Source organism: Rhea pennata, chromosome 1 (assembly GCF_028389875.1).
Source record: "Rhea pennata isolate bPtePen1 chromosome 1, bPtePen1.pri, whole genome shotgun sequence".
Lineage (NCBI taxonomy): Eukaryota > Metazoa > Chordata > Aves > Rheiformes > Rheidae > Rhea > Rhea pennata.
In genome coordinates, this window is record NC_084663.1 from 4,352,274 (window position 1) to 4,423,307 (window position 71,034).

Here is a 71,034-nt window from a genome sequence, read left to right on the forward strand (position 1 = left end):
CAGGAATAGTTGTGGGGCATCTCGGTGTAGTAACAGAAATGGCAAAGAGTCCAGACTAAAATAAGTCTAAAATAGAAAGCAGTCATGACGTGACTGAGAAATCAGAAGGATGAAGGAAGAAGAATTATGTGGGTTTGGGGGCAGATGCTCCACCAGGCTTCCCACAGATTAACCAGAAAGAAAAAGACTGATTGTGTAATCTATCTGAAACCAACATATTTGCATAATTAACCTTAACTTCCTCACTGGATTCATTTTCCACCCGTTATTTGAACTGTCATTCTCAGTTCCACAATGGCAGGGACAAAGCAGTTTTATGTGTGCTTTTCAGTTTCAAAAGCTCTGATTCCTCCTTTTGTGACGATATTTTGTAGCTGAAGCAAACAATCCAAATTCTAGGAGCATTCATTTAACACCAATGAAAGTAGTAAGAAATCCAGGCCGTGCAGTACTGAAATGCCTGATCCACTGAAACCTTGGGATTTTTTTTAGAGTTAACATTTTCCTAGTTCCTTCCTACTTACCGTATACTCTGTTTGGAGAGTCATACAAAGATGGCAGGAATGAGAAGTAGAACAAAAAAGATAGCTGTTAAAACACAAAACCAGCACAGTTAGCACCTGGCATTATCTGTAAGGCTCCCTAGGGATTACTGCAGTTACTTCAGTCGGGAAAAGCAGAGGTGAGAACAGGGAAAGGAGCTCACCTTGCCCCAACGTCCAGAGGGATTTTCCATAATGCCCCATTGCTTTGCTCCTTGGGGCAAACAGGACACAGCCAGAAAACATTGAGGCTCTGGGCAATTAGAGAGCAACCATGGCCAAACGGTCTGATCTACTGATCTACTGATGCTGCAGTCTCTGGCAGAGCTTGCAATACCCCTGCCCTTCCTTTAATTTGCTCCGGTATTCCTGAATATTATAACGCGTGCTACAAATGTCAGCAGGCTCCAGCTGGAATCAAGAGCCTGTGTATGAAGCCTTGAACATATGCAGAGCAAGAGACTATTTCTATTTTAGCAGCTAAAAGTTGACTCAAGGATGGGGAAGGGGGAATAGAAAATCATTTCGGATTGATCTAAATGTATCAGTTTATCTGCGAGGATGTATTTTGTTTGCTCATCCACCTCAACTGCTTTGAAGTTGTGAAAGAAACATACCATCTGAATTATTACATTTTTTTCCAGTTGAAATTATTCACTGAACTCACACAAAGTTTCAGAGCCAGAACTTGAAAAGAAGTCCAGTTTAAAAACTACATTTTTGATCTATTGATCAACCCTCTGGAAAAAGTCATCGCAATCTACTCTTACGTCCCTTATACGACTTTGAAAAAAGTCTTTATAAAAAGCTTAAGTGTTTAAATAGTCTCTATTTACACTTTCTCTATTGAGTTTTCACTCAATACGTGGGCATAAATGTGTCATGCAGTATGTTTATTAGCTTTTATAGCAGAGTTGGATGTCCTCAGTAGCACAGCAAATTGAAAGGCAAAGTGACTGTTCTGAGGGACAGGGTGAAGCCTGAGCCCAATTAACAAAATGGCATACCTGTCACTAGTAGTATCATAGATGAGGAAAAGGATGGATAAGTTGTACCTACAAAGAGAGAAAAAAATCATGATTTTGTATCGATTTACTGCTCTTGGCAGAAGAGCCTGCTTATTTTAGAATCAAAGCAGGGATGAAGGTAGAGTCAGACTGGGTCTGAGAGGTCTCTGCACAGCAACGGCTGAGTTTGTCTCTTGGCCATTAATTGACGTTTCCAGCCTGAATATGAATGTATGAGCTGTGCTGATAACAGTGGGCATGAAGCGAACTATATCTTCCAAGGAATGGCATCAAGCTAGGATCTTTATTTTGTATGAGACTGGAGAGGGAAGGAGACCTTTCAAATGCTAGGCTAGGATCTGGAAACATGGCTTAAAATCTATCTAATTCCCCAGAAAATCAACCTAAAACTTTCATAGGGCAAGAAATTCTTTGATTTTCTCCCTTATCCCGAAAAGGAAGCTTTGAGTGTGAGTCAAAATCAAATATTGGCCGGTCTTTAACAAAGGGTCTTGTAGAAATGGTCTCTTGATAAATCCTTTCGTGCTAGATGCTCAGGGGAGAACTGAGAAATGGGAGAATCTGTTCCTTATCTAAATCCTCATCTTTACTCTCATTAAAGACCTCACATTATTATGAAAGTGAAGGCAATGCTTTGATGGAATAAATTCTTGAAGCACTAATTACAAAGAATGAGTTTGCTCAGATTTCAGTGTGTTTTCGCAGGAGACTGGATTTGTTATTCAGAGGCAAAAATGGCCTATTTCATCATCTGATCTCAATTGTTCTTCATAATCCTAATTTTAAAATTTCAACTATTTATAATCTCTGACTGTTTAATAGGTTGTAGCACTTTGATCCTGATAGCATTAAGTGGAATTAGCAATAGCAAAAAATGACTGTCCTGAAGGAGGAAGACCAAACAACAAATTGTGATGGCTCTACCTGAAACACTCTGAACCGGACACCATATGGAAAAAGATGGATCTACAAAGAAGAGGAGAAATTCTCGGGTTAATGCTGATTTAATGTGTCCTGCAAGAAAGGTGCTTTATTTCTACAGTCAGAATGGCAACTAGAGGCAAATATGGCCAAACTGTACCTGCAGGCAAAGGGGTCTGCCCAAACTACCACCCCTCCACTACAGCATTGCCTGGTATGAGTCACAAGGGCTGGCATTCATCTCACCTAGAACTGATCTCCAAGATAGTCATCTGGGCTCTGTTATAGTCCTTGGGGAGAAACAGGCCCTTATAGGGTGCAATTCAGCTCATCCTAAACTAGACCTCTAAAATAGGGCAGCTAACAGAGCAATTTTCACACCTATTTCTCTCTGTTGATTATCAAGGCAGCCTAGCTCAGACGCAGACATCTGTGTGGTAGATGTCTACAGTGCTGCAAGAGGACTTTTCCCTTAAAGGCCTCAGTCTTGGTGACATCATTTTTTCCACTGTCATTTGGTAGGAGCTTATCGTCTAAATACCTTGCACTGATCTGGGCCCTTGGGCCAGGCTTCTACCTATGTGAAATGGGGCACACAGCACTCCTCTGCCTCTCAGGACATTGGGAGAGTAATGGAAGACTGAGAAAGGTAGAGGTGACGGATTGCTGGTCCTACCACTTGCAACAGCTCTACCTGCAACCCAGAGGACCTCAGTGCTATCACAAACACTTGGGAAAAGGTCTCTGTGCTCTCTCCACATGGCTTTCAGTGACCTGTATTGAATTGAGGCAGTGTAGAGTTAGAGGAGATGCCATCAGAGAAGGCAGGTAACTTTGCTGCAAGACAGGCTGAGAAGCACACTCCTTTTGTCACTAACAAATCCAAGGGCATAAAAACAAGAGAAAGAAGTTCAGCAGCCTCATCTGAGAGTGTTGCTGGCTCCCTGAGCAGCTAAGCTCAAGCTACCTGAGCATATCAGTGCCTTCCCTCGACAGTCACATGAGAATGTAAGCTCTTCCATCAGGGTGGAGGCTCACATTCATACAACCACATTTCTCCCCCTGTTTCTTCCACCTGATGTTTCCTATTAGGCAGCTCCTGCTTTCGGAGGCGTCTCAGAAGCTCTAGGCACATAGATTTAGGAGGGGGTATCTGTGAATCAGAACTAAGGTTTTTAAAAACACGTGAGTCTGGGTCCTGTGGGCTATGTTGTGATGGGTCATGGGATATCTTTGGTGTCTCTTTGGTCAAAACAGCATCCTGGACTATTAAATTAAGAATCAAGGCACGTCACTCATAGTTAGGTTTAGCTGTAGGCTAGCTATACTGTGAATTCTGCAACCCTGTGCAATCATGAGGGATGCTTAGACACACCTTTCCAAGTACCTCACTGCAAAGTGAGAGTAGATGAAAAGTGCCAGGAGCAAGGACAGAAGAGAAAGGCTTATACTACTATTTTCTTCACATTATAGGACATAGTGGCCCCATCTGCTCCCATATTCAAGCTTGCTTTTGCAGCATTTCAGTTAGCATGAAAGGACACCCAAGTTCGAGCAGGATGCAAGTATGTCCTTCTCAGAGAGATCAACTTCATCCGTATCCCTTCTCCATGGCTGCTGCTGTCTCCAGTCCAGTCTGTACCCCAGCCAGTCCCAGCTCTGTGGTTGCTGATGTCTCCATCCTGTACCCCAACCAGGCTGTTTCCTAGAACGGATGTGCTGATTTGGAGGGGTCTGGCCGCTGCATAACCAGGCAGTGACACTAATGGGATGCCAAAGCTACCATCTTACCTGATTTGATAATCTGTGATGGCCACTCATCCTTATGGCTACTGCTGTTGGTACATCGCATGTCAAGGTGGGTCCAGATGATTTTGCCATTCACCTTCTTGCATGTGCTCGTGCCCGAGGTGGGAGATCGCTTGTCATAACCTCTCTGACACTTGAAATGTAGTACTTGCCCCACATTATACCGTTCCTTCCGTCTTAAAGAGGCATGTGGAATAGTCTTGGGCACCCCACAAAAAGCTGTGAAATCACGAGGCAGTACACAGTTAGGTAGACAGATTTAGCCACTGTTTTCATTTGCGAAAAACCAGGTTTGTATTAGTACAAGATCTCGAATAGCAGGGAATACCAAACTTTCCTAATTCTTCACGAGGATATAAAGCAGTCACTCTCATCAGATCACTTGTTCAACCAAACAGATATTCTAGCAATATTTTTATTCTTTATGGCTAAAAAAACAAAACCTGAAGGATATGATTTCCAAAGTTGCTTAGCATCACTCTTAAGCTGCTTCCATGGAAATCAGCAGGATAAGCATTACAGTAATAAATGGCCTCTAGCTTACCTTTACGGTCAAATTCTGGAACGTTTTCTTGTTCTTTGGGTGCAGGACTCTGTGTTTCTCTTTCTGGCTTCTGTGTAAATTCTAACTCCACCATGGGAGCTGCCGACAACAAAACCTTCTTTTCTGTGAGAGAAGTTTTATTTGCTGAGCTACAGCAGGACGAACAGCAAAACAAAGTCAGAGCACCCGAGTTTTTACAGGATAGAACTGTTGTAAGCTTTATCATGCAGAGGTAAACACAAAAGATCACTTGTTAGCACAATGTCCAGATGCATCTCATAATGACTAACTCGTTGGGAAAACACTACTATGAGTATGGCGAGGACAGTAATTACTTACGAATGCATTCAAACTTCCGGTAAAACCAGTCAGCAATCCCACTTGTGTTCCGACATTCAATTCCCGGGTACTGCCCGCTTCTTCTCCCATAGCCATCGTCACATTCATAATAGAGTCTGCTCCCCAACGGGTAAGTTTCAGCAGCAACATCAGCAAATTCAATTCTTTGGAGAAGTGGGCATTCTTCTGCAAACAAAAAGCCCGTGAATCAGGACACCTTGGGCATCTACCTCATTCACTGACAACTTCACACATCTTTCTGTCTCATCAGTATCAGATCATACCCAGAACTCAGTTAAGTATCTGGCACCAAATTCTGCTCCCAACAACAGCGTTGCAATCACAGCAGTCTCATAAGTTGTGATCAAAGTTAGAGAGGTAGAATAAAGGGATTTGAAGAGATTCACTAAATAGATAGCTCCTAAAGCTATCTATCGGGCTAGTGTCAGACCCAAGGTGAGACATGACAGTACTCCTGTAGAGGACAGCCTTGTGAGGTATCTGAAAGGCACCTAAGTGCAGTGGAAATGTATAACCATGAGGTGACAGCACCATGTGCTCTGAACATCTGGGTCTGTCTGCGACCCTGGTTGAGATGGAGAAAAATCTGGGATCAGTCAAGCTAACATGCAGTACAAATCCAGCTTCTTCCTCCTCCTCTTCCTCTTGATAGAGGGCTGCTCACACCCTCAGAGGTGTCAATCTGGATGTGAAGGTAGCAGAGCTTTGCTTCTCTGATTCTCTCCAAGCCAAGGATATGCTCTGAGTGCCTGGTGAAACTATTGGTTATTTTAAGCCCACAATTTTTATTTTAATTTTAGAGCAATCCCCTCTCCCGTAAAGCCTTCTTCATATAACAGTTAGCAGTTGCCATTGATTTTGTGAGTATAAGTTTGTCCGGGAGGCAAAGAAAATACTGGGGAAAAGTCCTAGCCTTGGAATTTTCTGCACTGAATGGAGTCTGCATTGGTCTACACTCTTTTAGCTAGGAGGGGCTGATTCCACTCACTCATGTTTTTTTCTGGAGGAGAAAGGATGCTGGAGCCTGGAAATGCTGCAGCAGCTGGGTGTGGTGGTTGGAGGCACCGGGTGTATCTGCTTTCTCCTGCCCCAGTTGTCTGAATACAGTTGTAAAGCCCTCTCTTTCTACACCCAGTAAGTTGGCAACATGTAGCACTACCAACATTTTTTTTAATGAAGCTATACAAGATCATACTGTAAAGATATTACCTGCATCAGAATGCACAGCCTTCATTCTATGGAGTGAAACATAGTAAGCAAAACTAGATCATTAAAAGTTGCAATCATGCATAAGCAAATATTGAAAAGATGAGTAGATTTGCAGTTCAGTTTGAGCATGCCAAAAAGCAGCTTACTGTGAAATAAGTTTGCAAATCTAAATATAACTTGTCCCAAAACAAGGACGTTAAGCGTTGTGTCATCAGCAAATCACATCTAAATATACTTCTTAATCAGTTAGAATGAATTAAGTTAGATTATTTCAGTGCACTTGAAAAGCTAGCAGAAGCTGAGCTGGAGACACAGAAGTTGATGAAAGCACTATTTAACGATTATGTAAGGTCTAAAGGCTGAGAAAACGATAAAATATTCTGGCTGCATCAGGACTGGCATTCAGGAGCTTTTGGTGCATGATCCATGGCCCTTAATGCTTATGCATAATAGTTACAGCTATTATGAGTAAAATTCCTTAGTCCTTGTGTCTTCACATTTTCTGTAACCATAATTAATGTAGTCTTGGCAACCGTCAAGAACGACTCTAAATTCCTGATAGTTGTTCATCTTGTGGCATCTGCCCTTGACTCCCAAGCTGCCCTCTCCTTGAAACAAAGCCATGCCTTGCTGCCAGTAACACAATCAGTGATTTCCAGACCCAGGGCTGCAATGCCCTTTTCTTTCAGAGCCACCCATCATTTTCATGCTTTGATATTTTCTGCCATTTTCCCTTTTTATTACCTTAACACTTAATAAAAGTCACAGAGTTCGAAGAGGTCACCAATGAGAAGTGTTGTGAGCTGCTTAACAGTCAAGCTGCTTAAGGACTATTTCAATCCCCTTGTATCTTTGTGTTATCAAAGGATTCGCCTCCTGAACTATATCAGACTGTGGCTTTGACAGAAGCTACTGTACCCGAAATAGTTAACCACATGGTTTACCACAGACTGTCAGGGTGATTAAAATTAAAGAGTTATCAGATTAGCAGCAGGCTGTGAGCACGTACTCTCACTTTCCCTGAAAGCTAAAAGCATGTTTCCCTCAAGACTTCAAAAGTCTCTTTGAAGCAGACTGCAGATCTGAATCTCAGCAAGAGGCATTCAAACCTACAACTCTTTACTCTCTTCTTAAGAAAACCCACAGCATTTAGCCTACTCATCATAAAGGGCAACTGTTATTTTAATCAGTGATCAAATGAAGTTAGGGTTCTTCTGAACTTACACACATCAGATAAGGAATGCAGAGAAGTGATGTGCCTGGGTTGTTGTGAACAATACCTGACTTCCACACCAATCACACTAGTATTCTGCATTGATCCATGTTGCAGATGGATCTCGTGCAACACTCTTGGATTCAGCCTCTTCATTTCATCCATGTCACTCAAAGTCTTGTCTTCTCACATCTAAACCACTGCAATTTCTTCTTCTTTGGCCTTTACAACCTTATTCCTGGCTCCAGAAATCATTCAGAAACATGAATTTCCTAGGCTTCATCATGACCATCATGTCCTTCTGTTTGCTTCCCTCTTTTGGCTCCTACAGCTTCATTGTTGCATCAAACATTTTGTTCTCATTTTCAAGGACCTTCTCGACTTATTCACTCTCATATCCCTTCAAAACATTGGCTTCTCTTTGGGTGTTAGCTTTCATCACCAACACATTTGGTATTGAAGTCATCAGCTTTTGAGCTTACTGGTATGGTGACCCTCACACCAGGAGGAACCCTACATGAATATGTGAATTTCAAGATATCCAGTGTCATTATTCCTTTTAACTGTCTTTAAGTATCTTATATATCTTCAACAGTGCCTCTTTTTAAGTGGTCTTTTACCCAACTTTCAAGCACAGGTAGGTGCCCGACATGCTGATCCGTATTACTTCTTGTAAGACTTTGTGGTCTTAAATTTGGATCCTATGCTTTCTATGTTTGTCAATTCTTTATATTTGTATCATGCCTAACAAAAAAAAAAAAAAAAAATCTAGCTGTAAGCTAAGACTCAGGACATTGTGACATTAGGTGCCATAATATCTTACGATAATGACCACACACTCCATGAAATCTATATGTGAATGGCCAGGAAAGCTCTTGGCTCAGCATTTAGCAGTACCACAGACTCCAGCTAACTGTCCCGTTCAAATTCTCATCAATCAAGAATAAGAATCCCCCAAAGCTGCAGGGGCCGTAGGTAGTGGCATACAGGTGTGCAGGGATGTTTCGTGCCACCAGACCTCCTGGGACAGTGTGGAACACTGTGCAGAAGGGAAGCAGACTTGGTGAGGTCTGGGTCATATTGCTTACATAGAAAGGTCTCTGGAACGAACCTTCCCTAGAAACTCATTTTGTATGGTTTTGCTCTTAAGAAAATCAACATTCTGCAACAAAGGCGATGAAAGAGCTATAGAATAGGAAGCAGTCAGGGAAGGAGGTAATGGCAGTGCAGATTCACTACTTGACTAGATTCCTGACTTTTGATATTTTTGAGGGAAGATTTTTTCTTGCTCTTTGCAGATGGTTGGAAATTTGTCTGTCAGTTAGCTTGAGCTGGTCTTATATGAAAATACAGACCTTCTAAAGGTCCTGGAGTCACCTGCCTTACAGCCTCTGACGACTCGGTTTACTGCCTGCCTCTGCAATAGCTCCAGGGCTGCACTCCTGCCAGCATCAGTTTAAAAGATTGATTTTGAATCACCTTCAAATGTTTTAGTGAGATTTGGTTTGCCTCCTTGTTTTCCTTCCTCACATCCTTTAATTCCCCATCCCCGTGATGAGGTGCTGTATGTCCCTATTTCCTTCTCTTTCAATCTTAATGTCTCCTGTCTTCCCTTTCCCTCATTCACCTGCTTCATCAGCCCCTACTTCCTTTTTTTGTCTCTTCTCCACCAAAACTGCCCTGGGAATCCATTCCTTCTTCCTTATGAGTACTGCCATGAAAAGAGGTAAGCTGAAATGGGGTAAGCAAAGAGAGACGGGGTGCAATTACATTCAGGTGGTTTAGCATTGCAAAACTGCTAAAATCTATTGCTCTTCCAACAGAGACTCCCAGGGCTCCTCTTTTTGATATTCTAATTTCTCCCTGTATCAGTGGATTTTAGTCCCTAGAGCATTCCCAGAAATTTTGGAACTGTTTTTCAAATATTATCATATAGGGGATGGAGGAATTAACAGGAAATTAGAAGGAGACTTGTAAACTCAGACAATCAACATCTGTGAAACATATAAAAGTCGTTATTGCATCTTTTGTTGTGCTCCGAGAACCTGCAAGCTGCTACTTTTCATCAGAGCCATCAGATAAGTGGATTTACCACTTAGGCATAGGTGTCTGGTGCCATTTCAGATGTCTTAGGGCACTTAGGACATCCACATAAGCTGGCAGATGCTGCACAGGAGTAGGGAAGGCTGATGCCAGGCAGAATATCCTGGCATGCCTACATTTGGGCACATGAATCGTGCCCTGCCTTGTGTGAGTTCATTGTCAGGTACCACATAAAGCTGAATTGACTGATGCATGGTAGAAAATTAAATGGTGATTCAGTCATTTTCAGTTCTGTGATGTACTTGTGCAGTCTTTAACCTGATATTCAGTCTATCAGCTATTCTATTAGGGTAATATCTAGGGGATTTTTATGTTTCTGGGAAAGGTCACCTCATCAGGCATTGCTCCCTCATCCTCTGCCAGAACATGGAAATGAAACAGTGTGCACAATATAAAGGAAAATTGTTTACCTTTCACCAAGTCTCTAGAATTGAAATTCTAGTTTGTGCTGCATTCTCTTCTAATTCTTGTGCAGCCATACCTTTCATAGATTTGAAGGCCAGAAGCTTTAGATCGGTTGCTACATGATTTCATGGGTAAAACAGAACACTGAATTTTACCCAGCTACTTTTGTACTGAGTTCAATAATTTCTATTTAACCGAAGCATAGCTGCCTATGGGTTATTTCATTTATTAATAATGCCTGGGAGTTTGAGGAATCACATAACAGGACAATAACAGTATATGTGCAACTTTATTCTCAAAATTATGATTATACAGTATAAAAAAATTCTTATTCTCTTTTAAGAAGGCTTTCTTCTTACTTTCTTCTAACGTGTATTTATTGGCCCAAAAAGTTGTTGTGTTGCAGCTGCCTTCCCTGTTTCCTTGCTTCCTTTCACCAGATCGGTTGCAGCACATGCACACAAGCAATTAATGCTTAGATAATGGAGGAGATCAGCTTTAGAGTGAGTCATGCCATCCTCAGAGAGGTGGCAAAGACAGGGGGAAAGCCCTACTCTCCGGACATACCTGTCTCTCTGCAGTCATGGTAGAAGAAACCTAGACAACATGGTGAGATGTTTAGAGAACATGTCTCTAAATAAATTTAGGGAAGATGAACCCCACTAAGTTACAGAAATGAAGGGCTTTTTGATAAAATGCAAAATAGCCACTAAAAATCCCACAATACTTATGACAAAGGTCTTTCAATGCCCTGACCAGTTCTGAAAACCAGAAAATTACTCGCTGAGTGTCCATTTTACCCAGCCAAATCTCCTTGAACTTACCACTACTTTCTGTCCCCACAGGCTGGGCACAAAGCTTCTGACTGCCCTCAGTACCTAACGTCATTGCATAGACTCAGAGGAAAAGAAACCACTAGCTAAATCACCATCAGTTCTTTCAGCCCTTGGGTTTCTCCCTGAGGTTTCCCATTCCAACACATCACTAAGTCAATACAAAACTCTAGTCATAGTAGATGTACAGTCAGTATTAGGATTTTTGCAGATCACCTGTGTATTTCTCTTTAGTGTCTAAGATGGAAGACTAGTTTTAGATAAGGTGCCAGAACAACACCTTTTGTCCAGAATAAGTGAATGGGGAAATTTCTAACAGGTATTTTTAGTATTAGGTAAAAACAGACAATGAGTCATGCCATGGTAACCCAAACTCAGAATTTCCTCTGTCTCGTGACTCTGTGTCACCAGCTTTGACCTTGTTCTGAGATTAAGTTAAATCTGTAAGGTGCAAAAATAGGAAATTTTTCCTAAATACAAAGCTAGTATGAAAGGATCGGTAGGAAACTGGCTGTTCTGAAGATTTGGTTAGAAGCAGTGGAAGAAACAAGCAGGTCACACACCTGCCTAGTTCAGAAATGAAGATGACTATTCCCCAGAGATACCAAGAAACCAAATCATCTCAAAATGAAGAGATTTGCCCAGATGTACCTGAAAAGCTAATAGCACTCTGGGGGCTCATATGCAGTCGGAAACTATGTGCTCTCTAAATAGGTCATGTATCTTGAAGACAAAACTGATATGGGTGAAGAGAAGGAATTGATACCAGCAACTGGACTGAAATGGTAACAAATCTATTCTATTTTCAAAACTTTTTCCAAAAGGTTTTGTTAATAAGCTATCTGTATCTCTGCCTGCTTCCTTCCCATCCTCACCTCGCTTCCTAGACTTGTCTGATTAATGCCATTTTTTGTCTATGTGGATTTCTAAGATAGATCTGAACTGTGAAGCTGAGGTACAGATCAGAAATTTATGATAATCTGCCTATGAGATTTTAGTTATATTGTAGACCAGGCAGAGACTATTTTACAAAGTCATCTTAGTAGTAATGGACTTGCAATTTAACTGACGGAAGTACAGTACAAATGAAATCACCAGGCACAAGAACTCATGCAAACAGCAGTGGAGAAGACGTCAACTCTAAGAGGCAGGAGATGAGTTTTAATGTTCCTAGCAGTGGAGAAGAGGCAAGTCCTATTCTAAAGACTAGTCTTAGTAGATCAGTGATCAGCAGATCAATGTCTGCTGAATTTACTGGCACTAGAATTTGTCTCTGTTGCAAAGACAATATAAAACTAGCTGGAATTCGAACTGGCAGGAGCAGTCTGCTAGCCCTTTGTAGGACCATAGAAAATTAGGGTTGGAAGAGATATGCCTCTCGCATCTCTCTCTCTTATCTCTTGAGTCAGTCATGCTATCCAGTGGTTTGCAGTTGAGTTTTTCTGTGGAATCTAATGTAAAAAGAGGTGAAATGTGTTATCCTTCTAAATGTTTCTATAAAAAGCAAGGCTGGGGTTGGTTTGGGAGTGGGTTAAGCTCTCTTGCTCTAACAGATAATTTCTAAGCATAACTAGCTCTAGGAACCAGTCTTCTTTGCTCCCCCTGTAAGAGCTGGAGCTGGACAGACCTCTTCAGAGGACAGTGGTCAGCTAATTTACATTCTCCAAAGACTGCCTATAGACACTTCCCTCTTTGGTGACTGCAGTGGCAGTCTTGGGACAACAGTCCTACATGGCTACATTGGAAATTAGTGCAGTTTAGGTGATTTAATTTTAAAGTTCACTTTGCTGGGAATTCACAGCCAAGTAGCCCAAAGAGTTTGCATCTTCTGCTGACCCAACTGTTTCTTGACTGAACATCTGTCTTCTCTCTTCCTACATGCAACCATCCTCATCCATCACCAGCTCACCCCTGTTTTAAGGCATAGACTAAAGGAGTGCCAACCAGCTGAGATTCATCTGACCAAAAGAAGTCATCTACAGGCAGACTAGTTGTTTAAATTCCCTGAGTGGTTACTAAAAGGGGACTTCTAAGACATGACACATTTCATCCTAAAGGGTTTCTCTGCAATCTGGTAGATGATCTGTGCACTAAAAATGCTGCTTTCTCTCCAGTGGCTCTGAAAGGCATCCGACTTGACAGTGCAGATGGCTGAAATTAAGCAAGAAGAGTTTTGTGCCTGTCCTGAGTAGGAGAGCTGGGCTGGGGACTTGGACTGCAAATGTGGAATTGAAAGAGGGAATGTTAGGAAAGAGAGAGAGTGTTTCCTGAGGGAGGGAAGAGAGTGAAAACTAGCCCAAGCACAGTGTAGAAAGGTACAAAGCAGAGGATGGGGACTGTTTTCCTTATTCTGCTGTTTTTGGGTGTTTATCACCTTCTTGGTTCTGTGGTAAAGCCACAGAGCTTGAACTCATTTAAGGCAACCACTGCACACAGTATGGCAGCAGAACACACAGTGTCTGGCTTCGAAAATATCGTATGTGAAGAGCCTTGTTTTGGTGTGTGATATTTGAGTTTTGAACAGGGTTCACTATATTTTGTTTACGTCTGTGATTTCAGTAACACGTGCCTCTTCAGTATTTCCATTTAAAGGGAAAGGCACATTATTAAGAAAGAAAACTGGCTTTTTAATCAGCAGCTGAGTTGTTCAAATCCTTTCCTTTGACTTGAATTTTCTCAGTCTCGTCTTTTGTCGGGTAGGAAGGGCTGTAGAGAATAGCCTCCCTGAAAAGAATTGAACCGATTCGCCATCACGTGTTCCAGCCTTGGATAGCAGTGAAAAAAGACTTAGCGTGACACTTTTGATTTCAAATGGCCTAAGTAAGCAAACAAAACAAAACAAAAACCCAATATCTTGAGCTTTAGGATTTATTTCACTTGACTTACGGCCTTAGTGTGAAGCTGGTCACTGAGCTCTTTGTCAGAGCTCTCAAGAGTGGGATGGAAATTGTTCCTAAGTGTTGATGATGTTTCTGCATGTAGCATGCTACCAAATAAAGAGGGATGTATATTCTTTATCTGCAGGTTCATGCCTTAAAAATGGAGAACATAGCAAAGGTGATAGAGTGCTGCTAATGTGGTGGGGCTGAAGAATAAGGACTTGAGCAAGGAGGGTCATGGAAGGACTTTGGAAGTGTGAGTTCTGGAGAAGCGCTGGGAGGCGATGGAGAGAAAAGCTGATGAATCAGACTGCAGAATTACGCCGAGATTCATGATCGGGGTTAGAACATGGAATGTGAAGACACGATTAGGACAAGAGGAGAGACAAAAGCTTCAGATAGAAATCAGGGAAGAAAGCAGGGAAGCCAGAAGTGCGACATTATGAAAACAGTCGTGAGCAAAGTCAAAGACAGGGGCTTTCCAGGAGTGGCTAAGGAGTGAATATTTTTCACCAACATAAAAGGAAAGGACATAACCAACCTTAGCGAAAGCCTGGGTGGGAGTATGAAGACGAGACTGGAAGACAGTCTTTGCAGTTGCCAGTGGTGCTAAGAGAAAAGCAGTAATGAAATTAGGAGAGAAAAACAGATAATGGAATATCTTCAGTGCCTGAGGCGATTTCTGTGTCTCAAAGTGGAAGCAGATACTGCAGGGTCTCTGTCCATAACTTCACTCCGCTTTTTCTCGGCAGGATCACAATTTTAGCAATGTTTTGGTTGTTATCTGTATGTTGGGCACTTTGCTGCTGAGGCCACTATAGCTGGAGGTTTTATAAAGGTATTTGCTCTCTGGTTGACATTACAAGAAGCACATGTATGTGCTTGACACCTTGACCTTATTCTGCATTGCATTTCAAAACCATGGGAGCGAGCACTAATATGCAAATATAATGCGAAAGAAATTCCTCTTATTTAAATGATCTGGTGCCCATCTTGTGTGAATGAAATTTAAATGAATGAAATTCCTTCCTTTGTGAGTTTTAATCCTTTCCAGGTTTGAGTTACAAATGTGTTCAGTGTATTCCTGTAAGATGAATAGCAAGACTGTGTTTGCCCCTTACCTAGCATAAGGTAAATCCTAGTCCATGCCTGACGCTTCTAGGCATTGCTGCTGTGCAGAGAATAAATGAGATGATCTGATGCCCTACAGGAGAAAATCAGAGTTTCTCTTGTGCTCTCTAGTACTAAGGTACAGTTTAATTTTTACTGAATGAATGATCACCCTGTGCTTTAGTTTCCCCAGATGCACAGCAGAAGACTTTGCCCTCAGTGCAAAAACAATTTTTTTTCTTTATTTTCTTCCTCCTCAGTGATGTTTATTCTTCAGTGTGTGTTTTGCCCAGAAATCATCCTCCAAACAACCTTTATGGCAGGATCTAGTTACAAACTGAACTTGCAACACTGGAAAGAGCTAAAAAGGCTAAGGAATAATAGCATGAATAGCACTGAACGTATTGGGATTACAGAGTAGCTAATTTTTGACCAGAATTTGATGTCGACTCTTTCCCTCCAACAAGGAGAGGACTCTTTCTTGTCTTTTCTGTGTTCCTTCTAAGGAATAAAACCAGTATGTCTTGCCGCAACAATACCTTAGGCATCTCTAAAATAACAAATCCTAGACTGGTTGCAGTGGTATTTCTATCTCAGTCTGTTATTTGCAGGTAGATATTAAATATATGCCTTTTAAAATTAATAATTAAGTAATTTTAATTTATATTAAGTAGTACCGAATTTAGTACTTAGTTAGTTAAGCTCAAAGTTTGATTTAATTAATATTAAGTAACATTAATGTTACTTTTCAATATGGGAAAAGACATTCAAAATAAATACAGGAAACTGAGCAAGGAAGAACTTGCTGGTATAAAGAAGAATGCAAGAGTATGCATTTATTCATTCATCAGAGAATTAAATCACATCAAATAGCATAACGTGCAACTGCTTAACACCTCTCAATTTTTCCAAAAAACAGAGAGATTTCTGATAAACAAGACTTGCCAGCAAGAATTCTCACATCATGTCCCAGGCACAGTAATAAAGAGAGCGTGATATAGGGGGGCCTGACTCATCCCAGAACTGATCCTATTTACATACCGCTGGTTGAACATCCCGCAGTGATGCTCTCTCATGCAGCACTTAGAAACTTCATTTGGCTGGGCAAATGCCGAGTGAATGAAAAGCCGCAGCGTTTATGGGCAGAATTCTTTAACGAGAATAAAAACGCTTGCAGGGGTTAAATATTTGCCAAGGTATTTCCTGGGTAATACTAGTACAGCTGTTTGATTATAAGCAGTCTAGTCGTCTCTGGAGATACCCTGACCTTCGTAAAATTAGCACCCCTGCTAGAGATGATCAATTAGCAGTGACGGTATCAGTGTATCTGAGCTCCTGCCTTAGGCTATATCTGCTCATACCTCTGAATTCAGACATCGCCAGCAGATATACAAGGAAGTAGTACATTTATGGAGCGTAGAGGATATAAGGTTTTCCCCTTCAAATAAAGCAGGATTTTTCCCCTCCAATTTTATAAGCAAATATGCTTATGTATCACCATTCCATTTTTAACATACAACCTTGTCATAATAAGTAAACCAAATACAAACAGTATTACAATCCACCGCAGATTAAAACTACACTGAATGTTGAAAGAAGTAGCTACTTCCTTTTACAGTTTATAGGTAATATTGCTTGGCAGGTGTGACTGAAAGAATATGTGGTGTCTCTAGAACCTACAGCAAACTTGGATGATACCTTTTAACTAATAGCATTGCCACCAACCTTACCTACAGAGTGACTGACATTTTGATGTCTATTTTTACATTGCCTAAAGTTACATGCAAAATGGAAAAACAAATTCAAAGAGCTACCTAAGGCACGTAAGGCTGCTTTGATCTGCCCACTGTTCCAGTGATGGGTTGGAGGATACATACATTACTCAGAAAAATATATATATATATATCATGAACTCCTCTGGATTGTCTCCAGTTGATGGTTTGTGGGCAAAAAACCCCATTTCTCTCATTTCCTTAGAATAACAAATTCCTTAAGCTCTTAATGTCTTTCCATACCTGAAAGGAATCAGGATGTTGTGAATGTCCTCCAAGAGCCACCACAAAAAAGCAAAATGTATTTTCTCTCCCCAAAAGGCAAAAATAGTCTTTTACCTGTTCTGCTCCCCTTGATGGATCCAAACATGAGCCACATCAAAAGGCACTTGAGCTCCATGGAACTTGTTCACCCCTTTTGCCCACAGCGCTGAGGGTGATGAAGTTTCTCAGAAGCGAGGGGCTCGCACCAGGCAAGTCAACAAGGTGTCTATCGCACAGTTAGCTTTGTGGGAACCATCACCCTGCGTGCGTGGCAAGGACCGCGCTCGCTGGTCAGCAAATCACCGCTTCACTGGCTGGCTCTGCTAGCGTGAGTAAAGGCTGCTCTCTGTTCGAGTATTAGTAGCTTTTATCCAGGAAATCATACTTAATGCTTAAGTGTCGCATAGTGTGCCGTCGTATGTAGGAAGTGGTTTGACACATCAGTTACCGACTCTAGAGCTGTTCCACTACAACTGTGGTCAGTAGAAGTGGGCAAGGTTTTAACAGATTCGTGCAGTCACTCGACTCCAAATCTGTGGCTGTGTGGGAATTTGATGGCAACCTTAACAGTAGGGTGGTTGTCTGATGAATGACAACGGACCTCAGGCACCACTGACGTGCCCCACCACGGAAAAATAGCTCCCAGAAGGTATCACTGGGGCTTTTTGAATATCTCTACCTACCGATGATTCTCCTAGACTTCTTGGAGATCTTTATCTGCAGATGTGAGATACGGTCCTTTTTTTTTTTTTTTTTTTTTTTTTTTTTTGATGTATACGGTTTCTCGGAGTGACAAATGAACTGCTGAAAGCATGCAAGTTTGAAGAGAAAAGTATATTAGGTTGAGGCTGGCAGATTTGGAAAGGGCCTCTCTTAATGCTAAACTGTCACGTTTCAGCAAAGCTGGGTCTTCTAAATATCAGTGCAAAAAAGAAGGAATGATCCCCCCTCGGCCAAGAGACTGAAAATGATTAGGAAAGTGCTGCACTTTATGCAGTTTTTCTACAGTCATTTCTACACAAATTATTATTCTTTAATACCTTGAGATCTAGTTGGGATAGACTATAAAAAACAGATTAAAACTATACCTGTGGTATTTTCTACTAATGTGCTTAGACAACCTATAAAATATACTTCTTATTGCTGCAATGTGATTATTACATGCCAGACACTTGCTTCCCCTATACAAACTCTTAATAAACGAAATCTTCCTATCAAGCATGATAAGAAATATCAGTGATGCATCTACATCTATATCTACAAGTGGCTACAGCTGTATTCCTCAGTAGTAGCTGCCAACACAGTAGATGCTGTTAGTGTCTGCTGTTCCTTACAGTCAGAGACTTTCCTGTCTTCACACTCATATGGTTGATACTCCTGTGAACAGTAGCTGCTCTTAGGGAGCTTTTTGGAAGAAAACACAAAACAGAGCTTTTTTAGGGGTGAATGAAGATGCTGTATCCATGGGAGGTTGAACAAAGATGGATTTTCTCTCCTGGCATGTGAAAAGGTGCGAACAACACTTGAGGCAGTGCTAACCGAGGGGGGCAGACAGACATGATGCTGCAGTCCTTGCTCTCTGTCCAGGCTCCGTGGACATTTACTACCATTGCATTAATACTGAAGACACTTTTACCACATCGTTTTCCGTACTTAATAGGACAACAGGAAACACAACAGAAACACAAAAGGACTAGGAGAGATTTGTTCTCAAGACACCTGTCTGAAAGCTGTAGGCCTGAGCTTTTCACTTGCAAAGTTTCCAAGAAACCCGGAGATATGCAACTGCATATGTAGAGCTGCGCCAGCCTTGGCTGAGAAAATATATTTACACAAAGAGAAATCAGAGGCTGATATCTCATGATTTGTTCTTCCTCTGTGAAACGTGTGATGTGTTCACTGCACGTGCAGGGTTTTGCACCACAGCTTCTACTTCTGTTTCTTACTTGGACAAACTGTTGGATTTTGTAGCTAGCTGCACAGCGGAGACAGAGAAAGGGGAAATTTTCCGTAGCACTTGAGCTCCGCCTGCCTTCCCTAGCTATCTGAAGTCCTGCAGGTCAATCAGTGCTTGCAAACTCAAAGCAGAGGGCAGCAGTTTGGGCTGCAGACACAGATTCGGAGTATTTCTCCTATTCCTTTGCTGTGCCAGGGACAGCAGCCTGTTGGGCAGAGAGGTCGATTTTGGCAGATGAGTGGGGACATACTCCCCCTTTCATGCAGCCATTTCATGCAAGCAGGAAAACTCAGTGCAGATGGATAATAGCCACTAACATTTTATTAGGAACAGGGAGTGTTTACCCTAGCAAGAGCGTGCAATGTTCTCTGGCTGATTGTGTCAGAAGGAACGGTGACCCCAGGTGGCTAATTGCTACAAGCACAGTTTGCCTAAGAAAGACTCATGACTTTCTAAAGGTCAGAAAAGCGGTTACCGTTTGTGAGAGCAATTAGTTAGGTCAGCTTGTGAAATAGGTCAACTTGCTGAACGATTCCAAGAAAAAAAGAAAATATTTTTTTCTGGGCATTGCAGGCAAAAAGTATTCAACTGTCCCAAAGCAGAGCTGTGTAGAGAAAGGGGGAGGAGAACAGACAGACCAAGCTAGGGGGAAAGTTATCTAAACATAGAAAAAACAGAGAAAAAAGAACAATTAGCATTATGATTTAGCTGATTAGCATTACTTGTTATCAAAAGAGGTGTGCGGCAATAAAGGAGGAGAGGTGCTGGAAAACAAGTGATGGGAAGCTAGAAAATGGGGAAATGGGAATATCTTGAGGTCTAGCAAGCTGTAGGGAGGAGAAGAAGGTGCTGGTGTCTCTGTTGCTTGTTGAACTTTCTTCTAATAATCATTCTTTGACGAATGGGAGTTTTGCTGCTCAGAGCAATATTTTCTTTCAGCAGAGGTCTAGGAGGGAAGGAGACAGTCACATGGCCCGAATTACCACAGACAAGTGAGAAAAGCAAACCAAGATTTTGAAGATTATTTTTATTTTTAAACAATGCCACAAGACCAAGCAAAATACAGAAGAGGAATCACCAGAGACTAAAACAGCAACTCAGCTACAGTCTTCCGTAGATCTACGTGAACATGGACCTTTCAGACGTTTTTGCGAATATTACTGCATATTGACTCCTTTGGTTTGGAGCCCTCACTAATGAAGGATGTAAGCTCATTTTTTAGTGTATCTGATGCAGTTCTATCTGACGGAAAAAAGCAGAATGATGCAGAAGCTGGGGGGAAAATAAAAATTCCTACAGGCCTGTATCAAGGTCTTCCAAGAGATGCTTGCTGCTTGATGTTGTAAGGAAAAACATTCCTGAGGGTGGAAAGGACAGCCGTATGATCAGACTGTACCCCTGCCCTGTTGAAAGTAGTGGAAAATATCCATATAACTCACTAAAATAAGCAGGTTTTGTGCTTTCTTTCCTTACTTCATTTCTCTGCCGGGTATTGCTCCTACATGAGCCCTCTATTCAAGGGCATGTCACTTCATATACACCTTGGGGGAGGGCTCTAATAATTAACTGAATGCTGTTAATCAGTACATTGCTTATATGGCCTTGAAATTATGGTGATGATAGTTATTAACTCACATTATTTAGTGTTTGACTTGGAAGGAAATGTATGGGGAACTGCTGTAGGCATGTGATGTGGTGCTATTCTGTGCTGAACACTTGAAATTCAGATAGCTGGATTTTGCACTTAAATAGACTGCTCTTGGCTTCTTTTACGGAGCAGGTCAGGTACTGTGGTTGGTATTGTGAAGAACAGTCATTAAAGATGCCATGACAACCTTGAGTGGCCATGGTCACACTTCCTTGCTTTAGAGTGGCCTTATAATAAAGCCTAGATCAGCTTCAATTTCTTCTTTCTTTCAGCCACTTTTATTTTTTGGCCCAATCTTTTCCAATCTTCTCTTTTTCAATAGCAGGTGGGCTTGGCTTTTGCAGCTGTATCATACTTCTTCCCTCTTTTATGTCCTTGCTGGTTCTGCCTTGTCATAGCTTTGACACAGATATAAGTTCCTCCTCCACCACCACCTCAAGGTGTGAACATTTTCTCTTCCCAGCCTGGGGAATGCTCAGTGCAGACAGAATTTTTAGGGAACATATAAAGCAATCTAAAAAGAATATCTTTGGTGAGCCATTTCAAAATTGTGGAACTTGGTCAGATGTGGGGAGCTGTTTACAAGGATGACAAAAGGCACACCTGGGAGGTAAGGGTCCTTCCCGTTCTCCGCAACACTCCCAGGACAGCACCCAGCTCTGCTCCAAAGCAGAGGTACAGGAAAATCCTGATTCTACTGTGTGCTTGAAATGGTCATCAGAATTTTCCCCCAAAACTGATTATTTACAGAAGCCAAACTGTTTTAACTGTTGCTCTTTCCCCATAAAAGTGAGACAGAGTGGACACATGGCACAGACCTTCAATGGAGCATACTTGACGAGGTCAACAAGGATTCAGCTTAAACTCAAGTGAGGGTTGTGTGCTCAAAAGAGCTGTCAAAGTTCCTCACTGAGTCCATGGAGAGAGTCAGCAAGTGCATCTAGAGAGTAATGCACCTCTCTTTTGGACATCTACATCAAGATGAATCATCCGTTAGAACTGTTCTCCCTCCCTCCCTCGCATCGGCATTAAACTGGCATAACTAGTTTAAACTAAACATAGGCCTGCTAGATTGCCACAGCAGGGTGAGATGGATGCATCTTGAGAATCTGTACTGAATTTCACAAGAGAATTTAAAATGTTTGTTTAGTGACTGAATGCAGTCCTCCTTGTCAAATATCTTGAAAGTAGTTCATTATATTCCTATTAAGGATTCCTTTCACAAATAGTGTGCTCTGTGATAAATAAGGAAGGACCATAAAACTCAAAGGGACCTCAAGGGTCCAGGATTCAGTGTCTGGCTAAATCTGTCAGCCAAATTGCCTGATGTCCTTTATGAGCTCCTTTATTATGCTCCATCTCAAAAGATGGAGCAGATCTGTGTGTGTATTGAAATGCACCTGCTGTGTTCCTCCCGCTCAGTGGGTGCTAGGAGTATTTCACCATCCAGCGCAAAGTAGGGAGCAAGAATCTACATCTCCTCTACCTGTGTATTCATCATACTTACTACAGTTGCCAGCTCCATGAATATTTATCATACCACAGCTCTGGCTCACTGCTGGCAAATCTAGAGTGTGAGCTTTTTGTTCATGCCCACAGAAATAGGAAATTCTCTGTTTTCCTTCAAATGCCAAGTACTTTGAATTAAACCTCTCTTCTTGGACAAACAGTTCTGCGAGCGGCATATGCAAGACTAGATCTTAACAATTAGTACTAAGACCCCAGTGCAATGCAAGGTCTCTGCAAATTGCTCTGTGAGAAACAGAAAAAACAGCTGGAACAAAACAGTTGTTCTCACAGCCTTGTGTGTGCAAGCTGCTAAGCCCCAAATTATACAAATGAATATAAGAAACATAAGAACTGCCTAGCTGGATCAGTGCTTCTCGAGCAGTCTTTTGTCTCCAGCAATGGCAGTAGGAGACGTCAGTCAAGGTAAGCACTTGAACCAAGCTTCTTCCAATCCCATCGTATTCTCTCAACATCCACATCCAGGATGTGCGTTAGGATCTGTTTATGGACCTGATGTGCATCACCTGAGTCATCCCCATTTGAATCTCTTGATGTTGCAGGAGTGCAATGTCTCTGTGCAAAGAAGAGCTTCCTTTTGTCTGTTTTAAACCGATCTCCTTACTAGGTGTCTCCTATAGGGTTCTGTTATTGTGGGAGATGATGACTAATGGTTCTGTGTTTATCATATGCCCCATCGCCACGATATTTTTGAACCTATCTATTAACACAAGTGGTTTAACAGCAGACAATCCACAAGCAAATACTACAGATGTGAATATAACAGATCTTGGATGTTCTTCCTTGGCAAGGAAGAGTGTGAGAGAGATCAATCTGCAATCACTCTACACTGTTCTGGTTCACTAAGCAGCTGAGAAGCCAGGATGAACAAAATGAATTGGACACTTGAGGGCTCCAGCATCTCCCCCTACGTCCTCCCTCTCTACATGCTGGAGAGTCCCAGACCTCTGCTGTTTCTCATTCTAAGGCAATTGATACATCCTCTTGATCATTTTAGTTGCCCTTCTCTAGACCTCCTTCAGTTCCACTATGTCTTTCTGAGATGCAAAGACCAGAAATGCACGTTACCCCAAATGCTGGCCTATCAAGACTTTATCTGGCAGGCAGATGATGTTCTTGGTCTCATTCTCAGTGACAATGCCCAACAGTTTGTTGGTTCGTTTGGCTGTTCCAGTACACTAACCTGAGGATTTTTGAGAAAGGTCAAACATGATTGAAGGAGCTCTCTCCTGAGCTGAGCTGCCAGTTCAATAACATGTTTGTCATGCTGAAGGTGCTGGGTGCTGGCATGTCTCCATGGGACTGTGATGGGCCAGGAGGATTTGCCCTCTTAAGGCCTTGCAGCCTGGAGATACGTGCATTGTGCTCCACTACAGGATGCAACCACACCTCAGTGGAAACCTGGCCAGCCAGACTGGAGGCCAGTATGTTGACATCCCTTACTGACATCCTGGGAATATGTTTTCTTGTGGATAAAACAAATATTGCACATTTTCCTTTCTTCAAGTACAGACTGAAAAAAAAAAGTAAAAGGTAATAAATGATTTATCAGGAATTAAAGGCATTAGAAACTTTCATAACAAGTCAACAAATAAAGATCCTTTAATATTTCTCTGTGGGAGTCAAACACTGAGTACATTTTTATTACAATAAAACCCTATCTAATGAGTAGATCTGGAGGCGATTTAGTTTTTAAATTTATTTTCCTCAGACTTAGTGTCTTCTTGAGCTTCTGGCTTATCTGAAAAACTCTTTGGATATATTTAGTTTTCAAATACTGAGTATTGTCTCAGCACCATTAACACAGTAATGCTAGACTGAGTTCCTTAACACTTCCCAGTGTAAAATGAAGCTACATAGCATAGATAACTTTCTTCTATAGATGTTTTTATTTACAGCCATCACTCCCCTGGCCCAACCAAAAAAATAAAATAAAAATAAAAAACCTCCAGGACCTTAAAACAAATTGATAAATGAAGTATATTTTTGTGTGATCATATTTGTTTCTTCCTTTCTTCTCTTTATTACTATCAAATTAATATGATAAATCCCATAAAGAGCACACAAATCCTAAGCTGGTCTCTCTGTTGAGCTCCTTACTCAACATGCCCTGTCTCTCTGCTTGACTTTAGTAAGAATTTTTATACTATCTGTCAAGTTAGGGAAATATACCCTTGCTGAATTATAAGGTGAATTTTAGTTCAAAACTGTTTGGAAAACACCTAAAAAGAAAGTGTCTGTAAATGGTTCAAGTCAAAATGGAAGTGCGTGTTGAGTGGCACCAGTTAATTGTCAGAAGAGAAGGATATATTGAAAGGAGTTCCCCAGGTGGTATCTTGGGTCTTCGGCTGTTCGGTATTTTTAGCAGTTGTCTGGATGATGAATGTAGACTACGCTTACTGTGTTAGCGAAAGACGCTAAGTCAGGAGAGCCAGCGAATACATCTGAGGGCAGGACGGGAATTCAACATGACCTCAATACGCTGGATAGAAAAATGAGGACACAATTTAAAGAATAAGTGCAAGTATTTCACATGGGCGGAGTTAATCTACCTACCTGCAAGATGAAGTACATACATCACTAATTAGATAACTATTTTTCAGAAAACAAAGTAGGGCTCACATGCAGAACAGCAATCAGCAAAGTCAGATCTGTGAAAAACATAAATGCCATGCTGAAATATATAAAATGTGCAAAGCAATCCCTTTGCTTTACATTGTGACGATAAAGCCACAGATCGGATACATCAAGAGGAACTTGGAGCACCTGAAGACAGTTGAGAGGAAAGTAATGAGAATGATAAGAAACCTAGAAAACATGACTTAAAAGGAAAGATTGAATAACTTGACTTTGTCTGAGGAAAGATGATGGGGAAGGGGACAAAATAACAGACTTTAGCATGACAGAGGTGGAGCAGATTCTGCCTGGACATGGATAAGCCCTCAAGTTTTCTTCCAGCACTGGAATCTATGATCTGTTAAGGATCATGCTCTTCCTTCTTGCTTTCTGGTCCCACAGTGCAAAAAGTTGCAACCACTGGCCTAACCTCATAATCCATAGACAGAAAAAGTCCTTCTGCACTACCATTAGCTCTTATTTGCTGTGTCATCTGCCTCTTTGAGCAGTTTGCCATAGTATGCATGACTTTTCAACTAGATAAAGAAATCCAGTTATACATTCCTTGGCCTATGAAAATACTTGGCCTATCTTCAGTTTTAACAGGGTCTGTGATTTTACTGGGACTAGGACTAAGTGAAAAAATGCACATTTTGTATAACATAATGGTTATATACATATATAACATAACGTGTACTGTAGAAGTCAGCCAGAAACTATGTAATATCTGTCTTGAACACTGGATGTGTAATTTCTGCCTCTTCTAACCAAGAAGACAGCTTTGTTCCATATCCAGTAAGCAGACATCAAAGGTGGGATTCATCTCACCTTTAGAGACCCGCATGGGAGACACCTACATCTGAGCTGGCTGTCTAGACACCCTTTATAGTTGATGAGGACAACTAGACTCATCTAGGGCAAGACTGTGTCTTAGAAAATATTTTAAATAGGCCAGATGGAGCATGACCTATAATTATTTGTTTCTTCCAATTGAGAATAAAGACAACCTAGATGATGCTCACACATCATGTGTGACACGCAAGCTCACGCAGAGATACCCTATATCTTAGGCAACAGAAATCAGAGCAGATGAATCTGACCTCCAGCAAATGGTAAAGCACAGTCTATTATCTTTTAACACCTTTAGTCCTTACATTGCCACAACACCCAGTGAACTTCTCTTGGCTGAAGACCACCATGTTAAATCTTTCTGCTGCTTGTGATCAAGGCATCTTTCTATGCCTTTTTTTGTTCTTTTTTAAGTGGTGTAGATGTTTCTGCTTATGAGCTGGTTCATGAAAGCACAGTTAATCTCAGCTACATGAATTTTGTTGAATCAGCTCTGAATTTACCACCTAATAGGAAGCTGTTGCAAGTGTTCCAAGAACTGGGGCTAGTCACAGAACCATCTTAAAAACTATGTCACAGGAACAGACATAACAAGTTGCATTTCAGTTCCTAGATGTTCATAGTCCACTGCCTTTTCTTTAGCAGAGAAAAAACATCTGAACTGTATAGACTTTGAGGATTCCTTATAGAAATGCAAAAAGAAAGAATGTCTAAAGGTAAATACCAGTTGTAGGAAATATTTAGAAAAGTTTTCAGCTAGGGTGAGTTGGAAGTTTCTAAATCAAACCACTAACGAAGAAGCGTTAGTGTGTATGTGAGAAAACCTGTGTGGTCCTCAGGAAGGAAGTATAGAACTAGAAAGTTAAAGGTAGAAAGATCAGAATGCATTTTACATCAGCCAGGCTAAAGAGACAGAAAGAATATGAGTTGTTCCTTTTTGCACATAAATTATTAATGTCGACTCTGTCATTCACTGCAGATTAAGGACTCCTGTTTTTTGCTTCTCAGGAGGCCAGCTATCTTTTATAGCAACAGCCCTTCAATGAGTCCCTAAGCCACTTCTTACAGTATCAAGAACCATCCTTCAAATTATTACTAGAGCAACGCAGCTGAGCCCATGCTGCAAAAGTCAGAGCTCATGGCTAGGGACATCATTTTAAAACCCCAGTTTCCTTTAGGATTTTCCTTTTGGAGTGTTTTTCCTAATGCTGTTCTCAAATACGGCATTGAATGACATCAGCATTCAATGGGTTGTAGATGAAGGCAATCTAAAGTGGGGCAATTAAGCATTGCTGTCTCTAGCTAATGAGAGGGGTGCTGATGCTAGTAGATGGAGTTATACACCTCAAGAAAGGAACTTAGGGGTGGGACATTAAGCATATAATTAATTAATTTGCATCCTTTGCTTTGGGTTAAATTTCTGTGACACCAATTCACCACTGTTACCCTGGCAATGTTTTCATGGACTGTTAGGGTAGTGGAGAAGGTGTGGGGTTGTGATGGAGACCTTGGAATTAGCAAAAGACCATAAAATGATGAATGTTTGAGGCGCAAAGATTTGGAGTGACCAAAGGGTCTATTGGGGATTTCAGAGCTCTTCGTCATTGTTCAGTGGAAATCAAGGCTGTCGGGCAAAAAAAAAACCCCACTTTCAGATAAATAAGGTGCTTTTCACCCTTTCTTACTTACTGATAAAACTTGGTGCATACGCTGACTTCTGAGCTAGTTACTCAGCTCTCTTTTCAGTGCATGGAAAAGAGTAGATGTTGTTCAGCTGACCTATTTTAGATGTCTGCATTAGGGTGAGATGAATCGTGCTACAGAAGTGTGTCTATTTTTCTGCACTGATTAAAAACGGGCCAAATGTTCTCACAAGGCAGATGTCACATTTGGTCCAAGAATTCCCACCAAATCTTCCCACTTGGCTTTTACATGTCATTAGCAAACTGTATTTATTGTAATTAGCAGTGAACATGCCCTGCGTTGCCTTGATGTCTGCAACTGCATCTCCCGGTGATTAGTGGCCTCGACAAAAATAACCTCCCTACTGTCAGATTTATCCCCTTCACTCAGATCAGCTAGGACGCTCAGGAAAAGTCCTGGATCCAGATCCTAGCATTAACTCAACCATCTCTCTGGTTCTTGTGGTGTTGTGCACAGACTATAAATGCTGGAGTTTTGGGGGTGAGCTCTGGCAACTTCACGCTGAGGTGAATGGAATTAGACTTGAAGCACTGAACTGTATGGTTGGCAAATTTGTGGTTTTGAAAGGTCCAAGATGTCCACATCAGTCACTATACTGGTGTTGTACATGGTATATGATAGTCACTGCTTCTCTGGGAACTGAGAGGGGAAGGAAGGAGAAAGGTGACCTAGCAGGAATGTGAAACGTGCTAATAAAGCGCAGGAGCTATTTCCATAAAGCAGTTCATATTTCATGCCCTGTAGCTGTTCCTCAGAAAGAAACAGCACCTACTTTTCAGGCTGTTCAACAGAATTCAGCTTAACCCAAGAAATTTCTCCTCTGACCTTCACAAATTTAATGTTCCAGCACATCACAGCCAGACCCTATTTCAGTAGGTTTATCTATCCAACCAGGGAACTGCCTGGTGGTTGCTTCTGAAGGTTGCTAATGCAGCTTCTAAATTGGTGGCATGTCCCAGATTGACAGGAAATGGGCAAACTTTGCTGCAGAGCCACTTTCTTCCTGCAAATCCCATCACGTGGGGACAGCAGGGCCCAGGTCACACAGACACTTTTCTATATTGATACCTCTAACTTTCATAATTCAGCCTTTCTGAAGTCCCATTTTGTTCACTTTTTGTTGATATACCACAGACATCCCTATAGCAGAATAGAATCTTATAGAAAAAGTAACACACAATCCTATAGTTAAAGGCTCTATCCTACAGCATGTTTTTAAAAGGGGTGAAGGGAAGATCCAAGATTTTTTAATTTCTAATTCCGAAAGGTCGACATTTTCTAATCTGGAGAGTTTGATTTGCAACTCTAACTTTCTTTTAATGTAGGAAATTTACCATATAATTTATTTATTTTTTAAGTAGAAGAGAGAAGTCTTTGAAAATGAGGATTTGTTGGGAATTCACATGGCCTTATATTACAGGGAGGCTGATGTCATTTGTGTTTAAGCAATGAAGACAGAATGAGATTTCCCAGGGCTGATTTAGTTCATATCAGTCAGACCTTATCTGACCCTTGCTGAGATGCCCTAAAAGGACCACTTTTGTTACATCTGCGTTATCTGCATGATACAAACAACAGCCCTCCAAAAAAAATTTTCATTAGCTGTTATCACAGTGAGCAAGTGGAAAATCCAAAATATTGGATGTGACTAATAAAAACCACACACACCAAGGCTCCTTAATTTGGAGTGTTTTGACAGCTTATTTAAAGTTAGAAGAGGAAAATACTGCAGAGGCCATGCGAGATATGTGCAGTTCAGAAACTACAGAAAGAACAAACATAGGACAATATGAAAATATAAAGAAAAGTTTTATTATATTACATTATATTAATTATATTATTTTATTATATTATGCTCTGTTATATTATATTATATCATATTAAGAATATAATAGAATGATAATATCTGCCTGCTTGGCTGTTTAGTGTTCATAACGTGTTCAGTCGAGATGATAACAGAGTATATCTGCATCATCTCTCCTAAATGCAATTAATATTTGTGTGAACAAATTAAGATGAACGGTTTCTTCCCCTGTCCTTGGCCCAGCCATTGATATGTATAGCTTGATCCTTTTTCTTCTTACTGAGTTTCGCGGTGTGACTGACCCCAGACTTGGAGTCCTTCTGCTCTGAGCACTGCCCTAGACCTTTGCTAAATCAACGCTAGAGGGAGGGGAGAGAAGAAAACATGATGAAACTGGAGAAGTATCAAGGATTTAGTTTGCAGGGGCAGATTATGATTATATCATGCATTTAATCCACGAGGCTTCAGCTCTGCCTGAAAACAGCACTCTCTTCCCACTGTGGCTCAACGAGGCAGGCAGGGTAAGTCAGCTTTTCCCATACAATGTAATTTTAGCAGGAGGGCTTCAGGAAAAAAAAAAAATCTTCTTCAGGTCTCAGTGCAGGGGTTTGGGGAGGCAGGAGGCAACCACAGCCTTTGCAGTTCAGTTGGGATCCTGGGGTTTTCTCTCTCGCTGCTGCGGCATTGCCAGCGGCTGTGCACAGCCAGACCTCAGCCTCTCATGCTCTCCGAAAGCCAACACTGTCAGCCCATACTGACTCACAGCCACCAGCATTGCCACAGGCGCCGTGTGTCGGGAAAGCCTGGCTCTACCTTTTGAAGGCTCCATCCAAGCAATAACCAGCTTGAACAGGGGGTTTGAAGACGAGAAATCATAATCCACAAATGCAGCCGAGAAACAAGATTGGCTAAGAGGGGGACAGTTTCACGAGAAGGGACTGTTGCTCCTGCCACTGAAGGCAACAAGCTTCAGAGAAATAAGCCCAGAGGGATGGCCAACAGCTCCTCATCCTGATTTTGGTTCTTCCACTAACTCCAGATGTGGCCTGGAGAAGTCAATTCTCTGCCTCTCCCCTCCTCAACACTTGTAAATTGTTGATAACAGTCTTGACTGTGACTTCAGGGATGTCTCTTACATTCTTCTCCTTAACGTGTAGCATTTGAGCAATGAGTGAGCCTTAAAAGCCTTCATTTGCATTATCAGCTCCTAATTCTGATAGCTAGAAGACAACTGAGCAGAAACTTAGTTAAAATGTTTTCTAACTTATATTTAGAAAGAAAGAGAGAGAGGAGCTTCATTTGTTTTTGCTTCAGGAAGCGCTCTGCACCAACAGAGAAGAAAGTCCCTTTCTAAAATAACAAGAAATTCATTAGCACTTCTTGTACTTTTTAAGGTCACCATTATAGATATTTTTGATAACACATCCTTTTACGTGCATGTGGTCTGCTCTGACGGTGGAGATAATGCTGTTTACAAGGCTCTTACCTGAAAAATGGGTAATTTTTTTTTTGAGGTCTTCCTTGTTTTTCAGGAACAGAAGGATAAATGATGTTCGCACTTGGCCATTGCTCATTTACGCTCTATGTCTTGGTTTTATATAAATTGGAAGGGGTGCAAGAGGTAAAACACGGGATGTGGTGAACATTTTCATATTTAAAAAGATTTAAGTTCAGCTTTCAATTTTCTCATTTGCCTTCCATGATACCATGAGACAAGATCACTAAATACTTCAGCATACTCCATCTCTGGCTACAGTGCCTTTTCTTAAGAATCATATAGCAGTAACTAGGTTGGGCTAGATGCTCCATTAATGTAACTCAGTATCAGGCCCTTTTCCATTAATCAGGATAATATCTTAGGAGAAAGGAATCCTATCTAGGAAAATGCAGGATAATCTGCTCTCATCCCTAATCTTGTCTTAATTTCCAGTCATCAGGTTGTCTTACATCATACACTCACGAGAGTTTTTCTCTCTTATATGAGACTGTGTGCTCTGGAAAAACACAGAAAACTTTTTTTTGGCTATAGCAGTATGTTGTGAATTATACACTTACCAAAAACTCCCAAGGCACTCAAACTTCTTGCCGAGATGAAAAGTAAGAACAAAAATAACTCCTGCCTGAGACATAAAATGGAAAATGGAAACTGTTCCAGTAAAAGCAGAAAGTGCTGCTCCATGGAGATATTTGTCCTCTAGACATGACTTGCCTCCTGTTTACTGCCCACGCATGAAAATGAATCAAATAGCTGAGACTGGGTATCTCAATTTTAGATGGCTAAAATCGGTTAGATGAATTACACTATAATTACATAAGACATCTTGGATGACCATACAATAGAAGTATCCCACAAACATGCTCCTGCCCTAGCGTGTTATCACTAAACAGCTGAGAAATGCTGCCTGAATGCTGAAGGTTTACATCCTAAAGCTGAGTCTTTAGGATGTAGCCATTTAGACCAGACTTCCTTCATTCCCAGTGTAAGGATAAGGATGTCCCAACAAATCTATTCTCTGTATGCCTCAGGCATCCTCTGTAGCAGAGATGATCAAGAAGGACTTAGGGTAGTGATGTCAGTCCTCCAGTAATTCTGCCACCTAGCTCAATCATTTCAGGGCATTCCCTAGTGATGCTGATGTGCCGTGGGAGGGTGGATCCATCCTTGAAGGTGACTTGCTCCACACCTTGCTTGCAAACATGACAAGAAACAGAGTCAGGAGCCTGCTCCAAACCAGCAGAACAGATTCTGGATGTCACAACTTCAATTTATCTTCAAAAACCATCTGAGAATATCGGTGCTGTTCACTTGGGCACATTTTGGGGCCAAAGATACAGGAAAATTTCCTATACAGGAAAAAAGAGACATATAAAAGCCAGGTAAAAACATGTTCCAGCATGAAAAGTCTATAAACAGCAGAAAGAAGCCAAACTTTTACTTAAAAGCTGGCAGTCCCTCACTGGCTGTGTGAGATTTTGTGATTCTCCTCAGGAGGACAATCTTTAAATTGCACGAAAGCACCAGCTTGGTAATATGTTCCAGGAGGGAACATCAGCACTTCCATAGGGAGACCTAAATCATAACAACTGGGCCTGCAGTAGCGTGTTGGGCTGTGCAGGATCGTTACGGTTAGGTAGGATATCAGAACTGGTAGGGTCAGAACTGGGAGACAGTTGGCCAGATGGCATACATCTTAGATGCCTAGGTAAGAGCACAGCAGGATATTTTAGCATACCCACCTTAAGTGTTTGAGCTGTCCATGTAGTCACTGATGAGAATCCAGGACATTCCTAGAGGGATTCATCTGGCTCAAGGGAAATAGCCAACCCTCTCTCTATTGAAGCGACAGAGCTCCTGAGGATGTGCTTGCTGAGGAGAACAAGCAACAACCTGAAATCAGGCAATTGGAAATTCATTAGGGTGAGTCTGAGCAGGTGGCTGGTTCCGAGAACACAGAGAGTGCCACCACTCACTTGGACTTCACAGAACTCATGCCATTTCCGAGCTAAAGAACCGGGGTGGAAGAGGAGGAGACCTCCTTTTGCCCATTTTCTCAGTGATCAGAGCACTTGCTCAAGAATCCAGGGCAAGCCTGGATGCTAATACCTCCCACTTCTCTGGAGAATTATAGCAAGAAATAAAGCTATGGAAGTAATTACAGAATCCTTGAATAATTCTGGCTGGAAGATACTAGTGTCACCTGCTGCTTGAAGCAAGATTGGCTACGGGATCTGACCTGGTTACTCAGGTCTCTATCTGGTCAAACCTTGAATACTTCCAAGGACAGAGACTGCACAATCTTTCCCAGCAACCTGTTGCAATGCATGATTGTCCTACTACCCTATCAATGTGCTTTTAACACCAAATAATCCCGAGTATATTGAAAGCAGCATGACAGCAGTCTACAAGGGCTTGAGATTATTCTCTTTGAACCTCAGGTTCTTGGATTCAGCTGTTTGGAACTGAAAATGATTGTTCACAGAATCTGACATAAATCTGCAGCCAGCAGAAGGGTAACTTTGCCCAACTGTAAATTGTCAGCATGAATGCATTTCCATAACAACCCACAGTTCTTAGAATTTACTCTCAAATCCAGAATTATACTTTAGTTCAAAAAAAAAAAGCAAATGCACCCACAAATTTAGAGAGAACTTTCATTCAGACTTTACAACTGATGTTGAAAATAGCTGCTTAAGACTCCTGTTTTTTGAGTACTCAGTTTGAGATACTTTAATTTGCAGAGAATAGATGCACAGAATCTTTCAAACGGTCTCAATCTGAGCACTCAGAGCCGTAGGTTATGCATTAGTGTCATCATTAAATCTGCAGTAGATTCAGGTAATAGTTTAGTTGAAGGAGCTAAATGGTCCTAAAAGGGAATCAAGACTTTTCCATGGTAAGAGAATCAACAAATTTAACCATCGTGGCCTTTCCTGAAGTCAAACAAATTAATAGTGAAGGAGTACTTTGCATCATTTCATCTTCAAAAAAGAGTGGAAGCAATTTAAATTTACGAAAAAAAACAATAGTTCAGCCAAGGTTTTGACTCCGATAGAGGAGAACACTAACAGAAAGAGGGTAACACTGGGGAGAAACCTTTCACCGCAAGCAGCAAAGAAACGGTTGGGATGGAAGGCAGGCCGGCTTGTGATGTGATTTTTTTCCTTCTCTTCCAAATGCTCCAGCATTGTCTACCTTAGATTGCAGAACCTTTCTCAAAGCTTTTCGTTTTAAAATTGATGACCAGTGCAATGGAGCTTTAATTTTTTTTCTCATGTTCTTCATTTTCCATTAAAGCAAACACAAAACACCTGGAATTCCTCCAATTTTATCAATGCACTGGTCAGTGGGGTTTGAAGCACGTAAGCAAACTGTATCTTTGGCACAAAAAGCCTCTTTAGGGTTAACACAGGGGAATCTGAATAACTTTCTATACAAAATCTTTCTTGGGCTAAGCAGCAGAACCATTTTTTTCTCGCAGTCACGGCAGACATCCCGCCTGTACTGAGTCTAGTCAAGTGCAATATTTTCACCTAGATTTTCAACACGTTTTCTCAGTTCTTCAAATCAGTTTGAGACAGTGATGGTAGAACAAAATGGCCTTTTTCTCATCTATGTTATTTCTCCCCATCATTGCCCAAACCAAAATACTCCCCTATGCAGTGTCAGTAGCAATAGAACTTTCGGTAGTTGTGATAAAATAGTATTTAAATATGGGTCTCAGAAACTTCAGTCCTCATGCTGAAATATTACTGGATGTTGTCTTAGTCATTCTCATTGTGGAACTGAGCCAATATGTGAAACTAGGTAAAAATGTGAAGTAGGTAAAAACTAGGTAAAAAAAAAAAAAAAAAAAAAAAGTCACACTTTTCTGGGTTTTTGGATCACTCTATATATGGCAAAAATAGGCATTTTTCTTCATTGCTTCCTCAGTGGCATTTCCAGCTGTTCTCTGTGCTAAAGTAAGGATATTCCAGATGCCTTTCTAACTGTTTTCAGCTCTTTATAGTTGTTATTTATCAGAGATTTTTACATAAGAATTACAGCACAGTTCCCTTCTGATTTATTTTAGAGTTATTACAGTATTTTAGAAATCATGAAGCAGATCTGAAGGCAAACCGGGTTAAGCAAAACCATGGCATTATATATTAGCATGTTGGTTTAGGATCCAACAAACTTGAGCCAACTCTCCTAAGCCAGGATGAGTTTTCTTCTGGCAATGTCGTTTCCGTATTTCATTTTGCTATGTGGGCCACACTGAAGGTCATTGTGAAGGTGGCAGTGACAATCCAACGAGTATTTTCTGAAAAGGAAAAGAATTTCATAAAGTTTTGAAGGTGCTGCCAGGGCCATTAAGAAAAAGGACATGTGTGATGTGGACTACTCTCCGCTTAGGACTTGCACCGTTGGCTAGAAATCATCACTTCACCCCATGCGATTTAAGCACCTTCGTTCTAACCCTACCAACGCCCCTCTGACCAAGCTCAGTTTTGCTTTCGTACATGGCCCGCTGCGATTCACCTCTCGCCCCACCCGTGTGCATGGGAACCGCTCTGCTCTCCTGATCCCCAGGGCCATGCGGATGGTTGCCACCGCTGCAGCCACCGCTTGCCACGCCAAAGGTCTCCGCTTAGGTTGAGATGCGCTGCCCTCCAATGTCATTTTGGCGTATTAGCAACCCGGCTTCAAGCATGCAAGCACCATCCTCGGAGGGTCGTTCTGCAAAACATAGCACAAATAATCTAAGTCTGGATAAAAACAGCTATCAAAGTTTAGAGGAAATTGTAAGAAACAAGGAATTTATAAAATGCTTTTTTCCCCTCTAGTATTTTTGCCCTGCAGTGCCCCCAGTAATCAGTGGGTTAGTTGGATTGTTGAGACATGGGCTGTACTTTGACCATCGTGTTTGCCAGCCCTAATGGTCCTCTTTCTCGGGACCTTCTCCCATCTTCTCTTGGATTCCCTTATCCTCCACAGCATCCCTGGCGTTGAGATCCACAATTTTCACTTCTGTTTGTTTCTTTTGCACCTCTAGGGATAAAAATGAGAACTCCCTATTTACCTTTTCTGTACCATTTGTGATGTTGGATGCTCCCATGGTACCTCTCAGCTGTCTCTTTTCAGCAATACATCTTAGTCCCTTCAGTTTAGAATAACATCTCTGTTGTCCTTCATGATACATTTTTGCATCGCATTGCATATGCTTGGAAGTGAAGTGATACCCAGAAGGGCAGATGCAAAGGTGCATGTGCACTTTGGATTTATACCAAGTAGGTTTTCTGGGTTTTCTTTTTTTCCCTCCCCACTCTTTTTAACTATTTTCTAACAACCTGTTTGCCTTCTTGCCTCTTTCAGAGTTGGCCTTTCTAGAAAATTATCCACAGTGAATCAAGCATCTCTTCCCTGAATGGTAACAGCTGATTTAGAGCCTGCTGCTGTGTGTGTATTGTTAGTGTTATTTTCTCTTGCATGCACTGCTTTGCATTCATTAACATTGGGTCCCATCTGCCATCTCATCACCCAGCCAGCATTATGCCATCCTTCTGTGACTTCTTGCATTCAGCTTTTGGCTGATTATGCTGAATAATTTTGAATCCACAGCAAATATAACCACCTTTGCTGAGACCTTTTCCAGGTTGCTGATCACTGTGATGAGGGGGTTTAACCCGGGCCCCTGGCACTCTGCTACTCACTGCCCACAGTGGGAAAAGAAAGAATTTATTCACAGCTGTTTGGTCCCGTCTGCAATCTGCTCTCCATAATCCTCCTGTAACCTTTTCTTTCCTCTCCCAGGAGCTCAGCCAGGTGTCCCAAGCCCAGCTCTGGCATGGCCCAGCTGCATGACCTTGTTTGAGATGGCTGAGAAAGTTGCTAAGTTTTAAGAAAGAGCTGAGCGAAAGCTGTAGAGCGGAGCCAGGTGAGATAAGAACGGAGGTACAGAGGCAGGACTGCTGAGACATGGGTCATTGGTTGGATTCAAGGGGGAAAAGTGCTAATATGGAAAGATATCAAAACCTAAAGGAAAATACAGGTCATTGAAAGGTGGCAACTCAGCCCTGTCAAGGTCCATTCTAGGGAGCAGAGGAGGCCAAAGTTGCCCCACCTGGCTCTGCCTCATCAGCAAAGGTGATATTCTTCAGGTACCTCATTGAGCCATGAGCACGTTAAGGCTTAGCCTGCTACCTCATTAAATACTGGCTATCTATTTTGTGTGTAAACCAGCAAAGAAGTGCTTTGTACTCTTTCAACTGTGTGTGTCCAGTTTGTAGAGTCTCTTCATGCATGGTGAAAGTTGTCCAAAATGACCCGGGGATGGTTACAAACTTACCCTGTAGCAGGCTTCAAATAAGTGCACAACAGCGGGGACAGCACAAACCAGGCCACGTCTGCTCCTCAGGAGACACCAGGAACAGCCCTGAGTCTTTCATACCCTCCCATTGCCAGCAGACTACGAAGACTGGTGTGGGTGCCCCACTTGCAGCTCACTCCAGCTTTTCCCATCCTTCATCCCCAGAGGCCTTCCCACAGGCTGGGAGATACAAATCCCCTCTTCATCAGAGAGGACCCCGTGGTCCTGCTGTTCTTTAGCCTTTGAGACACTTACCGCCGGAGTGAGAGCCTATCTGGAGCTCTTCTCTATGCTATCTCCTGGCGCACAGTCTGCCAAGGAACTACGCTGCCATGGAGTTAATTTAGCCTGAACAGCTTATGGAAAGTTGCAGGGTTTGACCTTGGGCTCAGAAAAGCAGCCAGGAGATGCAGCACAGTGTCCGCACTGGCATATATTAGAATGTCCTTCACCATCTTTGCCTTTGCAGATATTACTGAAAAAGAGGTGTCTGCCCAAGCTATCACCTACCTCCAAGACATGAAGGGCTGGAGACGATTCCAGCAAGGGTGTCCTCCATTTCTAGTCTGTCCAGGGACTCCAGACTTTACAGCGTGGTGAGATTTCTGTACCTGCCTGTAGCTGGTTCCTACCTTCCCTGGAGGACGTGTGTGGCCCAGCAGCAATCCTCAGCAGAGATGTGCAGCCCTTTGTGCAAGAGGAAGGAACAGCACCATGGTACATGCTGCCAAAGGTGCCGTCTGGAGAGGCTCACTTGGTGCAAGGGCTCTTCTTTTGGCTGGTTTTACAAATGCAGACTTTAGATCACACCTTTGAGCAGTCTCCACATCGTCAACCAGAACCACTGCCTATCGTGGTTACTACCATAGATAATGATAGACACATTTTGAACCACATCTAATGTACTTTCCAAGACTTAATCAAGTGTTGCATCCCCACTTATAAATAATCTGACTAATTGTTTTAAAGGGTAGCTTTTTATGGGTCTAGTAATTTAGCCTTTGCCCTCCCTGTTGTGACACTTACCCAGTCTACCCAGGAGTAACTGCAATCTCTGATGATTATCTTGTTTTCTATCTTTGCAGATGCTAATCTCTGAGCTTTTCCCAGTGACTATCAGGCTGTGATACTGCTCTGTGCTGTTAGGTGCTGAATTTCAAGCCACAGAGATTTTTTTTCGTTGCCTGTTAATGCAATTAACAATTTGGTTCTTTTCTTTAGCACAGAGCCCCAGTGTTTTCTCAATGAGTTGCTGTCACTAGGAAATGGGTATTCCAGTGTCCCGCTGCTTTTCTTTCTTGCACAAAGTTACAGAAATGTGTATCATATCCACCTCTTCCTTTGAGAATGCAGGCATTTCTAGAGCAAGAAACAAAAGCCTGCTTGGATGATCCTTCCTGAATAAAGTGCATAAAAATTCTTCTTACATTTAAGAAGCTTTCACTATTATTATTAAAATATAGATTCATCGGAAAACACTGCCTACAACGATCCCCAAGGCAGAGACCAGCTGAAGGAGGATGGGAAGAGTCTAGAACAGAACTTAAAATAAGCTACTAGTTTCTTAAATAGTAGCTTTGCTCCCTAGCACCTTTTTTTTAAGTGTGGAAAAATAATTGCATAGTAGCACAGTGAAAAGCAATGCTGGAGATAAGGATGTTCTGATTAACAAAGAGATAATGCTCGCAGCATTTTGAGGTTGAACTGAGAAGGCTATCTGCTTTGGGTTTGGAGGTTTTGCTTTGTTTTGCAGTTGGGGTTGCATGTTTACTTCCACGGCTTTTATCATGTGGTGCAAGCGGCCATAATTCTTAGAAATCTCAACTCGTCTGGCTTCACTCCGCCTGGTTGAAACCAGACATACGCCTGCCCACCAGAAACAAAAACGAGACCTTGCCACTGCCAAAGAGAACAATAATGAGAGCATCGCTTTGCAATGAGCTATCCGGAGACGCGGAGAAGTCGCTGTAGCTGAATAAACTTTAGGCTAGTACAGGTACACAATTTCAGCAATTGCTATGGAAAACAAAAACGATTTCTGCAGAATCTATTTTAATGATCAGATGAATCAACCGATCCAGCCCACTTCAGGCCCAAATAATACTCTAATGTATGCTCTAATACTATATGTACTTTTAATGGCCAAATACTTTGCAATAACACAGTTATCCAATGACCTCCATGTCAGTGGGAGCCAGTGCATAACGCAACTGTAACCAGCGTACTTGGATAACAGATGATTTGGGGATGTTTGCACTACACTTCAAGCAAAATAAGTATCAGCTTTTTTTCTTCTTGACTGCTTCACTACAACTGTGTTGTCAAACTTGGAAGAGTCTCACATTATTCACTTCTTTGTTTTTGCAGAAATTAAGATGAGCTTGATAAGTAATCGGAAACGCCGAACGCCCAGGGAGAGAAGCTGACAGGCGCATTACTCATTCAACGAGCTAACATAGATTTCTTAAGGCGTTAGAAATACAGTATAAAGAAATGCGAAAAATACAGGGCGCAGCGGTCTGGTGGCTTGGACACCAGTGCAGTCCTGCCCTCTGCTGATGGAACAGCTAAATCCGCTCCAAACTCCAACGCAGCCCCCGCAGAGTGAGGTGGTCTCGCCCCAGTGTTGGGGGGGAGGCAATTTTCTTGACTGATGGCTCATTTTTCCCCAAGGATGGTCATGGCTCCCGAGCAGAGGACGCAGCGGGCGAAGCCCCACGACTAGTGATTTTCTTCCCCGATTTTCTCGAGTTGCCCCCAGCTCCCCGCAGCCCTAACTAGCAGCCTCCTCCTGACGGACAGTGAAAACCACGATGATCCTTAGTGAGCATTTAATTTCTGAATGCAGCCCCAGCCTGGGTTTAATGTTGCTGCCACCACTGGGATTTTATTTATGTTTTTTTTTTTATGTGAGCTATAGGGAGCATCCAGAAGTGTTTGCTGTCCGGTGTTAAATCTCCCTGCCAAATTAAAGTTTATTCCGTGTTTAATGCTGTTTGTGTGTTTGTCTCTATTTCCGCGCTTTGGCGTACCTTATTTCAAAGGGTGACGGCAGAGGGCGTTGCAAATTTGCAGTGCGGCATTGCAGGCCGCCCAGCCAGACCCGGTGACCTGCCGCGGAGCCCCTGTCCCAGGAGCCGAAACGCCGCCTTCCCAGTGCCAGACTGGTGCGCACTGGGCTGCGCGAGGGGAGGGTGCAGCGCCCCGCGGCGCCCGCGAGGGGGCGGTACAACGGCGGCGCCGCCGCGCGCCCATTGGCCGAGCCGCGCGCATGCGCTGTGAAAGGTGAGGCGTGTGCGCAAGTGCGGGTGGCCGTTCCCGGCGGCCTCAGCGGCCGGCTCATGGCGGCGGCGCGGTGACGGGTGAGCGGCGGCGGCAGCGGGCGGGCAACGGGCCGCGGCCGCGGCCGGGCCGGGCCAGGCCGAGCCGAGCCGAGCCGGCGGCTCCGCGGCCCAGCGCGGCAGCGGGTAGGGATAGAGATGGGAACCGGGCCTCTAACGGCTCCGCAGCGCCCGGTCTCGGCTCGGAGGCCTCGGAGGGGCTAAAATCGCCCTTTGCTGCCCAAACTTCGCCCCCGGCGACGCGCGCGGATTTCGGGGCGCTCCCTGCCCATCCCCTTCCCGTGCGCTCTGTAATATCCCTCCCTATAGCCCCCCGCCGCCCCCTGTGTGTAATCCCACCGAAACCCGGTCCCCCCCCCCCCCCCCCGTTTTCTTGCAGCAAACACCGTTGCACCGAGCCTCGGTTGTTTATGTTCCCCTGCCGGCTGAAATCACTTTTTATTTATTGTCTTTACTTATATCCCTATGTAAGTAATATATAAATATAAATGTGTGTGTTTGTGTATATATATATATATATGTATGTATATATTCACTTATTTATGTTTTCTTCATTACTTTGTGTGTCTTGCTGCCTGTGGGGGTTGTAATGCAATTGCTGCCTGCTGCAGCTGAGAATTTCCTGCAATTTTAAGTGCATATAAGCTGCATCTCTGCTTGCAGCAGTCAGCTGCTCCATCAGGCAGGTTCCTTCAAATACAGGCACCTGTCACATCAGCAGGAGCAAGGTCCTAGTAGCCAGCACTGTGTGTCTGTAAAGCTCCACTGCAGACAGTTCATCAGTAATCCTTAACTCTATTACAAATGTTTTCTTCCACAGGAAATTGAGGAGTTAAAGTGGTGGTTGGAGATACTGTAATCCAGGCCTAAACGAGGCTAAATAATGTGCTTTCAGGTTGTTCCACAGGCTGCTGCAGGCGATAGACCTCTCATTTGTGTGCGTTTTTTTCTTCTTCCTTTCATATCAGATGCAGTATCATATATATGCCGTATGTTCTTGATGCTGTTACCGAGCTGATTTTATATGTGTGTATGTTTATATATTCTGTGTATTTGAGAGGCTTTTAAGTGTGTGAAAGTGTTTATTTAATCATACTTTGGCAAGTACTACTCCAGCAAGTTTAATTGCTTGAAACAAGTTGCTCAATGCAAGTAAGAGAGATTTTTTTTCGGTCTAATGGTATTGTAAAAATTTCTAAAGTTTAAGAAGTTGGTTAGAAAATGTACATATTTATACAGACTTTAAGGTCAGGAGAGACCATACTTTTTACATGCTGATTTGGAAGTGTTGCAGCTTATAGCCTACTTGAGAATTTCTTTGTGACCCTCCTAGTATTTTTGTGGACCACGGTAACTTTTAAAATGCTTGAAATGATGATGTTACAACCATAATTTTATAAGCAGTGTGTTACAAAATCAGTTTTAGAAAATTTCCAATGCTTGTTGACACTTGAACAGTATTTGTAGAAGCATCTTATTAACTTTTAAAGAATTATTTCTTTACAGCCTTAAAGCAGTCATGCATATCTATAAACGGAAAAATGTCACTACTTAAAATTTTGACTTTTTAAAAGCTATTTAAACATAGAATGTGAAAATGTAACCAAATTAGTAGCAAATAAACACTGGACATATGCTTTATTTTTTTGTCTTCTAGTTTTAGATTGAAGAGAAAATGTCACTTTACGATGACTTGGGAGTTGAGACCAGCGATTCAAAAACAGAAGGCTGGTCCAAAAATTTCAAACTACTGCAGTCCCAGCTGCAGGTGAAGAAAGCAGCTCTCACACAAGCAAAGGTATAGCTGTTAGTAATTTTGCTTTTGATTGTTCAAACTTCTTCTGTATTAGGAACACTGGGGAAAGTTTGTGACTTTGGAATACAGATTTGGGATCCTTTTGTTATGATCTGTATATGAGTTTGTAGTGGGGAGCCTACTGAAAGATGTTGGGCATGGAGACCAAGATGTATTGTTTCAGAAATCTGTTAGAGGAGGTCTAGTAAGATTGAAAATCAAATGAAAAATTGATGTATGTGCAGAACCTCTGTTTTTTCACTAATAGAGCTAAGAGCTCATCTTTAATCTCATTTTCTTCTTAGTTAAATATAAGCATTTCTTTTTCAGTAAGTAAGGGTCATACTGCCCTAGGTAGTTTGGCAGTATCAGTTCCCCTGGCATTTTGCATCAGTTATTTACATGTTTGCATCACTTTATGCTTTCCTTTTAAGAAGACTTTAGGTGCTGAAGTGAAAATCCTTGTATGTTAAGAAATTTTTACAGAAAATATTTCCAGTATATGTGAAAAGGAAAAATTGTGAAAGCTAATTGTTGGAGCCTGAACTATGACAGAGCCTTTTTCTCTTTTTATTGTTAGTGTTTCACCCTGTTTCTTTAAGCATTTTTTTTTTTTTTTTTTTTTTTTTAAGTTCAAGCAGGACACATGTTCTTTGCAGTCTGTATGCTCTAGGATGAGAATATTTGATTAAAATAGAAGCATAAGTGCAATTAATTGTATAGAATACTTTACCAGGCCCAGCATTTTTTCACCAGAATTACTGCTGGTTTATGCTGCAGAAAATGAGAACAGAATTTGGAACAACTTGTATGAATGAAACCTAAATTGGCATATATGTTGTATGTGTTCTTTCTGTATGCAGTATATGTATAGGCTGTAGCAGAAGAACAGAATAAGCCTGGAAAATTCAAATTCAGACTGGATCAATACATCTTATCAGATGATAAAATATGAAGGATAGTAGAATTTGTCTTTAGGAGAAGTCTAAGTCTCTCCTGGATCAAAAAGAAGAAAAAAATCATCCAATCCTCCTTTCAAACTTGGTATGAAGAGATCATCTGAATTCTTAGTGCCCGTTCTTTGGCCCTAGTTCCAAAACTTTCACCTATTGCTGTACATTTGAATGCGTGCACGAGAGAGTCTGATATCACTCTCTTAAATGCAGGAAAAATTGCAGTTTTTTCACTAAGGCTTTCTTTGAATTATCCTGTCAAATCTATATATATATATATACACACACACATATATATATACATATATATATGTATATGTGTATATATATGTATATGGTTTTTTGTTTTTTTTTTTGTTTGTTTTTTTGGTAGCAGCTCTTTAACTGTAGTTGGCAAGCCTCTGGTTCAGAGCAGTGTTGGCTTTTGCCACCACTAGATATGATATGAATTTATCCATGTCAAGATTCATTAGAAGTTTTGAAAATTACTGTATGTTGGTGAATTTATGAGAAATTGTATGTTGAGCTTTGAGCGGTAAAAAATTTGAGCCAAAGCTTGATTTTCATCCTTAAAAAAAAAAAAGAGAGAGAGAGAAATCTACTTGAAGATAATTTTAAAGAGCTGCTTTTTAGAAAACTATTTTGTTACTTTTTTTTAAACATTTTCTATTGTAATTTTCTGTTTTCAGAGTCAAAGAACAAAACAAACAACAGTCCTTGCTCCAGTGATTGACCTGAAACGAGGCAGCTCTTCTGATGAGAGACAGATTGTGGACACACCACCTCATGTAGCAGCTGGATTAAAGGTAAGATCAAGGCAGTCAGACAATTCAGCTGTTAACAAATGTTTCTTTGATTATTTCTTTGAGTTCTTTGATTGTAGTTTGTATTTTATTTTTTCGTCGCTTTATCCTGTGGCCAAAGAATTGATCTTGAAATTGAGTTCTTCTGTTCAGAGATTTGTAAATTAGTGAAAGTTTCAGCTTCCACACTGATCTTGGTACTTCCATATTAAATCAGGTATCACTTGGAATTTAACTAAAACAGTGGTCCCAGCATATTTCTCTTGGAAAGCTTCAAAGCATTTTGCAAAAGAGCAGTTTGGTTAGGTGAATAGTGATGATAATAGTGATTGCACCACTGTTGGAACTGGACCTGTGTAATAGTGAAATTAAAAACAAAATAAAAGCCACCAAATCTTTTAAAGGCATTTTCTGTGGTAAGGAATCAAAACAAACTTTTTTTTTCCCTGAAACTTTTTGAAAGGTCAAGTTTCTGAATTAGTTTTTTTTCAGATGAGTGAAGGATGGTGTGTCTGCCTCTGTCAGGTACTGCATTAGTAGCAAATGGAGAAAGACTAGTGAGATTAGAGGAATACCCCCGGCAGATGGTTGCGACAACAAGACGTGTTTTCTAATAATAGTGAACAAATGAGTATCAAAATATCTTGTCCACGTTGATTTGCTGCTACTTGGTGTTTGGTGTGGGGGATTCTGTTCTTCATGGAGGTACTTGAGGTGGTGAGGGACTGGGTGAAATCTTAGTTTTGAAGCAAAGCAAAGCTTTCTCTTAGTATACCTCTTTCTCTTAGATACCCTTAGTATCATTAGGATCAGGGTTTTGTGTGCCATTATTGAAGTCAGAAATGGAGTTTAGTGGTGTTCGGAATGAGAAGGATATGTTCATCTCTTGGATGTTTTTTGCAGATCTCAGCTGGAAAATATCAATTTTTTTTCTTTTTTTGTTGTTTTTTTTTTTTCTCTTAAGGATCCAGTACCTAGTGGCTTTTCTGCAGGAGATGTGTTGATTCCTTTGGCGGACGAATATGATCCCATGTTTCCGAATGATTATGAGAAGGTGGTAAAACGTCAAAGAGAGGAACGACAGAGGCAACGTGAACTGGAGAGGCAAAAGGAAATCGAAGAAAGGGAAAAGTAAGGTTTTTGTTTTAACTGGTGACATTGAGTATTAGATAAAGATTAGTTATGTAAACATCTATTCACTTAGTTTTATACCTTCTTAAAGCTATTGTGAAGAATATTACATGCTTGCAGAAGCAAACACAAGGCAAGTCTTAATGTTCTTGCTGAAATCATCTAACAATCAAAAAATAATCTGACGTATTATATTTACAGCCTCTTTATTTTCTAATGGACAAACTGGACAATGTTTGTAAATTTTACTATGTTTAATTTACTTCAACAGTAGCAGAAGTATTTGGGCGCTTAATGCATGATTTTCAGACCTTGACCTTGCAGGTGTTTCGGAGTATTTATTTCAGTATATCCTGACTACCTTTCAACACTTAATGATAAACCATCCATTTTTTTTTGCGTATTCCAAACTGCCAAGTGAAATCATTTCAGTTCTGCAGATCTATCTAGTTCTGCTTCGAAGAGGCATAGCTGCTTTTTCTTCTAGTAATATTCTGTATTAGTTTAAGCAAGTTAATTGCATATTTACTACTCTTTTGTCTCAGGACAAAAGAAAGTACTACTTACTTTTTAATTATCTCAATGCTCTTTTCTTGGAGTAAGAAATCTCTTTAATCTTATTAAAGCAGTTGAATACAGATTGCATGTCTTAAATTGCTGGTAAAACATATGCCAGCCAGTAAAATTACATTCTCTTGTTTTGAGTGAAATTAATAGCCAATGTCATCATGGTAAGAATCGTCTAAGTCCATGGAATTGAGAGAGAGAGAGAGAGAGAGAGAGAGAGAGATGCTATTGCTCTGTTCAGGCTGTGGAAGCTAGTATTTCTAGTCATTTGGGCTTCTCTGTCTTCTCCAAGTTACCATACTTATTGCTGTAGTGGAAGAGGAATGTGGGACAAGAGATTTGAGTGTAGACCATAAACACGTTTGTAAAGCTAGAGGATGGAAGTTGAAAATACATAATAAGCTTTGATTTTCAAGTTGAAGTCATCTCTCAGCCAAACATGCATCAGATGTATACTTTCTGATAAACCGAGTGTATGAGCAGAGTATATATTTCGTTCTAATTCACAATCTGGAGATTCAGATACTTTGATTCCTTAGTGATAGCTGTGTGTAGTATTGCTGTTATCTTATAGTTCAATTTTGGCAGCTGTGCTGAAAAAGAGACCTGATTTATGCTCTAGATTGTGGTCTTAACTTTTGCAGATAAACACTCTTCCTTTTTCTAAAATATTAAGATTCGTAACTTTATGATCACAGTAAAAAATATTTGAAGTACAAACAAGTATTGAAATATTTTCCACCTAAATATTACAATTTTTAAACACTTTCCAATATCTAATTTTAATTGGCCAGCTAGCTTCTCAGAAGTTTGGTGTTCAAGTGTATTGATACTTTTCATTAACTGAGTGAATGATACTACTACTTATAGCCAGTAATGCAGAATTTAAAAGAAATTCTGTTCAAAGCAGGATGATTAATGTCTCATCTTCCTGTCTAGTTGTATCCTGCACTATTTCCATTGCAGTCTTTCAATATTTGGGCTGATTTATTCATATGGTTCATAATTTTCCACTTCTTCCATTGCAGTCATTCAAAATTTGGACTATATTCATATGGTTCATCATTTCCATACATTATTCTTGGTGGATTTGAAAGTGGAAGGTGATCCTCTTACTTTGGACCCATCTCATGCTTTATAAAAATATTCTGTAAGGATAAAAACAAAAAAAAAGGCATTTACTTACACCTTAATGGATAAGTTGTTACGAAATGCTGAGCAGAGTAGTTCTATTTATACCATAAAGATTTTATCACAAATTAAGAGAGAGTGTAGACTTGTTATTTCTTATCCTAATATATTGTGTTTCCCAGAAGACGTAAAGACAGACATGAAGCCAGTGGGTTTTCAAGAAGACCAGATCCAGATTCTGATGAAGATGAGGATTATGAAAGGGAGAGAAGAAAAAGAAGTAAGGGAGCTGTTTACGCTTTTGGTAGAGAAAAAAAGAGGAGGAGGGGGGAAAGGGGAAAGAAGAGAGAGAGTTCCACAATCCTGTTCTTGTTTTAATAGATTTTGTATTCCTGTTTTCTCAGCTGATATGTATCATGTTATTTCTGAGCCTCTAGAATAAAGCCAGTATTTAGTATTTTATTATGGTGTAACTGTTGTAGTACAGAAAATTGTTTTCCTTCCATGAAGAGAGATGGCAGTTTACCTGTTTGTAAAAAGTCCTTTTTACATTAGCTGGTAGGTGTCTGTTATAAGTTTCTGCAGAGTTTAGGCTCCAGAAAATGGGAGAATGTAGGATAAAATCAGGCTATATGGGAATTACTGTAGAATTGACGCTATTACTACTTACTATTCCTACCTTCTTATTTGAATGCCCTCAGAACTAGTTAACAAAATATCTGTCTGGGTGCTTAGATATTTCTTAGGATAAGCAAAATTAAACTTTATTCTTTTGGTAACAAAGCCACAATAGATAATTTAGGTCTTCTCTCCTTCATTTCTGAAAGGAAATAAGACATGTAAAATATTTGTTCTGCCTTGGAAGTCTGGGATGACCTTAGAATAGGGCTTTTGTTGTACCCTTTTGAAAGTATGATTAATCTTGGAAAGATTTCATTTAACTTAATTGAGCAGTTCTAGAACTGAAGATATGTTTCATTGCAGTCTTGAATTTCTGAAATCCTCCACGGTTATACATACCAATTTAAGGCAACTAATGAAATGTTGCACAATGAAATACTTTAGACTGTGCGTAGTATCTCACTGCACTGTTATATGCTTCTCAGTCACTCCTAGTTTATCAGCATTGAAGCTTCTCAGAGTCTTCTTGTCCATTGTCTTTACCTATCTGCTGGCAGTGAGATATGTTAAGAGCTGAGTGGTAAGGAGTCAGCAACTGTGTTAAACTTCAGTGAAGTTATTCCTAGCTGCAGGACCTGATCATAACAATGTGCTGTCTTCCATTTGTTTGTAGGTATGGGAGGAGCTGCTATCGCACCACCTACATCTCTTGTTGAGAAGGACAAAGAACGTAAGTACTCCGAAAGCCTGTTCTCTAAAACCTAGAAATGTCTTTCAGTTCTCATCCAACCTTCTATTCAATTGAGAAGTCCTGCTGTTCTTCCCATATGGTTCCTTGTGGCAGAAGGACCCGTATTTGTTCCTTTTTGATGGTGGAGGCTATGAGGAACCTGCAATACTACTGTGGTTTTGCATTTCTGTTCTAGATGAGTCTTTCTGTATTACTAGAGAAGTGGGTTAGCAGTCTGCTCTGTGATAACTTTGATCAGTTACTCATTTGTGATGTGAAAGAAGAAATGTTGCAAACTATTTTTTTTCGAGGTAGGCTCCACAGCATGTAGAGAGAATTTTTTCACTACCTTTTCCATTAGGCCATATTTCTATGAATACCTTTTCTAAAAGGGTTATGTGTTAAGGACAGGCCTTTGTAATTTTTTGAGGGATAAAGTAGCAGCTAAAAGATACTCGCAGGATGGTGTTTGCTATCCTTAAATAGCAAACAAAAATATCCTTGAATATTCAAGAATAGCTTGAAAAAGAGGTTGCAGTTGTCCACTAGATGGCATACTTGCTGTAAGAACAAAGTGTTCGGGTTTTTTGCATGTCTCATTGTCTTAAATTTTTTAATTAAAATAATTAGCAATGCATTGTGTAGTTTATTATAAATAAAAAAATGGATATTATACACAAACTTTTCTTTGAAGTCCTAAATTAATTTAAGAGTAGATTGAAATCAAGAAAACATGTAGCTTGGTGGAGTAAGTGAATGACATAATAGCAAAAGTATTTGAAGTGTGTAAGCACTAAAAGCAGAAAAGAAGTGTTCTGTGTAAATAATTAAGAGCAATTGAGCAGTGTCAAAGAAAAGTAAATACAGGTTGGAAATGGTAGAAATATCCTTAGGGAGAGAGCTTTTAAAATGTGAGGTGCTCTCACAAGGGAATCTGTGTTACTTGACTCTTAAAGCTAGGCTGGACAAACCTCAGAAAAATATTTCTGTGGCAAAATTCCATAATCCAGTCCATCTGCTGCCTAAATAGGATGTTTCTTTTCATACTGTGTCCCCAAACTTCATGTCTGCCATTTTTATTTGGCAAGATACAAATGCTGGTTAATGTGTAGTCCAAAATAAAGACTGTCTAGAAGTGTATAAGCACATTTAAATGCATGTTCTTCGTGGAGTTTGTGTATTGTGTTTGATTATTTATTTATTGCTAACTTTGACATTTGACAGTAGAAGATAGTATAATAATCTATATATGTAACATATATCTCCTAGGAAATGGCTTAGTTCATAAAATACTGAGCAAGATGTCTTTAGATTTTATAAATGTTTTGCTTTGAGAAGTCTCTGCTAAAGATTTCTATGGAGAAGAGGAAATAAGTTATGCAGAAAACAGTTCTAAATTTACATTGTACATTTTATACAAAGAAAAAAAATCAAATTTCCTTAAAAATGCATTTTTCCTTAGGCCTTAACCTATGTGCATTCATCCATAATTGTTGTAGTTCTTTTCTTGATGAATGATGCTTTAAGTTTACTTGCTGTCTGCCTGAATGAACCCATTGTGATGCAGTAACATCTTAATATTTCTTTTCTCCAATTGATGAGTGAGAGGTTAATAAATGTATTACAGACCTATGGAATCAAACTCACATTATATATATTCTAAGAGGAAATTCCAGAAGATTTCAAAGCTTCAATCTTGTATATGAGAAAGATGAGAGCTGTTAAGAAAGCATGTACAAGGGAAAGTCTTCTGATTTGGATTTACATGAAAGACCTTTTTTCTTGATGTGTGAATACTGAGGGAGAAAAAAGGACAGCTTGCAGATGAAAATCTTTCTGTAAACAAGTTAGACTGAAGTCACAGTACTTCAATGTTTGTGACAAACATGTAGTTCATGTAAAGTGTTTTAGTGAAAAAATAAATGTCTGCATTCCCTTTCAGCTGTAGCATCATTTCCTTTCGAAGAAGAGTCAAGACCTCGGGCGCCATCTTCTAAAGCAGCTATTCCTCCTCCAGTGTATGATGAGCCAGAAAGACCTCGTTCTCCCACAGGACCTAGTAACTCTTTCCTTGCTAACATGGGGTAAATATGCTTGACACGTTAACATCTTGTGGTAAAGGCATTAGAAGATGGTGAAAGCCAAAATTTAAATAGTTTTTCAAAAAGAAGAGGAACACAACTGGTTGGTATAAATGCATGCAGTCCTAACTGGGAGGATACTAAGACAGCAGTGGATTTCTTTGGATCAGTGAAAAGCATTTGAGGTGGCTGTGCCTTTAAGTGAGTTCTGAAGCCCCATTCCAGTATAAAGTGTTTGTGGCTTTTACAAGCCAAGTTAATGTAATCTACATGAAAACACAGATGGCGTGTTATTGCCTCCAGATTTCTTTTCCAGCTTTGCCCTAAATTTGCTGTGTACCAGTGGGCAAATGATTTCAACCCTAGTTTGTTTGTTTCTTAAAAAATGCAAAGCATATTTGTATGAAAGTGGCAGCAGTTGTAGCTGAAAATCTGTCAGTTTACTTTTCTGCCTTGCATTAGCATTGTGCAGAATGCTTGCTTACTACTGCAGTGACCAAGTGAAGTTGAATTTATAATTATGAGCAGCTTAGAGACGTCATCTGAAAGGTGTAGTGTTTAGCTATGACTGTTATAGACGTTTAGTCATATCAAGCGTAAGTGTGGCCTCAGTGTATTCAAAACTATATCCAGGAAGAACACAGCCATGGAAGTATAGTTTATGGTGTTATTACACTGCAGTTTTCATTCTTATTTTCATGCAAGTTTTTGGTATAAATACCTTTCTTCATTGTCCAGAAAAAGGACAGCCAATGTCAGTACTGTTGGACCAGATTGTGGTGTTACCACCTGTAGTTAACAATACCCTAGGACCTCTGCTTCACTGAAAAAAGTGCTAAAAATACTACCTAATCTACCTTATTTTTACAACACATTGGCAGCTACTTGTTCAGTGACTTAGTGTTTTATTAAGTAGCCAGACTTCTTGGCCTTTTTCAATGTGCATTTATATGTTTTATATTGTATACCTAGGAAAATAGTCATATAGTCACTGATCCTACGTTTTCTGTGTAATGCCTGCTAGTGAAACAGAGGTGACTGAGTATAAAGTATTGTTTGTGGTGTAAACTACTGTACTGTGGCATATTTTTGTGCCTTCACCTATCTAGCCATGGTATTCAAAGAAAGGTCAGCACATGTAGGTGTGCTTTGATTCTAGCAATTTTTTCAATGAGTATTTCAAAATCAGTGGGGTTCCTTTTTGCATTTGCTCTGTGAATAGATTGGGGGATATTTTGCCTCAAAGTTTTTTCAAAAATCAGAAAGACGAGATGTTTAAATGGATATTAAGAATATAAAATTTGTTATAGGAAAGGGCAACAAAGCTATGTATTCTGGAGCTTAAGCCAATGTTGAACTAGTAGATAGTGGAATGTGATCTTATGTGGGAAATACATCTGCCTGTTCTGATATTCTGATACTTTTCTCACAAGTTTTTTTGATGCCAGCTACTGATTAAACTGGACTAGTTAGACCTTTTTTTTTTTTTTTTTTTTTTTTTTTTTTAGGAAGTAGAATGTATGATTAATCAGGAAAAGCAGTGTTCTAACAATATTTTGGTAATGTTTTGTGTAATAAGCCTTTACTAACTGGTCCTTTTCCTCTTTGCAGAGGGACAGTAGCTCATAAAATCATGCAGAAGTATGGTTTCAGAGAGGGCCAGGGGCTGGGGAAGCATGAACAGGGGCTGAGCACAGCACTGTCAGTAGAGAAGACAAGCAAGAGAGGTGGCAAGATCATTGTCGGTGATGCTGCAGATAAAGGTAATTTTGTCCTGCACCAATGGACAAGGGAAGCTTCTGTGGAAAATAGTGAGGAGAAATATGTGTCAGTGGGAGCTCATGTGTGTGTTTTTTAAAACTTTCTGGCCTTCTGTCCTTGCACAGAATATTAGTTAGAAAAATGGTATGTTCCTTCTTGTTCCTCTCTTTTAAAAAGTGGTTCTCTAATTACTTTAGTTCATCCTCCTCTTGCACTTTAGGTTGTCTTCCTTTAGTGTTCTGTCTGTACCTTCTCTCCAGGGTGTGATTCTGCACAGTTCCTGCTGGCTTTCTCCCTGACACATACATTAGATACTGCTCTTATTGCCCCGGGGATTGTCTGGTCTAGAGACATCATCTAGGCTTACTAGAACAGCACCTTTGCCTGATCACACATCTTAGGAGTAAGAAGATCTGATTGTTGTTCTTGGTGGATCTAGTAAAATTTTGAATTTGAGTGATTTCCTCAAAGAAATAGTCAATTGTCTGTTTTGGCTTAATTTACGTGCCATAGCAGTGGCTTGTCTGCTTATTGTCCTTCCAAGTAGCTAGTTTTGAAAGACTATTCCTTACCAATTTGAAACTTCATTTAATGGCTTTTCCATTCTACAATAACAATAGGATTCTGATAAAAGCCTGCACTGTGAGGTTTAAATGAGCTGTAATCTTAATTTATTCCGTGATTCACTTTTCTTTTTTAATAGCAGATGCAGCAAAGAAAACGGATTCTAACCCATTAACTGAGATCCTGAAATGCCCTACTAAAGTGGTCCTATTAAGGGTAAGTTGAAAGTAAGGAGACACATTCTGGTACTTTCAGCATGCTTGTCTGCTTGAAATGCTTAAACGTATTACAGTGCCTATATATAGACAGTTTTGGCCTGAACCTTATACTGCTTCTGTCCCTTTCAAAAAGCCTTGAAAGCACAGCGCTTTGTATGTTGTGGAGAAAATAGGTGCCCTCCCCCCTGAAATAAGTTATGACTGTACAGGAACACTGATTTCAGTTGCACAGTAACTATATCATGGTGTTTTAGTTCTTAGGAGTTGTCTAGCACTGTGATGTTTGAAATGGCTTTTGAGTGGGTAAGCAGAAGGTGAAATATTCACGGTCACAATTGCATGCATTCGTGATTTGTCTACATAATCATCTACTAAAACCACATCCAGTGAGGTGGGTTTCCTCTCTTAACTTTCAGAACATGGTGGGTGCTGGGGAAGTAGACGAAGATCTAGAAGTTGAAACTAAGGAAGAATGTGAAAAATACGGCAAGGTTGGGAAGTGTGTCATCTTTGAGGTAAGAGATAATCTGTCTCTTGGTGGCAGCTCTGAAAGCAAACTGGGCATTTGTGTCTCTGTACTGACTTCTTTCCACCTTAAAGAAGGGACGTAGATTAAGATTTCTCAGAATCCTTTGTAGCCTGTGTGTATTTAAAAATACATATTTTTATAGATATGAAAAAGTCAGGGATTAGGCAAAAATCTATAGGTATTGTGCTTTTGGACCCTCCTTTAGTTCCTCCTGCTCAAATTAGTCTTCTAAATAGAGTTGGTTTGGAGCTGGCCTATAGAGGTTTCTTCTTCCAACTTGCTTGAAAGATTCCCATTGGGAAATGGGACCCACTTTGGCAGTTTTAAATCTCTCTGACTGGACAACTATGTCTGAATTTTCTTTCGTGTTCATTACTTCTGTGAAGAACAACAACAGTTTAAAGCAGTATCTTGGTAATGCTCTAACCGGTTCTATTTTTCTTCAGATTCCTGGTGCACCTGATGATGAAGCTGTAAGAATATTTTTAGAGTTTGAACGAGTTGAATCTGCAATCAAAGGTAGGATGCTGCATTGTTTTGTGTTAATTTCAGAGTTAACTTGTTTAAAGATGAAACAGCCTCACTCATTAGACTGGTAGCTAGAGAATTTTTTATTTTACTGAATTGCTGCTTGCTGACCTGTTTCCATTTTAATTCCAGCTGTGGTGGATCTAAATGGAAGGTACTTTGGTGGCAGAGTGGTGAAGGCTTGTTTCTACAACCTGGACAAGTTCAGAGTACTGGATCTGGCAGAGCAAGTTTGATTTTTTTGTGAAGATCTAGCTCGAGGTGTCACTATTTTGGCAATCATGTTTTCAGCAGTAGGCTGGGAGTAAAGAAGAGAAAAGTAGCTCTCCCAGCAAACTGGAAACAAGCCTCATTGAATGGATTTTTCGCATTCGTTGTGACTTACACTTTTTGTAATATAAAGCCCTTTGAAAGTAAAATTCACGTCTGTGTGTTTTTGAATTGCACAATTCTGCTTATTGCTCTGGGAATCCTGATTTTTTTTGAGCTTTCAAAGGACTTCATTCTTTTGAAACCCACTGCTGAGGAGATGCTTTGTCTGTATTCCTGCTTTCCTTGTTCTGGTGCTTCATCATGGAGTCTCCTGTGCAGCATCCACAATAAGTGGGAAGCTTTGGAAAAGGACTGTGTGCTATCATGCTTCTCTTTCCTGACGATATCTCCCAGAATTCCAGCCTTGCTCGTAAGTCCTCAGTCTCCGTGCTCCAGAGTAATTTGGGGTTGTTGGATTGGCAGCTAGTTTGTTTTCTCCTGACTCCAGGGCAATATTTTCCATACGAGAATGGAGAGGAAAGTAACAAGGAATGAATTTGTTTCTTCCCAAATCCAAAGAAAAAACATAAGTTTAACCCAGGGAAACAGGAGGAGGAGGATGTTTAAAATACCTAGCCATTTAAATCGGAATGAGTGGACTGTCAGTGGAAGCTCTCTGCTGTCAGGCAGTATTTACTAGGAAAAAAGGGTTAACTGGTTACAGATCAGTATTGAAGTGCTGTAGGTAGAACTGAGGGACACTCATTCTTGTATCTCGCCATCCATGTGATTCTCGCTTTCTCTAATGTCACACTTAGGTAACTAACTTTTTTAACTGATTCAAACCTGGCTTGTGCTCTCTCTATACGTTCATATATTTGTGGTCAAATAACATTGGGGGGCATTTTTAAGAAGGCATGCAGGTTGAAGTTTTCAAAATAGTAGACAATGAAAGAAAATTCTCATATGAAAATCTGAAGAGTTGACAAACTAAACTAAATGCTGCAACACTTTTTTTTCCCTGTCTGATGTAAAGTAATACACAGCACTGTTCCTGGTTATGTTCAGTTTTTGTTTGGAAACAGTATGCGACGGAGTTGGAAGAGGTGGTTATGCAGTGATGACAGTTGTCTCTGTGCTCCATCATACCTAGAATTGCCACTGAAATTGTAAAAATATTAAAATGGAAGAGAGCTTTGAGGGCATTTTAGCTGGTTGGAAGTTGATGCTGGGTGTCTTTTTCCTGTTGTACACATGTATTGGGGGGAGGGGTATAGACCTGTAGTTGATCAATGCTGTGAGTATCTCCAGTTATTGCCTTTTTTTAAGTTTTGGCTGCAGATCTATATGACAAATTCTTGCTCTTGTTTTTTTTTTGCTTATTTTATCCTCTTATGTTCCAACAACCTCTGTATAAATATTCGCTTGTAAAACGGAAAACAATTTTTTTAAAAAACTTGTATTTTACCTACTGCGTGTCTGCTTCCTTACTGTCCTCTTCTGTTGTACAAGACCCTCCCTTCAAGTCAGTCACTTCTGTGCTGTGTGCTGATGATGGCAATAGTTGGAATCCACCACCAGACCCAGTCTGACTAATATTAAAACCACAGGGCTTGGGGCAATAACAGAATCCAGAATGTTGTTAACTTTATGTGTGACCTTGAGCAACACTGTAAGGCCTTTGATACTGTATGGTAAAACAAAGAAATTCATCTAATATGAATCAGCATGAGTTTGCTTGTAAAAGTCAAATAATTCAAATGAAATGCTGTGGAAATGCACTGATAACTGATTTAGTATGATCTGAATTTAGCGTGAAATATGACTTGGCTTTAGGCAAGATGATTTATGACTCTTCAACAAATACTGCTGTTCTGAGTTACTAGCTGTTAGCTGTAAGCATTTCCTGAAGGATACAGACTGTTTTTCTATCCTCTAACTAGCTGTACTGCTGCCTTTCTCTCTGTAATAGCAGCTTCTGATTTGATGAATTGCAGGCTTGAGTTTGTCATTCATTGAATGCAGGAATTGGGTCAACTTAAGCCTGTGTATTTACAAAGCAAAATGCTCGTCTTATCCACTGACATAAGAATAACCTGCACTGTTCTGTTTCCTTGGATGCTTTTGCCTTTTTGCTTTCTTTAGGCTTTTGTTTAAGTCCATTCCATTTAAATTTCTCTTGAAATTTGTTATTTAGGGGTCTTCCAATTGCTGAGAATTGCTTTACTGGCAGCTTTTGTACTCTTGATGATTTGCAGGTAAAGCTGGCCATGGAAATGTCAGAAAGATGGCATACTGATTTAGTATTTTATGTAGGAGAAAGGCTGGTTCTATAAACAAAATATTTGTTGGTACCATGCAGTCACTAAAATGGTTTATCTCCTCCTAAAGTCTCAGCAGCCACAAATTGCCTTAGCTTTATCTCCTACAAGGAGATGATTTTGACAGGTGCTGTACAAACATGTTATGCTGGAGCCTTGTTTGTAAGCAGTTGTCCTCTAGGTGCTGCCACAGCAAGTGTTCTAAACACATACGCAGATGAAGAGACCTGAAAAAGGATCAGAGATACTGGCTGTAAGGTTCTTAGCCAGGGCTTATCTGTAACAATTTAGTGAGTAGCAAGGTATTTGTTGGGTGACTGGTTATTTTTGCAAATGCCCTTTCTTCTGCTTTGACACATGTTGACCTGTTGGTGCAGACTTTCTCAGGTAAGGTTGTGTCTTGCATACCTCTAAAAAATCTGGCTCCAAATTCACTACTGTGTTTCCTACTTTCATTGGAAACTGTTATTACAGACTTTTTTCTATTTCTTGCAGTTTCTCAAGTTACCTTTTGCTTAACACCTCCAACTCTTACTGCTTAAACATGCCTTCTTTCCTGCCCTGATTCATCAACACCCTCTCAGAAGGCTCAGCAGCACTTAGTTTACATTCTTCATTATAGCTACAGAGTTCTACTTACACTTGTCTGTCTTGACACAGTTAAGTTATGCACCCACTTCTTTGTAAGGTATGTTGTAAACAGACAATTTCGTAACTGTGGTCTGAAGCAATAATTTTTTGTTTCTGTTTTTGGGTGATCCTTTAAAAACCTGTGATTACAGAAAATGAAGGCAATGGTGGCCTGTCAAGCGTAAGATATGAATTTGCCTTGCATATCTTAAGTACAGGATTGGTTATATTGCTTCAGATGAAATGTTTGGTGGTATTTTTTAGGCTTGATTTCCTAATGCTAAGCTTTAATTCCATGTTTTTAAATACCTTTGCAAGTATTCTGATGGTCTGATGTGCTGAAAAGGTGACTCTCCTCTCAGGCTAAATATGAACTCCCAGGCTAATTTATTACTTCCAGGAATCTAGATTAGATGCCTGCTTAAGGGAGATTTGGCAGTGCCCTGAAGCTAACAATGAGCTGAGAGAGACGTGTAGGACATCTCAGCCTGGAGCTGAAAGAGGGGTATTTAGTGCATAATCAAACCTAAAGTCTTCAGAACATGGATTTGTACAGTGGCATAAGCATTTGCTGTCTTACTCTTCCTAATTCATAACTCTCTGGTTGCTTTTTTAAAATAGAGAAGTACTGACTTGATGCTTTCCTACCTGTTGTAACCCCAAGGTCTCATTCTTGAGTGGTAACAGCTATTTCAGAGCCTTATGTGTATAGGTTATGATTTTATTTTTCCCTTGTGTGCTGTTTTGCACTTAGCTAAACTGAATTTCAGCTGCCAGTTTTATCACTTGCCCACTTACTACCAGACTCAAGAAATTTGAGCTGGAGATCACAGGAAATGTGAGGGGTTTTTTTTGTTTGTTTGTTTTTAAATGTTGTCAAAATGTAAGCTTATTGTGCTGATATGTGAAAAGTGAGACTTGTTGCCTCAAGAAACTTGATGCCTAAATAGGAGGGAGACAGGAACAAAAAGTGACTTGGCCCAACTCATGCAGAAGATTGACAGAGCTGGGGTTATAACCTCTTGCCTTGTACTTGCAATTACGCTATCAAAACCCAAACTCCTTCTGGAAGAGTTGATTTTTCTTGTAATGACAAAGTGGTAAGCACTCTCAGGCCTGAACTTTAAACTGCACTGAAGTCGACCAAGAAAGAAGATGTAATTTATGTGTTGCAATCTTTGCAAGTACTTGCCTTCTGAGTTGCTCGTGTGAAATGCAAATTCCTTGCAGGTCTGTCCAAGTGTCTGTGGTATGTTACCCTTCTGTGCAGAAGGAAATATACTGTGTAAACTAGCTTGATTTTCATGAAGTTAGATGGAAGTACGGAAGGCTTCAACAATGTTCTTAAAGATGCTTCTTTCTCCTTAAGCAGGAATCTGATGAAGGAATAATTCCAGTCCTTACAGCAGTTAGTGCAAAAATAGTCCCCTGAAAAGACTTACATTCATCCTGTGTTAAATGAGGGCACTAAATCATTTCCAAAGCTCACTAAAACAAGTTAAGTCTTTCTAAGCTATTTCCTTAACTATGCGCAGTTCATCAAAATAATGTGCTTTGTACTTCTGAAGCAGGTCTCTCCTGAGACAAAGCCATAATATGTAAATAGTTGTTGATTTTTACAGAGGAGGAAACCGAGATAAGCCACGCACCAGCAGAGTCTTGGCAGCTGCAATGGGAATGTAGACATGGGAACAGAAGGCTGGAGTGCCAGATTCTGGTTCTTCAGCTTTATTCTGCAAGTAACTTTGTATGTTATGCCAATCTGAATGGGTGAGTTGCAACTTGCATCAAGCTGGAAATTATTAATGATTTCTGGTTTTTTAACAGATGGAAAAAAATAACGTTTTTTTCTGCCTCTTCTGCCAGATGCAGTAATAAGATGCTGACTTTTATGAATATAGTTCTTAAAATAGTTCCCTGTTTTTTCCACTACTGGAAGTACCAAGAGAGGTAGAGCCAGCTTGAGTTTACTGTGAAGAGCAATGCACCATCTGTATCCAAGAAGTTTATACTTTCCTTTTGGCTATGGAAAATCATAGTCTTAATATTACCAGTCTGTCAAACCAGGTCTTTCGTTACTTTTCATTACTTTTAACTTCCAGAATCTTAGAAATAAATGAAAATCCTCTTAAAGTAGGAAGAGAGCAAGAACATGTGAATGGCCAAGGGCTACTTACAGATGCATCTAGTGTTGATAGCATTAATGGGCCAAACCTCCCCTAAGAACCCTTTCCCTGCCAAGTACAAGGCTTTATCTCCACTCTTTCCCTTATAGCAGCAAAAGTAGGGTGTTTGGTGCGTACTCCAGGCAATACTTCTAATACTTCTTAAAGACTTCTTCCCTCTTTTTCTATGACACTGAAGACTAGTTGTACAGCAGTTGATGTGCTGCTGCAGGGCCTTTATCATCTGATCAGTTTGGTTTAATGTATAGACTTCCAGAAATGCAGAGGTTTTGAGGTTAGTGCCAGGCTAAAACCATCAACAGTGAGGCACTGATGATAGCAGGTACCAACTGTTCGACCTCAGGAAACAACAGGTCTTACTGCTCTCAGGTATATTTCACCTGTTTCCTCCTGCTGGAAATTCTCCATTTGTGGTATTCTGGTCTCTCCAGTAGCCTGCATGTGTCACTCACCCATATACTTTCCTAAAAACTGAAATGATGGTTCTACCTTGACATGCGGGGCTCAGTAGAGAGCTCACTAAAGAGAAGCAACGTGATTCCTGTCTCTCCCTCCTTAAAGCACATTCCTCCAAAGTACTACAGAGATAATAGAATAAAGGACGCTGGTCTCCAGGACTTTAGCACTTGTTTCCCTCAAATCCTGTGCACCGGATCCAGATGTTTTGGGAGCTCATCTTAAAGTGAATACATTATTCTGTGTTGGTTTGTACTGCAGTCGTGCCAGGGCCCAGGCACAGGTCAGTCTGGTGCTGTGTAGCTGTGGAACAAAAAAGCGGTTTTTGCGGGACATTGCTCCTGCAATAGTACTGGGTTCTAGTTATCAATTTTAAAGTGATTTTGTGAAATCCAGCTGGAGTTAGTATGGCATCTCCTGGAGGACTGCACCCTAATTGTGTTTCATATATGAACCATAGATCTGCTGTCCTTTGGTTCAGAACTGCATCTCAGGCACTGGTGCCCTAAGTCACTAGTGAAGTGGTTTACTGGATAAATACATCTGGTATTTGTTTCTCCAGATGTTAGCCTGCTGCAGTATTCTGGAGAAACAACTGACCTGAGGAAGAAAGTGCTGACTCCAGTGCTCAGAGTGTTGGGAGACATTTGTGGGTATTTTGAGGGGTTGATTGAATGTCGTCTTTTTTTGTGAGAGAGGAGACAAATCTCATGGGAAGTCTGTCATCCATCTCTATTGTGCATTTTTCAGAGTGAGTTTAAAAATGAACCTTTTTTTCTCAAAGGACTGTGGTGACGTGAGGGGAAGTTCAAGGATGCAAAAATTGGCAATTATATTAGTTCCTTATAATGTCAACTAGCTCCAGGGCTTGATGGCCTTAAACTCTGGGGAGCTCTAGACTTTCTCATGGTTATTTATTTTGTCTGTCGGAAACAGCAAAAGATTAGCTGCTATGTCTTTGTTTCTTACCACCAAAGGATCTGTGAACTCTGTCTTTAAAAGAGCACATATGCTGGTAAGATCCCTTTTTCTTTCCCCTGGCTGCTGTGTTAGAATGGTATTAGAATTTTGTCTTGGTGGAACTTTGTCCTGAATGTTCAGAGTGATTTTTAGGGACTATTTGTCGCAAAATTCTTTTGTGTTACCTAAGTTGCAACCCAACAAGTTTATGGAGAGGAGGAAAAAGAAAAAAAAAAAAAGAGTAATGTCTGCATTGTGGGCAAAGCTCAGAGCTGTCCACTCTTCTGCCCCTAAGAGAGATGCAAATGACAAAGTTCATGTCCATACACCCATACTTGATGGTTTACTCCACATCCAGCAGTAGCTCACAATAAATGTGATGCCAAACATGATCCTGTTGTGTTCTTTAGTGATCCTGTTAGCTGTCTGTGCCAGATGGGACTGGGCATTGCTCATGTTTACTGTATGCAAGAGCAAAAATACAGCTTTCCATATCTGTATGAAAAGTTATTAAGAACAAGTGGAAAAATGGACACTGAAGTGGAAAAGCTGAAACACAAGCCAGATCACAGTAGATGAAAGCCAAAGAAAACAAAGTGGTTAATGGCAGAAGGGATAGCATTTAAATTTCTGCAAGTTTTTCCTCTCATCTCTGCTTTCCCCATTTTCAACTCCTTGCTGAGGTCACGATTGTGGCTTTATAGCATTTCCTTTATCATCCTTTTCTCCTGATCATCTGAAATAGAGAAATCCCGAAGCACGTGGCTTCCGACCATGTTCCTATCCTGTTGGTGTAGGAATGTAAGAGCAAAGTGTTATATCTGCTGCCAACAGTCCTGGCTTTGTTTCCTCTGCTATTTGTCACAAAACAGCTTTAAGACACCCTAAACTTCCATCCAGTACGTGTGAGTAGCCAGGGATGAGGGCTGAAGCTGCTCCTGCCTTCAGGCAGGACACCCTGCTGCCCCACTTAGGTAGGTCTGAAGACTGGCGCTTGCCTGCCTGTCTGCAGCAGTTGTATCATGCTCTCTCCAGCACCACATCTGGTTTACAGTGCAAACCAGCTGATGTTCGTGATGGCTAAAGCAGGCGCCAGATTTTGCAAGGATGCTTTAAATGTGTGCTTTATTTGCTGATAAAATACTTCATATCTATAGAGAACAAGCTCTTTCCCAGAAAGAAAACTTAAAGTTTTCTTGCTGCTCTTAGAAAGACCTTAGCTTTTCTCTCCTCTTCTGCTCCTCATTCCTGGCGCTACAAATGCTTCACTCTCTGCAAAGCAGCTTGTAGAAGAGACTTGACAAAGTCTCTTGCCACTTTGTAACCTGTCAGTTGCTTCTACTCTCCTGGTCCCTAAGGTGTGATCTGTAACCTCCATTTGAGATTTAATAGCAAGTCAACAACTGTGAGCCAAAACTCAAATGATCCTATAGGAAAACATGCCAAACCATTCCTGCACATGCTTCTCCTGTGAAGAGTGGAGGAGAAAACGGGTGAGTTTTGTGTTATTTGAAGCACTTGAGGACAGTGCTGAGGTGGTGTAACCACAGTGAGGGCAGGGTCATCACTAGGAGAGAGTACAGACTGGAACAACTCATGATGACTCTTTTTCCCCTCTTTGTAGGAGGGAATGATACTGTCAGTGAGCAATCTACAGAGAAGGGCCTTGCTGGGGAAGTAATCATCTGGAAATGATCCCAGACCAGGATTCAGGTGTTTGTTTGGAGCACAGATTTAAGAGGAAGGCTCAGGAGTGTGCACTCTGTTCTCCCTATACCACTGCACCAATTAAAGCTTTGCCCATCATCCTGTATAACATGACACAGCTGCTTTTGTACATACAACCCCCAAAGTATTAATCTCACCTGCATGAGCTCAGCTCTTCAAAGGCATCAGCAAGTCAGGAATTTAGAGTTAATAAGGAAACAAAAGTCTGGAAATATGGTCAGCCATCACAGTGCTATTCACATGTTTTCTCCCTCAATCTTCACTTGGTTTCCTATCTGATCAGTTCAAAATGTTTTATGTAGTATTATTTCTATCCAGCAGGCTGCTTTACTTATGAGCAAAGGCTTACAGTCTTTGTTTTTGCTGCTGTGCTTTTACAGGCAAGGAGCATAAAAGTCAGGAAGCTTTTTATATTAAAAAATAATGACTTTGGCATCAATAAAATCAATTCATACTTCCCCCCCCCCCCCCAAGAATTTAGCTCTATGGCAAGAGTTCACCTCGCAGAGTCACCAGGACTGGACTATGTAATATGAAACGGAATTGATTTCCAATTACTTGTCATCCGTGATGCATGGGAAGAAGGACGGAGATGTTTTGCTGAATGTGACACTTTCTGTTCAGTGCCAGAAGTATATTGTGGCAGTTCAAAGCCAGAGAAATGAAGAGGAAGGTCCCCAGAGACCAGAGGATGAGCTAGCTGCATGGGAGGTGCAAAACTGCATTTAGAAACCTGCTTGTATAGGCAAGCTGCAGAGACTGGAGAAAAGCCACTAAGGTGTAATGGACAGAGGGTGGTGCTGCTGCAATAAGTACCATGTGCAGATCACTCATAGGAAATAATATTGTGAGATGTTATCTGGCTCCTTACGCAGCTCCTGGGCCTCTGTCTTCAAACCACAACAGCTGATCACTGAATGAAACAGGACCAGGACCTGGAGCACCTGCTTCAAAGTCTTTGACCTGCATCTCTAATCCAGTTTTGCCTCGATGCCTTTATAGAGCACCTAATCTTTGCGATATGAGGATGCCAGCTCTAATACCAGAGGCTAGCAAAAGTAATCTGTCTAGGTCAAGCTGCAGCGCCTGTAAGGGCTGGCTGGAAAGTTTCCGAAAGCTGATCGCTTCCAATCTGTGCTTCATCCTTAAGCCGTGATGACCCTGTTGCGTTGCCTGGTGTCCTAGCAGAAACAGGACACTTTGCCTTATGCTAACTTTGCAAGGCTGAAGTATGAGGCTTGTTATCAGCATGCTGGGAGAGCTGGCTCTGTGAAACTGAGCTGGATACCAGGTGTCTCTAGTTATTATGTGGAGTTTAAGTGTGGGATAGTTAGCAAAGGCCTTGAAAATGTGATCACAGGCTGAAAATGGAGGCCTTAGGGCTATAAACAACTCCCTGATGGTCAGCTGCTGATCACTGAAGAAATGCAACCTTGAGAGCTGGGAGAGATTGGTTTAAGCACAACAGCAGCTAAGCAAGAAAACAGTTGAGTAATGGGATAAGGTGCCTGAGCTGGTCTGGGAAAGGAACACCCTCAAGCAACAGGTAATCCACAGACCGGAGGCCAGAGACTAAGAACCTGCCTAGAGATGCAAGCATCTTCTCAAAAGATAAAATAGAACTGGATAAAATAGGAGTATGTAAGCATAATCCATCATGTAAGCACATCCTATGACGCATCCATCTCTCTTGGTTTTGTGCTACACAAGTAGTTTAAAATGTTATAAATACTTTAAATGAGTTGCTCACGTTATTTGTTTGTAGGGTACAGGCCTCAGAGCAAAGGCAATTCCTGCTACTGGTGTCTTGAGCTGCAGTGACTGCTTGGCTCCTGCCCAGGAAAAGCTCTGCCATCCCTGGCCTACAGGCTCTTGCCCTGCATTATCTTACCATGTGCCTGGCTATGAGTGAGATCAGTTCAACAGTGATTTCCTGGCTGAGTAGTCACTGATATAAAACTCCTTCCCCCTTGTATAGCTGGGGAAGAGGTGAAAACTTTTCTACTTTTCCATGCCCTTTGATAGAAAGCCTGGTAGTGCAAACCTATTGATTCCGTGCGAGATGGGAAAGGCAAGTTGCACCTCTGTACGTTAGGCAAAAGCTTTTCCGGGATTAAGGATGAAGCTCAGTGTGTTCCCTTGTGCAAGGCCATGGAGGTCACGGCTTGGCACGCCAAGCCTTCACTGGGATGTAGCACATGTGGTGCCTTTCCCAGATACCACTTTTGAAGAAGGATGAAACTTTCCAAGCTGTTAAAGGTCAGATCCTGGTGTCGTGTTGCTGGCAGAAGTCCTGCTAATTTTCATCATGAAAAGCTTTCAACAGTTTGTTTTCAGCATGGGAAGCTCAGGCTGCTTCTCCAGCCTCGGTCCATGTGCTTGTGCAGCCTTCCTGCACAGCAGCTGTTCCCTCAGACCTGACTGCTAGCACAGGCTCTTAGCCAAAATGAGATTTTAAACCTAGTGTGAAGATAAGAGGCCACTGCCTGGTCACTGGGTTAATTTTAACTAAATAATTCCTCCTACTGCAAAATACTAATGGTCATTAAATCACAGAATCACAGAATGATTGAGGTTAGAAGGGACTTCTGGAGATCAGCTAGTCCAATCCCCCTGCTCAAGCAGGGTCATCTACAGCACATTGCACAGGATCATGTCCAGGAGAGTTTTGAATATCTCCAGAGGAGACTCCATAGCCTCTCTGAACAGCTTGTTCCAATGCTCTGTCATCCTTACAGGAAAGACGTTTTTCCTCATATTCAGATGAAACTTCCTGTGTTTCGGTTTGTGTCTGTTGCCTCTGGTCTTGTTGCTGGGCACCACTGAGAAGAGTCCGTGCCATCCTCCTGGCACCCTTCAGATACTTATACACATTGATAGATCCCCCCTCAGTCTTCTCTTCCCCAGGCTAAACAGGCCCAGCTCTCACAGCTGTTCCTCATAGGGCAGGTGCTCCAGCCCTCTGATCATCCTCGTAGCCCTATGCTGGACTCTCTCCAGTAGCTCTAGAACTGGACACATGACTCGAGATGAGGCCTCCCCAGGGCTGAGTAGAGGGGCAGGATCACCTCCCTCGACCTGCTGGCAACACTCTTCCCAATGTACCCCAGGAGACTATTGGCCTTCCTGGCCACAAGGGCACCTTGCTGGCTCATGGTCAACTTGTCATCCACCAGCACTCCCAAGTCCTTCTCTTCAGAGCTACTTTCCAACAGGTCAGCCCCCAGCTTGTACTGGTGCATGGGGTTCTTCCTCCCTAGGTGCAGGACCCTGCACTTGCCTTTGTTGAACTTCATGAGGTTCTTCTCCAGCTCTCTAGTCTGTCCAGATCTCTCTGAATGGCAGCACAGCCCTCAGGTGTATCTGTCACTTCTCCCAGTTTCATTGATTCCTTCAGAGATAACTTCTTACAGGCCTCAGTGGTAGCAAACATTGCTGCTCTCTGTGTGTTTTGCAGCATGGAAACCAGAGCTTGGAAAGAGCTCAAGAAACCAACTAGACCATCCATCAGCCCCAAGGCAGCTCTGGCTAAATCATTCTCAATGTGTTAGTCTAACCTGTTCCTAAAACCTCCAAGAGATGTTGATCCATCAACCTTCCCCCGCCTAGGCAGCATGGCTTAGCTTGGTGCTCACCTACTCTGAACTGTATTTCATTTTGTTTAACCTAAATCCATTCCAGGGACAAGCTTGCTTATGGATGAGGGAACTTATTATTATTTTAATTCTGTTCTTTCTAGATCCCAGGTAGACACGTCATTGAACGGTGCATGAGGGATTAAAATTTAGCGCACAAGAATGTGTGCTGTTTCTAGTTTCCCCTGTTTATTTTAACTGGCACCACCTAGATGCCCGAGGCACTTTCTGTGGGCAAATATTAGCATCTGACACAGGGAACTAAGCCTAACTCCTACGATGGCCTTGGTTGTAGCTTGTAAGCCGCTTTCTGGAGATGCCTACGGGGGAAAAAGAGGGGCAGAACAGTCTGCTGGGCGTTGGGTGTCTCAAGACGGAGAGCTCTCCGCAGAGTGCAGCAGTGCTGGGGAGTGGAGGCTCGGGGGCTAAGGACGGTCCCTGTCTTTGCTGCCCTCAGATGCAAGCATGCAATGGGTGCACATGTGCACTGAGTAGAAGGTTTTAGGGGCTGGCCAACCTGCATAGGAATGAGATTTTGGTGGTATCTCTGCTCAACTTGTGCCTGCAGAGCATATCTCAGCATCTCCTAGCTGCCCAGCATCAATGCTAGCTCTAATACTGGCTTTTGGTGCCTGCAGAGGTGAGTTGGATGGTGAAAGGGTGCATTCAGTAAATGCATCCTGAGCGGCATCATGTTAGTATATGAGAGCGAAACCAGTTTAAAACATCCCAAAACTCAACTTCAGTCTTTGCACTACCCCTGGTGGTGGGGCCACCTCAGAAGCAAGAGCAAAGCGTGTCATGGTGGGAATAAACTGGCTTCCCAAAGTGCTTTCTGCTTACTCAGCAGGTGCAGGTGGTAGCAGCCCACAGTCACGGGTTTTTTTTTTCAACTAGTCTATCGTGGAATGGCGTATAAAAGGGTCTACAGGGGAAAACATGGCTCACTTTCTTCTGAGATCTAGCTCAAAGCACAGAGCAACTAGAATAAACCCGAATTACTAAGCTGACTCTCTCATAGTTTTAGGATGATTTTTCAGGGGCTGGATCCAATAAAGGACTTAGCTGTAAGCCTCTCCTCTAGAACAGCAGCTGGTTCCTGGACAATTTGGACACAGGAACAGTGGGTGCTTCAGCCTGCACCACTGCTGAGAAGGTGCCTTAAATCCCAAAATGGTGCTGGAGCAACCCTCCATCTGCTCAGCTCTCATGGGGCTGGATGCTCTCCTAGGTTTAATCAGCCTTTGCACGGTGTTGGTGAAGGGAGTGGCAAAACCCCTCTGCTTCCCCTGCCCTCCTGCAAGGTGGAGGTGGATGTCTGAATCCAGGCTAAGGTTTTTCAGGAAATCTTGACCTCAAACAGGACCCGGTGTGAGGCTCAGCTGCCTTGGGTGAGCTGTGAGATGCTCCTACTGGGATGTTTCTGGAGCCGAACTGCTGGTACCCAGCAGAGAGTAAAGTCAAAGAGAAAAGCAGCTGATGAGTTAAGCATTCTCCAGGCTACAGAGACAGTGAGCGGGAGGTTAGGGAAGACATATTTCGAAGTGAGCATCCAAATGTGGATTTTAATGGAAATGATGCCTCGGTTCCTTCTTAGCTCTAACCATAAGTATATCCCATTATATGCCTTTTGTCAAGCCCTTGACAGTACATGCTGGAAATATGCTTCAAGAGATGAACTGCTATTCATCTTTTATCCTGAGCAATACAATTGCAAAAATCCCTTTTGAGGCTTTTACAGAGATTTGGAGACTCATCATTTCAAGGAAGAACATCCTTTGCACTGAATACTGCAGTGACTTAGACCAAGGCTCTCATTTTTGCCTGGGGTAAGTAGAGCTTCTGTGTGTTAGACAAAGGGAAGGAGGTTGACAGTCAAGGGAGAAAAAAATTGCTGTATCAGCATGATGACATTATGTTTCCTCCTAGTGCTCCGTTTGATGCCCTGAGGACCCAGGATGCCTTGGGATACCACATTAGGTCAAGCCCTGGTCCTTGTCCTAGCACATGCACCCAGCTCCACATAGACCCAGCTGCCTCCCTGGCAAAATGCAACCACTTAAATCCTGCATTTGGCTGGGGCCCTTTGCCAACACTCAAGGAAAATGCCAGTCCTGTGGCCGTTCTCGTCCAGGCCAGAGCCAGCACTGGGACTCTGGCATGTGAGCACGGCTCTGTGCCATTTGGCTCCACAAGTAAGTTGGGGCAGTGCCTGGCTCTCCTCCCTCTCCCTTTAATTGCTCCCCATTGCACACTGTAACCCAACTTGGTGTGCTGAAACACCTGACATGCTGCAACCCCTTTCAACACTGCAGCACAGCCTGGGTGGTTGCAAGCAGAAGCCAAGCCCATGCGGTGCAAGAGCTTGGGCACGGACCGGGGCTTAGGAGCTTCTGGCTGGATAAAGCAAGAGGTGGAAGGAGCCTAAAAGATGTGTAAGAGGATTTGCAGGTAGCAGAGTCAGCATCCAGGCTTGCTGAACTGCCTCCAGATAGCTTCATGTGCCTCTGCTGTCATGTCGCCCTGGCCTCAGGCACTGCCTGGGTGTCCCTCTCCAGCATGCTGGTGGCAGGCTGCATGGAGTGAATGAGTACTGTACTTTACCTGCTAGGCTATGTCCTGCGGTGGCATGCGGACATCTAGCCCTGCTTGCTTGAACCTTCCCAGCCTAAGGCTCTTTAGGATTGCCAAAAAGTCTAGTAAAATCAGAACAATTTCAGTTTTTAATGGTTTGCCCCAATAAAATGGTAATTTGCCCAATTTGCTTGTGCAGAGATCTTCTGGTCCCAGCCCCAACACATTCTGCCTCCAGCTCCAAAGGTGGCAGAAACTCACTGCTGGTCCCAGTAGCCAGAAGGATGCCTGGGAGTCCTAAACGGCCTTTACTCCATGCGGGCTGATTCAAAGCCAAGACTAGTTGTAAAGTCCCCAAAGAAGGAACTTTTAGGGACATCATAGTGACTGGGATCAAGTTGGAGGCTACAGCTCCCCATAACAGAGCTGGGGAGCAATTTCTGGGAGTGCTCCTCAGCCACTGACATAAATAGCTTTCTTTGAGGGGGTTAAGTCAACCTGGCAGACTCTGTTCTGGAGTGGATGAGGACCATCTCAGCAGTCCTGATGGGCTGGAGCCTGCAGAAGATGGGCAAGGAGGCCTCCTTATACCTCCATGGCCACTCACATAGTGATGGCTTGCTGAAGGTCTTGGTGGCTCTAGAAGGCAGGAGCAGCTGTGCTGCTATTTGGCCAATGGCAGACACAGCAAGAGCTCATGATACCACTGTTACCCCTAAGATGGAAAGACAAAGTCCTGTTCTGCAAAGCTTAGAGAGTTTCTCCTGAACCAGCTCCAAGTCATCATCTCTCTATACCTCCAGACAGGGCAGTAAAGGAACCAGAGTAAAAATAAACAACTCTCCCAGCTGGTAACGCTCCACTTTCACTTCCTGCAGCAACCTGAGGTGCAGGTTGAATCTTAGCCATTAAGCTGCACAAGTCCACAAAACTCTTGGCTCAGCTCGTTGTTGAGCCCCTGCTTGTCCCAGCCTTGTGCTTGTCCTGCCTCCTCGCTGTGATCCCTGCAGAGGGGATTTGTGCTTCCCTGGCAAGATCCAAACCTCTGATTGCCTTGGCCTGCACGTGGGCTGTGCAAACACAGCCGGGAGATGCAAAGTGGGGGATCCCAGCCATGTCCACTGCGTTACACTCAGCACTTTTCTGGTCCTACCAGTGAAAAACAAAGCAAACCAGAGTGCCCAGTGCCACATCTCCCTTGCTAAGGGACAGCTCCTCGTCCTGGCCCTCTTCCACTTTCCTGTCAGCCCAGTTGCCATCGGGAGGTGAAGAGTTAAACCTACCAAAATTACAAGAACTTCCTCCTTTCAGCAGCGCCTGCCTCCAAATGACGTGGATTTCTGCCGGGCTTTGCCCAAATAGGTCCATTTCCTTCTAAAGAAGAAGGGGGGAGGAAGGAAGAGGGGGGGGGAAGCGGAAAAAAAAAACGAAGAGCAAGAAATTGGCCCCAGGAGGGCAGAGCGGGACTGCGGAGCCCAGGCGTCCGAGCGCAGCCCTTCCCCCCCCCGCCCCATGCCGTTCCGCAAAGGTAGGAGGCTCGGGATCTCCAGGGTGAGGGACACCCTGGGGGATGCCCTTGCAGGGGGCCAGGCTGAGCAAGGGGGCAGGCTGGGGCAGCCCCTCATCTCCTACTGTGTGGGGGCCGGGGGTGTTCTTGCGCCCCTTCCTGTGCTGATATCTCCTGGGGGGATGATGGTAGATATGGGCACCCTGGCTCTGCCCTTCAGCCTCATGGTCCTGGGAGAGGAAGAGGAAGAACATGCAGGTATGACAAGCAGGACTCCGTGATGCCAAGCAGGTGATGGCCATAAATGCAGCTGAGCTTCTGCACCGGGCCTGGATGCACTTGCAAAATGCAGCTTTCTTCTCTCCATCTTCCCTTGGTGGGTTTTTAACCTGCCTGAACTACTGGGGTGGGATGAGGTGGGTGGAGAAGAGCTGTTCTGGGTGGGGTAAGGCTAAAGACAAGATGGAAAGCAGAATGTTTCTGTGCTGATAGGTTGTTCCTGGGCGCTGCAGGCTGAGCACTAGCAGCCTGTGTGTATTTGTGCTAGCATTTGCCTGTTGGGCTGGGAGATGCTCAGCTGTGGCTGGAGGAGCTCGGAGAGTCGAGATTAGGGGGAGAGGGCAAGGGAGGAAAAAGAGGCTTTCAAGAAGGTGTGTCCCTGTGGGGCAACCCTCTTTTTACTCCGGGGTGCTCTGATCTGCGGCAGGACCTCCAGACCACCTCCCTTTACCTCCCTACACTCCTTTGTTCTACGTGGCAAAAAACAGTCCTTGCCTCTTTCCCAGCATGGCAGGTTGGTATGGGGCGAGAAGGACGCAGCCTATAAGACCTAAAGCTCTGACAGTTGGTCCTGTAACACCCCCTGGGCAGATGGAGGAGTTACCCATCCTCCTTGGGCCATTGCAAAGCAGAGGCCATAGTGTCACCTCCTGGTTCCCATGGCTCTGGGTCCCAATGGGACATCGCAGTGCAATGGGGAGCGGGATGCTCGTGGTTTTGAAGTAAGGTGGAAAGGAGGTGGGCATCTTGTCTCAGGAGCTACACTGGGAGAAAAAAAAAAAAGCGCATGAGGGAACAAGTCTTCTCTG

General features: G+C 41.8%; 2 protein-coding genes and 1 long non-coding RNA gene across 8 annotated transcripts; 1 reads left to right on the forward strand and 2 right to left on the reverse strand.

Annotated features, from left to right (window-relative positions):
* Window positions 1-544: 544 nt before the first annotated feature.
* Window positions 545-17,128, reverse strand: LOC134150349 (interleukin-2 receptor subunit alpha-like). The gene is made up of 6 exons (XM_062594228.1): window positions 17,068-17,128; window positions 5,184-5,369; window positions 4,845-4,967; window positions 4,283-4,519; window positions 1,550-1,597; window positions 545-588 (listed from the first exon to the last, which is right to left on the reverse strand). Exons 1-6 carry the CDS (start codon window positions 17,126-17,128, stop codon window positions 545-547), a joined length of 699 nt encoding a protein of 232 aa, XP_062450212.1.
* Window positions 17,129-34,658: 17,530 nt separating this feature from the next.
* On the reverse strand, window positions 34,659-40,108 carry LOC134150407 (uncharacterized). Its single transcript, XR_009960646.1, has 3 exons — window positions 39,977-40,108; window positions 35,117-35,314; window positions 34,659-34,898 (listed from the first exon to the last, which is right to left on the reverse strand). It is a non-coding gene; the product is annotated as an uncharacterized LOC134150407 (long non-coding RNA).
* A 131-nt stretch (window positions 40,109-40,239) lies between these two features.
* Window positions 40,240-55,586, forward strand: RBM17 (RNA binding motif protein 17). 6 transcript variants are annotated; one of them, XM_062594510.1, is made up of 13 exons: window positions 40,255-40,306; window positions 41,106-41,222; window positions 41,943-42,083; window positions 43,723-43,839; window positions 44,801-44,967; window positions 46,848-46,945; window positions 47,960-48,016; window positions 49,959-50,100; window positions 51,709-51,860; window positions 52,562-52,638; window positions 53,057-53,155; window positions 53,616-53,688; window positions 53,830-55,586. In XM_062594510.1, the coding sequence occupies exons 3-13, from the start codon at window positions 41,961-41,963 to the stop codon at window positions 53,931-53,933; spliced, it is 1,209 nt and encodes a 402-aa protein (XP_062450494.1). In that variant the 5' UTR covers window positions 40,255-40,306; window positions 41,106-41,222; window positions 41,943-41,960; the 3' UTR covers window positions 53,934-55,586. The 6 variants fall into 6 exon arrangements, with proteins under 6 accessions (XP_062450400.1, XP_062450726.1, XP_062450772.1 ...); XM_062594416.1 differs by lacking the exon at window positions 41,106-41,222 and having other exon boundaries at window positions 40,240-40,306; XM_062594742.1 differs by lacking the exon at window positions 41,106-41,222 and having other exon boundaries at window positions 40,240-40,306; window positions 52,565-52,638.
* The last annotated feature ends 15,448 nt before the right edge of the window (window positions 55,587-71,034 follow it).

What these genes read in the sequence shown, in the direction of transcription:
- LOC134150349 (XM_062594228.1), bottom strand. Translation starts at nt 17,128, where the DNA reads ATGGAGCTCAAGTGCCTTTTGATGTGGCTCATGTTTGGATCCATCAAG. An exon ending in CATCAAGGGGAGCAGAACAG is followed by an intron (nt 5,370 to 17,067) that starts GTAAAAGACTAT and finishes TTTTGTTTGCAG; the next exon opens with AAGAATGCCCACTTCTCCAA. An exon ending in TCCAGAATTTGACCGTAAAG is followed by an intron (nt 4,520 to 4,844) that starts GTAAGCTAGAGG and finishes GTGATTTCACAG; the next exon opens with CTTTTTGTGGGGTGCCCAAG.
- RBM17 (XM_062594416.1), top strand. Translation starts at nt 41,961, where the DNA reads ATGTCACTTTACGATGACTTGGGAGTTGAGACCAGCGATTCAAAAACA. An exon ending in TCTTTCCTTGCTAACATGGG is followed by an intron (nt 50,101 to 51,708) that starts GTAAATATGCTT and finishes TCCTCTTTGCAG; the next exon opens with AGGGACAGTAGCTCATAAAA. An exon ending in GGAAGTGTGTCATCTTTGAG is followed by an intron (nt 53,156 to 53,615) that starts GTAAGAGATAAT and finishes ATTTTTCTTCAG; the next exon opens with ATTCCTGGTGCACCTGATGA.